Here is a 72,089-nt window from a genome sequence, read left to right on the forward strand (position 1 = left end):
ATTCCAAGTGCTTGATTGAAGGATTGGAAACCAAGGATGACAATACTTGAAATCTATGTGTTATGCCTAGCTAGGGGCGTAAAACGATAGCGCTTGTTGGGAGGCAGCCCAACGAATAAATTTATTTTGGTTTTTGTTTTCTGTTTGCACAATTATGTTGTTCTTATGATTGTGTTTTTATGTTCTGTTTAGTGTTTGTGCCAAGTAAGACCTTTAGGATGATTCATAAGATGAGTAGAAACAATGTTGAATCTGAAACATAAACTTTGTCTCCAGTGCATGAATTTTCATTTTTTACCGATGAGTAGAAACAATGCTGAATCTGATTCATGAGACCTTTAGGATGTTTCTATTGGACTGTCCCATGGCGTGCAACACTTGGGTCGTGTCCTCCGATGTGATCCTTGATTAACTAAGCTCTCACTAACAAGATTGCCCTAAGATATGGATTTTTGCTATGCTTGCAGCATTGCCTACTGATGAGTTTGTGAAATTTTCAGTATTTCTTTGGGCCATATGGGGTGCTCGCGGTAAAGCAATTTATGAGGGCATCCATAAGACCCCATATGTTGTTCATAGCTTCATCAATAGCTACTTACTGGAGTTAGAAGCAATCAACCACTTTACACCGGTTTGGAGCCACGCTGTGGTTCGGCCCTCTGGCTTGTTAGCGCCAATTGAGAATCATTCAAAACTCAATGGGGACACTGCAGTCCGACCTGGGAGGCATTTGGGTGCAATTGGAATAGTATGCAAGAGCTATTTTGGCATTTTTCTTGATGCGTGTGCTATGGTGTTCAACATTGATGATCCTTCGAGTTTGGAGGCCCTAGCTATTCGCGAGGGTTTAGCGTTGTATATCTGACAGATATACACCTCGCTTCTGATTGCAGAGGAGTTGTGGAGGAAATTAAGAAGGGGAGTGGATCCAGCTATGGAGCTATCATCCGAGAGATCAAGGAACAACTATCTACTTTTACTTCTTGTAATTTAGTTCACAAATTTAGGAGCTCAAATTTGGGGCTCACAACTTAGCGAAACATGCTCTAAATTTGGGTTTTGGCCGTCATGTTTGGTTAGGTCAGCCCAATGGTATTCTATTCGTACCTGTAAACATTGTAACGGTGGAATAAGGTTTTGCAAGGTTGTCTAAAAAAAGGGTAAGAGTGAGTTTATTTGGGGGAAGTACACTTTGGTTCCTGGTTGTATATGCACCTCATATGGGATTTTTTTTAATAATTAAATAAAAAAGTCAAAAAAGTTCAAAAGTTCTTTTGGATTAAAGTTGACTTTGTTTTGCACTAGTATAAAAAATTTCACCAAAAAAACCAACATTGACTCCTGGGCAAAAAAGACAAAATTATTTGTATCATATGTCATTAATCACACTATTTTGACCGAAAATTTGTCTTTTTTGAAAAGACGTCAACGTGAAATTTTCTTTTTGTGGAATTTTTCTTACAAGTACAATGAAAGGTCAAATTTATTTTGAAATTGCTATTTTTTGTGACTTTTTGACTTTTTGTTGAATTGCTATTTTTTTTTTTGCATATAGAGTGTATATACACCAGGAACCACACGTTCCCCTCTGCTTTTGGGGGGACTTTTTGGTCAGTTGTACTTCTCTTTCTCTCTTTCTTAAGTATATTATACATGCAGTCCTCCTCCATGGTTCAAAAAAAAAAAGGAGAGCGCAAGAAAAATAGTTTGTGGAAGTCCTTTTCCTCTGAGGTGGCAGACTTGTGAGGTGAGGCTGCATGTTAAGAAAATTAGAGCTAGAGGGGATCCACTATTTGGTATCTATGGATTGCGGTCACTCCTACACGTTGACCGATCACTTAAACTCAAACACTGTGACCCATACACGTGGTTGGTCTAGACCCTTCTGTTCCCTATTTGTCCGTCGCCATTGTGTTCAGAGAGAGAGAGAGAGAGAGAGGATGAGGAGGACCATCCAAGGAGAAGAAACAGGAGGACATTGCAACCTCTGAACTCTCCATTCAGGTAACCGGTTAATCTTCTCTCTACAAATTTCTCATTTTTATCTGGCAACGAGGGTTGATCAACTCCTGGGGAGAGAGAAATGAACGCAAATGATGCAACATTACGGTGCAGTCATCAACAATCACAACTTGCTTTCATCTCATGGCCTTTCTATGTCACATATTATATCATTCTCTTTTCTATATCGAATTGGAGTTCATGGCTAAATATGAGAGATGACCTAAATCACCCTCCCCCTCAAATGACCTAAATCATATCCACGGGAATTTAATTTGAAAAGGTACATTATTTTTTCCAGGGTATTATATCTTGGAAATATCATTATTTATCAATAGTGTAAACGGTTTCAGACTAAAATTAGGAAATTATCCACTGGAATGTAAAGCCTACTGAAAATCAGAAGGTTGGAGTAAAATTTTGATGGTAGTAATAATATAACTCGTTTCTGTAGAAATAAATGATGCTTTTTTTTTTCAAAAATGTTGTCATTTGATATGTTTCTTAATCTTACCAGACTCATATGCGAGAGCTTGGGAGATCTTACAATGAAATGGAAAAACCTCTGTAAAGAGGCCTACACCTTGGAGACCTTGCAAACTGTTTCCCGATTCTTTCAGCGCCATCCTTCATTTTTCTGTTTATTGCTTTGCCTAGTAATATTGTACAAGTACTACTTCAGCTGGTTCTCACTGCTTGTGGCCGCATCACCAATCTTACTATTCACTGGTTTATTCCTTGGGGTCATCCTAACTTATGGTGAACCGAACAATCCGGAAAATGATTATATCTACAAAAAGATTGAGAAGGCTCCTCAAAATCAGAATATCCACAACACTGCTAAACTAGTCGGGGATGTATGTATTCCAAGAATTACATCTAGTGAAAATAGAATAGCTAACCACCACAACAATGAAAATAAATATCAGAAGGGATCTCATGGCCGATGCTCTTCTTCCAAATCAGCATCAAGTGCATCAGATGGCTCAGAAACTGATACACATCCAATGCTTCATGCATTTCATCAGCTTAGGTCGGCCGCCAGTTCATCAGTGTCTTCTCAAGATGGGGATTCCATTGACAGCAGCACCGAGGATGAATCCGAGAATCAAGAGGGCAAGCATGTAAATGAATTTGAGGAGAAAGAAGGTGTTAAAGTTGTTGCATGGACTGCTGACGATCAGAAGAGCATCTTGAAAATTGGATGTTTGGAGATTGAGAGAAACCAAAGGTTGGAGACCTTGATTGGACGCAGGGCTAGAAAATACACAGATAGGAACTTGAGAGAATTTGGCAACAGTGAGCCTCTGCCAACAAAGGAGGAGCTCTCAAAATTTAATGTTCAAATCCCAACTATTTTTGCCCCGAGGAGAAATCCTTTCGATCTTCCCTACAACGAAGATAACTTCCCAGAGTCTGCTCCATCTGCACCAATTAAAATGAGAAATGCATTTGACATTACATGCGAGCAAGAGGATGAAAGTAGCTCCACTGGAGGAGCTAACTCAAGTAATGTGGAGCCTACTCTTGTCGCGTCTCAAATAAAAAAGATTACAATGCTTAGGAGGCATGAGAGCTTCACAGAAGGAGCACCATTCCTCGCTGATTTCCGGCAAGATTTACAACCTTCTCGGTTCAAACCATACTTTGTTACAGAAAACATGTCCGATGAGGGAACTACGGTTCCAAGTCTTGAAGGAGAAGCTAGTGAAAAGAGCTCGGTTCAAGAGTTAGACAATTTTTCAGTTAACGATCAAGAAATCCAAAATGTTCTATTGGCTCTTGATACCGAGACACCCGTACTAATTAGTGATTCATCGGATGATGACATGTCTATACCATGTCGACATATAAATGATTGGGTGGACGCTCAAGACAATGAATATTTAAATTTATCTGACACTACTCCATTGGAAGGTCTTAGTGTAATGCAATACCCACAAGAAATGGAGATGACAAGCAATGATTTACATCACATGTCTCCGCATTCAGATGATCTTGACTTGATGTCATCATCAACTGAAGCTACAGATCCTTTTGAACGTAATAACAATGAACTAGCAGGTGATGTCTACAATATCACTTAGCTGTGTCAGCATTTATGTTACAAACCCTTGATTTTGTACCTAATGCTTTCCTTATTTCTAGGCAAGGAAGTTGAGACCCTTGATGACACCCAGATGGGTGATCCAGTTTACGATTCAAGTCCATCTGGAAGCGACAAGCCTACATCTATGAGTTCTCCAATTGACGCAGTTTTGCTGCATGGAGGTAATCAAGGATTTGAAGGACTTCATTTAACTGTAAATGTACCATTTTGTTATTATTATTTACTAAGATCATATTTTGATACAGGCTATCCTCATACTTCTGCTACGAGCAAGGAAGAAAAGAGTTCACCATCAATGATTGAGGTTCCTTCTAGTGAAATAGCTTCGCCTAGTTTGGCTTCAATGGAGGAAATCAGACAAAACGAAACTTCAGAGATAAGGGACTCATGATATTGTTTACCATGATGGAGCATGTGCACATTCTTTCAGCCATACCAACTAGGCAACATCAGATATTAGTTTTTGTCGAATTATTAGCTCCTAACCTAGTGGTAAATCTTATGACTATAGCTTATATTTCTATCACTTAAGTTATAAGTTATGAATCTATCCTTTTTTTTTGCTTAGTAGTAATGTTAACCCTTGGGATCTTTGAATGCTGCAAATATCTGAGACACATAATGGCATAGATAAATTTTGAATCGAGCAATACTCCACGAGCTATGTCGCTAATTTTCCAGTTCTGGTTAGTTTCACTTTTATAAGATCCAGCTTGGTTTGGTTAACACGGGACGCATCATCATTTGCCGGTTGGGATCCGAGGAGGAGGCGTCCGTGCTAGCAATGTGACAATGTCCAACCGAGAAGAAACATCAGCTTAGGATGAGGGGCTTAACACCAACACCACCAATGGGTTCAACGCGCCTATTAGAGAAGGTTCACCAAAGCCATCACCTGGAAACAAATGATCATGCGACCATTGTATTTTCGTGAAAGGCTTGGCATGCTGATGTAATTTGTCCAACCACCGTGTTTGAGTTTTATTATTGTCTCGCTGTGCTAGGATCGCAATTATGATTTTATCAATATAGCAATGGTGAATTTTGTGTTCCATGGGAATGCAGGAGCATCCAATTAGTGAAAAATAAAAAGCTGCGGAAATTCTCATGCATATAGAAGTTAAGTTGGCTTGCTTTCAAAACTGAAAAGTAAAAACGGTTGGTGCAGCTCCCTAACACAAATTAATATAGCGATCACAAAAAGGTCATTAGTCTAAAAGTTGCCATGCCTATACATGTTCTATACGTACGGATCCAGGACGGATTACAAATGAGCCAGATGACAGGTCATACGTGATAGATCCCGTGGATCGACAAGGCTAGATGTGTTCGGTGTGATGTGGAGATGTTACCTTGTGATGAACTCGATGAGCTCCCTCCGGTCGTCCATCGTGAGGTGGTGACGACGGTGGGGAAGGAGAGACATCCGGTGGCGGCGGTGATGGACTTCCCATCGCTTCAGTGCTACCCTCTGGATCGGATTAGGGTTGAGAGTGGAGAACCAGTGGCGGTGGCGAATCTCGTAACCCGTGCCATGGTCCCCACCTCCTCTATATATAGCACTGCGCGACAGGGGCCCACCAGCCTTACATGGGCTGGACGCCCCCGATCAGGGCGTAAGTCAAGGTCCAATGGGCCGTTGGGCCCATTGGGTAAAGAGATCAACCTAACATTCTCCCCCTTGATCTCATCATATACTTTTAACTTTACCCATTTCGTAACAGATCAATACATAGGGCATGTTTCATCGCCACGGCTCAATTGCCGATGGAATCAGACAGCCACAATGTACCTCTCTATTTTGAGACAGATTCTTTAACCTTGGGCCCTTTATTGTCCGAAAATATTAGACTATACCATAAAACCCATGTCGACTATGTGTTCTCCGAACACACTGGGCGGTAAGCCTTTGATAAGCAGATCTGCAAACACTTGTTTGTTGCTTTTATGCTTCAAGCATTTTTCCATAATTCCGGACTTTCTCCTTCACAACACGTAACTCTTTGTCAGTGTGTTTGGCATCAACACTTGACTCATTGTGACAGGAGCGAAAGAACTTAAAATGGTAATCGTCGTTGTCAACCATTATCCACTCCGGGTACAGGTAGCCTTAACCATGTTGCCCGTTCCTCAGCCTCATATCAAGCTATAACATATCATTGCATCACATTGATGACAATCGTTTTACTCATTTGGAGATTTTCCACACAAAACTCCGAGTATGAAAGTTAGCGACAATTGTGGATTTCGCTATACATTTCACAAGTCCTGCCTTTGTACTCACAATCTTTTGAGAGCACTTATTTCTTTTAGCATGAGGCCGATATCTTTGACTCAATTCCATTGATTTATCTATGGACTGGAAATTGCCAAAACAACCCGGATATATACGTGAACTGTGTCAGGGTAATTTCTTGAGCTTCCAACAACTGAAGCATATGGTACCATATCCGTTTACAATCTTTTCTTATTAACTTTTGGAACACCATAGTTTCCACTTCCATTACCCTTGACTATAAGAACAGGCGTAGGTTTTCTCGTATGCATGCTTTAGAGATCTTTCTTAGCATGTCCATGCGACATTCCTAATACCCCCTTTTATTCTTTTGAACTTTGAGGACAAGAACTTCTTTTCTCCTCCTGCAGTAGATTGACATCACCACTAGCAAGTAGGACATCATCCACATGCATAGGAATTGGGAAACGAATTTCCCATTCTATAACTTTGCAAGAATGCAATTGTCCTCTCATTTTCTTTGCACAAAATCTTTCGATTTAAGTCATGTTTCATACATTTACATATTTCCTTTGGAGTCATATTTGCCTTGAAAACCCTTCATAAAGTCTATGTTAGTGAAATTCAAATGATGGAATTTCACTAACATAGACTTTATAGCAGTCACAAGTATCTGATTTTCACATTCCTAGAGACCATCAAAATCTCAGGTACTGGTACTTATTTCATATGGGGTTGTCGTTGCTCTGTCATTGCCAAGAGGCAAATTCGTTCTATAGTCACCCATTTCCAAAAGGCAATAGGTTTTACAGGAACCTGTATCACAAGATCCCTTGTAGAGCTAACAACAGGTGTTGTATAGGTCATACAACATGCTCCTCCAGATTACTCCATCTTCACTAAAGAAATGGCGTATCTTTAAACTTTCTTCTTTATGGTACTTTAAGCACCATTGTTGCATTCCTTAGTCTGCTTTCGGAACTATAAAAGATCCAGAAATACAACTGTTTCTTTACTTTAGGGGTATCATAATGACGATATTCAGATGACTGCCGTACTCCCCTTGACAATCATATTCTTCATTAATGGATCACTTTAGATGCATAATGTGCATCACATCATCTAAAGTACAGAGGAGTCATGAAATACATTACAATGTATTTCATGTCTCTTTCTCCCCCTCGAAATGTGGCAAGAACTTTTCTGCCATAATTTCGAAACCCATTCATAGCTCTTGTGAAATGAGGAAACTTCGATTATCTAGCTCATTCATCTTATCACTTCATGTAAAATGAAGTTATAAGTTAACTAGTATGGGAGTACTTTTTCCTCATTTCATTTCAGAAACTCAACAGAGTTCTTTATCATTGTCTCTTTTGCAAGTCACACTTGCATATCATTCTTGTCTTTAGGTTCGTCTGTTACTTTTATCCTTTTTGGATTTAGTGATTACATAATGACCGTTACACATAAAGTGTACGGTCGATAATAGGAAAGCTTAATAGCTACTCCATACTTTTCTCCCATAGTGGGACACATTAACCGCACATGAGTCATCATAACTTTCTCCTGTCATACAGGATAAGACCTTTGCCAAAATTTCTCCCGCCATACACGGATTGTTGACATAATACAATGTCAACTTTACCCGGTTACGCAGGCATTCTTCTCAGACTTTTCCCGCGATGCGGGTAATTCCCTTTAAGGGACATCATAAATGCCATAATTGGCTCTTTTGACTGCATCAAATTCATAAATAAATCTGAATTATCTTTGACACACATGTTTGATCCGACGTTGGTCAAATTAAACATGCATGTTGCTTGTTTCATTTCAATCATGTTAACCAAAAAAAGGAGACTCCATCATAGAGAGTACATGAAAGACATTCGTCAACCAAGACTCTCGATGATCTATCTCTTTTCTTTTCTTGAATTAATATCCAATAATTCTTTTCTTTTGAAGCCATTCTTTAGAGAGAATTTATTCCCTCAAGTTATGTCCTTTCTTTTTCATCTTTCGGGTCACTAATACCCAAACATTCGCTTTCATGAGTGAAAGCTTGAATAAATTTTAGTCTGAGAAAACTTAGCCAATAAACAACAGTAATGAGCATAAAAATAACCCTACGTTGGTCTGATTAAAATCATGCACATTAAACCTTTCTGGAATATTCTAAATCACCGTTGTGGCAGAATTAGAATAAAACATTATTCTTCTGCAATAGTTCCATATCACCGTTGGGCAGAAATGGAAATAATGCATATAACTCATAAACAATGTGATGATAGTATTTGTATTGAACAACATTGCTAAGAAATAATCATCATCATCGCTAACCATATGCATTTCTTTATGTGTGCTCTGAAAATTGATCACTTTGATACAAAACTTATCAGTGATTTAAGCTTTGAACATAAGATGACTCATACAATTATAGTATTGTTATCATCAACGTTGGTCAGAAAACAACAATACCATATTTTAACTTTAAAACAAACTTCATTCTATTGTCATAGCGGAAACTGTTTGAATCTCATTTCACCCACAAGGGAAAAACTTTGCTAATAACAGTTCTTCCAACTAAATTTTCCCGTTGGTTCCAATTTAATTGGAGGATAAAATCTTTTTACTTTGCAGCGAAAAAACGTGAATATGAAAATTCATACTCCTTTACAGAAAATTATTCTGTTAAAAATAAAAATTCATGAACTTTATTAATGCTTTTATAAAGATCATGAACTTTTCCTTTTCTGAGAAAACTATTTTGTTCTAAAAAATCTTTCTATTTTTCTTTGCACAGACAAACTGTCAATACTCTTTGGGCCACCGAGCCTGCTCCCGCGCAGCTCCTAATCTGCTGGGCGAAACGTGCGAGGCCAGCCTAGCCTTGGCCTGTTGGGCCGCCGGCCTCAGCCGCCTGCCTTTTGGCCCTTTGGCCCGCTAGGGGTTAGGGTTTGCCTCCTGGCCGTCCATCGGGATCGAACGGCCGCCCGACTCTCTCGCTGGGTCAAAACCAGCAGGAGACGAGGCCGGGACTCAGTCTCCCCCCCCCCCGGCGCGCCGCTAGTCTTCCTTTCTCGCTCGAGGGCTGGAGCTCTCTCGCACGGCGGCTCTCTTGCCCCGCCGAGGAGTCCATGGCTGCCCGCCAGCGCCACTCACCACTCCTCCGTGGTGGCGCGCCTCCGTTTCTCCTCTCCCTTGAGCAACTCGACTCGTTCTGCTCTCCCGTAGAGAGCCCTCTCGCGCGAGCTCCATGCTCTGCGCTGTTTTGGCCGCCGGCGAAGGGGCTCCTTTCTTCGTGCGGTGGCTGCGGCGCCCCGTCGAGAGAGGCCCTGGGGTGGCCGCCGGCCGTGGCGGCCGAAAGCCCCATGCCGCGCGCCGCCGATCTCTTTTTCCTCTGGCGCCGGCCCCTTGGTTCCGGAGCGTCCCGTGGCAGGTGAGGTACCGGCCGCCGGTGGCAAGATCTGTCGATCTGCCGCCGTGTGTGCCTGCGGTCCTTCCTCCCGCGAAATGCTTTGGAGGTGAGGAGCCGGCCTCAGTCCCATCGGGCCTTCGGCCCCCTTTTCCACGTGCTCTCTCTCTAACCGTAGCGGCGGCGAGGTGGAGGTAAGCGCCGGCCGCAGCGACCATGGGTTTCGTGTCGTGCGTGCCTTGCACTTAACCTTCTTCCGTCGCGATTCCTTGCCGGGGTCGTGGCCTTCCTCTCGCCGGCTGCGCACACACCTTGCGGTCGGTGCGCCGCCGTCGAGCGGTCGGCTGCGGCCCCTTCCTTTTCTTTTCTTGTCTCAAGAGAGAGCTAGCATAACCCGGGCGAAAATCATCTTTGTTGCCACCCCCCTCGCCGGTGGCGCGTCCGCCTTGCGGTCGGCGCGCCGCCGTCGAGGGATTTGGTGATGAAGTCCTATGCCTTGTGGGAATCTTTGTTATTCTTGGTTTGCATGTTCCCTTCCTCCCTTTTTATTTGTTTTCTTTTTCAGATTCAATCCGACCTTTTCTTTGCCTCCGAAGAGGTGGTACCTTCGTCCGACGCCTCGGCTTGCCGATGCGCGTCGAGATCGAGAGGGTTGGCGCGGCCTTGCGGCGGCGCTTCTTTGCCGGATGGAAATCCGGTGACTTTCTTTTTCTTTTTCTTTTTAGCTCGATTTTTGCCCTCTTCTAGGGTTCATATCGGGGAGGGGAAACTTTTCTTGTACATGTTCCAACCGAAACTCATCTAAAGCCTCCTAGCTCTGATACCATTGATAGATTCCGTGGATCGACAAGGCTAGATGTGTACGGTGTGATGTGGAGATGTTACCTTGTGATGAACTCGATGAGCTCCCTCCGGTCGTCCATCGTGAGGTGGTGACGACGGTGGGGAAGGAGAGAGATCCGGTGGCGGCGGTGATAGACTTCCCATCGCTTCAATGCTACCCTCTGGATCGGATTAGGGTTGAGAGTGGGGAACCAGTGGCGGTGGCGAACCTCGTAACCCGTGCCATGGTCCCCACCTCCTCTATATATAGCACTGCGCGACAGGGGCCCACCAGCCTTACATGGGCTGGACGCCCCCGATCAGGGCATGAGTCAAGGTCCGGCCCATTGGGTAAAGAGATCAACCTAACAATACGTCCTTGTAACCCAATCATGGAGTGAGTTCTGTAGATTGGAGCAGCTGCTCCACAACATCAAATGCATCCTCATATCGCTTTTGTGGTATTCTTCCACTTTTGCTAAAATTCATGTATAGTTGGATCAACGGGTAGGCCATGTCACATTTTATGAATGGCTTGTAGACGCGTAGGAAAAATTGACGCATGTTTCTTAACACAGAGTTAGAATGGATGGTAAAAAATGAGTGCATAAAAGAAGAAAGAGAGTGGAATTTTTCCATAAGCAATATGTGCACATGGTAACCACGTATTGTTAGACGCTAGAAGCTAGTATAACTAATAAGAAAAATTCCGGTGAAACATTTACTAGATGAAGTTGCCAGCCACACAAACAATTGTGAAGAATTAAAGTCATGGGCACATGCCACATACCGGCCCGGCCCACATATTATGGTTGACTAGAGGCTGGGGCGCCACCTGGTGGCGCCTCCTATGGCAGGCTTGTGCGCACTTATCCTGTTTCTGCACATCTTGATCCGCGTGAGTGAAAGTTGGGTGGTGCCCTTTTCTTTTTGTTGTTTGTGATTCATGCCCAGTTACATAAAAACAATGCTAGCCTGCTCCCAACATATTATTATAACAAAGTTTAATCGCATCAGAGTCAAAGGAGCTAATTTGGTGCAAGAAAAAAAGCGAGCAGAAAAATCCTTGCCAAGGCCAATTAAATACAATGCTAGCTACTCGCAAAAAATAGAGGTAAACTGTATAGCTACAACAAGCAAAGATCTTCTGAAATGGCCTTTTGTAAGACTACCTGACTACTTGCATACTTTCAATCAAGAATATTTGACTACTTGTAGACTGTTTTTTATTTACTGTCAAATATAGCAGCAGACAGTAACACTTGCACCCTCTCGTAAAGGGTTACCTCCTCGAGGAGTTCTACAATAGTTCCGCCAACTGGATCACTTTTGCGTTTTTGTCAATCCCAGCAATCTTCATAGCTAGTCAATTGATTACTTCCATGTGACCATCCATCCATGAGAGAGAGACCTGCAATTGAAAAGCTTTCTGAAAGAGGTCAAACTCACAAAAATGAAAGCACACTGCATTATCAAGAGATATATCATCTAACCAACCAGCATTGGGGAAATCAGCACCCAAAAAATCATATTTCCAACGTCCTCCTCATACCCACTGCCCATGATGCTTACCTGTTTAGAGAAGAAGTGTCAAGAGATGGTTATCTCTTGTGGTACTAAACAAGAAGATGATAAAAAATAGGAAGAGATCGTAGGTTGTTACCTGCTTCCCATTAACCTCCTCCTCTCCTGGTCAGGCACCATCCATGCTTCCTCGTGCTGCCAATACTGCACACTCTGTGGTTGGTTCCTTCAATGTGTGGCCACAAGAGATGGTTATGTTATTATTATTCCTATAAACTAAAATATCTGTTAAACCGCCCGCATGATTAATAACATATCACAATTAAAATTTTAACTTCTAGCTTGCACACATCCACCCTGCACACAACTGGTACCTCCACAAAGGCTTAATCCATCTTAGTAAAACAAATTAAGTATGGTTAAGCAAGCATCACTCAGGCATACAATCTTCTGCTCCTTCTGTACCTGCACCATCTGGGGAACAAAATTACAGTTTGGTTAAGCAACCATCATTAAAAAAACAAGTAGCATGGGTCTGCAACTCTGCATTAATAATCATATAATTTGTACCAAATAATAAAAGATGGCTAAGAGGGCTCCCTCGTACTCATATCTAATACGATTACAATATGTGCAATAAATTAACATGTCATTGTCAATCTCGAGCTATTAATTATTCTACTAACCAACTAAAATGGCAAAGCAGACATCATTATCCCCGAGCCATAAATTCTAAAATGTCTAGAGCGAAGAATAAACATACGTTTTTCTCGACCTTGATGGGAATCGAACCATAGGCACTAGCAAAAATATTAAGGTTTAGCGGAAATGTTTAAATATTGTACCTTTCAACAAATGCTAATACTTGGCGCCCCATGTCTTCAGTTGTTGATGCCTGTGAGTTTAATTATTAGTAGACCGTCAGACACAATTACAGATATATCACATGAGTGTGCATACCTTTGATTCTAGGTTCGCCGAGATAGCTGATTTCACTGATGATTTAGCACAGTCTAGTTGGGTTTGGTCAACTGCAATAAAAAATGATGTTTCAGCCAATAAATGAACCATAAAAAACCCAATGACTGATGAACAAACATAGGAGAGTTAAAGTCATCTGTCAAAAGATAACACCAGGAGAGTTTGGGTTTAGGAACAAATGTTGCATCCTGATAATGAAATGATATCTTTGTCAGTCGCCCGTCACCAGAGTACAATAGCTAAATATGAAATATTTTGTTTTTCGTGTATAATACCACCAACTCACCGAATCTAGCAATAACTGATAAGTGAACTGCACGGTTTATGTTCTTACCCGGAAAAAGAAAAGCTACCAACTTCAATATTTGCAAGTATTCTTATCCAAACGATAACAACAAAATAAAGTTCCCACATAACATGAATCATGCATAACAGGGCTTGCTTATCAAAAGATAAATGATACATCAACCAACAAAAGGCATAAATGATACCTACAGTTGATGTATGAATTCCAAAAATGACAGTGTTACTGTGAACATCCTTGAAAGCAGAGTTCGATATGATTTGGTCAAATTCATTTACAAGGGGATCTGCACAAAGCAACCACAATTCAGGCATTAATATGGTTACTAATGCAGATACAAAATATTTCTAGTGCTATCAGAGTCTGAATAATCGAAACTTTGAAGCACATGCTCATGTCAGTGCATTATTACTATCCACAAGCATCATATAATGGTTGCCATAAAATGGGATTCTCTAAAAGTTGAACCACATATATGAAAATTTTCATCATTGTATGCTTACTTTGGCCTGAATGCAAGCCTTTCCGTGGAAAACATGCCGCCACCACCACCACCCAGAAGGGCCTGTAAAAGGTAAAATAGCTCCTGTTGAATTAAACCAGCATGTTGTAGCGACATCAGTAGAAGTATTTTATTTATTATGAATCTGAAGAACAAATGCAGTAGCAAAATCGTTTTGTTTCAGCCATCCACGAGGGAGGTCGAATGCTAGAGCAACATGTGTGTTATATTTTTCAAAAAGACACCAAAGTAAGAACAAACGTACGTGTTGAATGATATCAAATAATGACAATGATGAGTGACTCAAAGTCATAAAGCATTCCAGTGAACCTGCTGCCCGTCTGCATTCTCTACCAAGATAGGCAGATTTTGGCTTTATTAATGTTTCAGTCTGCTATTAGCACTATTACTAATCAAACTTGTCGAACATCCGGTTATCTCGTTGAAGCGCATAAGAAAATGAGAAGCAAGATGGCAAACTAAAAAGGTATCTCGTTGAAGCGGATAAGAAAACGAGAAGCAAGATGGCAAACTAAAAAGGTGCGGCCGAATCCATGAATTGACAATGCAGTTAACACCTCGTCCAACCACCCAACATCATTTCACCCGACGACACATAAGCTAGAAACGTAATTGGGTGAATTGAAGAGAGAAAAAACAGCAGCTACATCGCAAGCTAGAAACTTAAGTAGGTGAATGAACCCATCAGTAAAAAGAATCCCGCATCTTCCAAGCATAATCTTCCCCAATCTTCTCAGATCCACTTCTCTTGCCTTCCCCACGAAGTTCCTCTCATCAACGACCACGGGTAGGCGAAGGAGATGAAGCAACAAGCTCGGTCTGCTCGTGCACCCGCCTCCCACCGCTCATGACCGACAGATCCTTGCCTCCCGACCGATGAACTTGGAGGAGGGCGGGGATGAGAACAAGTCTGGGCAGGAGGAAACGCATAGGGGACGGGTTGACAACGACAATTTTTCCAACGCACCTGGCGACGGAGGAAGGCGAGTTCCGGGACGCTGCGCTAGCACCAGCATCGCCGGCTCTGAACTCGCAGCCATGAAAAGGATGAGGCGGGTCAAGCGGAAGAGGCAGCGGCTGGTGGGAGGAGGCCACAAGAGAGAGAAGGGAATGGGAGAAGGAGGCGGAACCCTTGCAGGTCACTCGAGGAGAAGACGAGAGAGAGATATTTTTTAGAAGATGAGAGAGACGTGGGACGTATTTACCTTGGGGAGGTGTTATCCTGAGATAGATCCTGCCATAGTAAAATCGTGGACGTGGCATACGCGAGAGGATGCCCTTCCTGCGTAGCTTCTTGTTGTTGATAGTTGTCATCTATGATATAGAGAAATTGCTCACGAGAACTATGGACTCTGATGAACATAAATTGCTTGCAACATTAATGAAAAAGGGACATTGTGTGAACCCATCCATGACTCGTGCATATAAATGTGGGTATCCATCTTGGATTTAAATTGTCAGGACATAAAACTACATATAATGAGGACGCCTCAAAAATGCCGTCCTCACTGGCTTCCCCGGAGCATTTTGAAATCGCCCACGCGCCCAGACCATTCTGAGCTCGCCCGCGCAGGGGAGGCAGGGGAATAGCAGACCATCTTCAACTGAACAATTGTGTTTGCTGATTTTTTTTCTTTAACTAAACACTTCCTGGAAATTTTGATTTAACCGAACATTTGTGCTTGCATTTGTTGTATTACTCGAGTTAAATGAAATTAGTGTCATCTGTACTGCTCAATTTTGCTAAAATAATGAATCACTTTTCAAATATTTTGGAGAGGCTACTTAAATGGTGCAAGATGGATACATTAAGAATTCATGCAACACAAGATTAGGTATCTACTGTACTTTTGTTTTTCTATGACTGTATATGTTCAGCACTTGTCAGTTGACATCAAGAAAGGCCTTGATAGAACAATTTTTGATAAATTTAGCAAAGGCCTTGATAGAACAAATTTTGATAAATTTAGCAAAGGCCTTGATAGACCAAATTTTGTACTCCTCGGAGTATAGATGGAAATTAATTGAACAGTATAGTGACATGAAGTAGTGTAGTGGCCATGTAGTGACCAAAATTTTCAACCTATTCATGGAAATATTCAGACTTGCCCCTCACAAGCTATTCACGTGCTCATTTCCTGTTATTTAGTTCATTACTTGATTCTGTCTCTGTAGTTTATCTCGAGTGGTATGGTTGAGCATTCTTGCGTGGTTTGCAATTTCCATGACTTAATTTTGCTACTAGTACAGCTACAAGTTGACATGTCTTCAACATATCTATAGTTTTTTATTGTTCTATGCTGATATATTGTCATCCTATAATACTTGAGGTATTTATTTAACAATTTATATTATTTTTGAGCACTGATCTATTGACCCAGTACCCTGTGTGAGTTGCAGTTTTCTGCGTGTTTTCCACTTTTCAGGTTTTTCATACCAAACAAATTCCAATTGCCCTGAAACTTTTTGGTGATTTTTTCTGAATCAAAAGAAGATCAACAAGCATCGGAAGAAGGTTGGAGGCCTTATGAGGGACCCACAAGCCAACAGGGGACAACCTGGGGGGGGGGGGGGATCTTATGGCTTATGCCTCCCTCGTGGCCCTCCCGTCTCGTTCTCTAGCTTATAAATTTCCATCTATCCTAAAACACCGAAAGAACTCCCGGAACACTTTTTACGCCGTCGCAAGTCTCTGTTCCGACGGGAGGCCATATGGAGCTCCGTTTTGGCACCCCGCTGAAGGGGGATCGATCACGGAGGGCCTCTACATCAACCTTGCTGCCCTCATGATGACGTGTGAGTAGTTCACCACAGACCTACGGGTCCATGGAAGTACCTAGATTGCAATCTCTCTCTTTTGATCTTCAATACAATGGTCATCACATCTTCACTTTGGTCTACATGATGTAATTCACTTTTGTGTGGTGCGTTTGTTGGGATCCAATGAATTGCGGGTTTATGTTCAGATTATTCGTGATAAATATTTAAGTCTTCTCTTAAATCTTATATGATTCTTGTGTGCATGACTATGATAGCTTCGTAATTGTCTCCGATCTATTAAAATAGTTTGGCCAACTAGATTGTTATTTCTTCGGTAAGAGAGGTGCGTTGTGGTAGGTTCAGCCTGACGAATTTCTATATCTCAGTGATAGAAGGGGACAAGATGTGTCTTTGTGTTGCTGCTACTAGGGATAAAACTATAGGGTTTATTCATATTGCTTGAATTTACTTTGTTTACATCATGTCATCTTTCTCCAAACATTACTTTGTTTTATTTAATACTCTAGATGCATGCTGGATAGCGGTCGATGAATGGAGTAATAGTAATAGGTGCAGGCAGGAGTCGGCCAATTTGTTTATGGACATGATGCCTATATACACATGATCATTGTCGTGAATATCACATAACTATCCGCTTTTCTATCAATTGTCCAACAGTAATTTGTTTACCCACTGTATGCTATTTTTCATGAGAGATGTCATTAGGGAAAGCTATGACCCCCGAGTCTATTCACAACATATTGATAAAACCTTCAATACCTTGTTGTCATTTATTTGTTTTCTTTTTATTTTGCAATTTACAATTATCTACACACCTCACTTGCATGCAAATAACAAACAAAAGGATTAACAACCCTCTTGCCCGCGTTGGGTGCAAGTTGTTAGTTCTTTTGTGCGCAACCGCTGAAGACGGGTATGGTTCATATTCCTATTGGTTCGATAAACCTTGGTTTCATAACCGAGGGAAATACTTACCAACATTATGCTGCGATAACCCGTTCCTCTTTACGGAAAACCCAACGAAGATCAAAAGTATTTGTAAGGATTTATGACGCCGTTGCCGGGGAATATCATCGCCAACTACTAAGTAATTCCACACAAAATTTCATTTAACTTAGTCCTCTTTTTATTTGATGGTATATTTAGTTTGTCTTTAAAAAACAAAAAAACAAAAATATCTACCTTTGCTTGTCACTAGTTTGCATCTTTGCTCTCTAGTTTACTTGCCTAGCTATGCTATCTTTATCTTTGTCACAGCAAAACAGAAAGTAAAATGCAAATATTAAGATAAATGGATCCTCATCCTGTAGCTAATATCCTCAAAAGACTCGTTTATGTTGAAACAATTGCTAGTGAGAATGCACTAGATTATCTTAATGAGGTCTTGCTTGAAAATCATTAATCTAAAAATTGTGAAATTTCTAAAGTGATTCATGGTAGTTCCTTGAATGAAAATCATGATTGATATATTGTTGAATTTGAATATGATCCTACATGCAATCATTATGAGAGAGGCAAATATGGTTATAGAATTTTTTATGTTACTCACTTACCTTTCTTGATATTCAAATTGTTAGCGCTTTATTCTTCCTACTTGCTTATACTAGGAGCTTTTTGTCTTGATAGATTGTTTGCTTATAAAATGCCTATCCATAGAAAGTATATTAGACTTAAATGTTCTTATCACCAGCTCGCCTCCACCAGTGGGCGACAACAGAGCACCACCTGGGCACACGCGGGCCAGGAAGAGCGCCTAGGCGGGGGCAGAGGTGGAGTTGGAGGGCGGTGGCGGAGGCGAAGGTAGAGGGCAGGCGTGGATGCGGAGGTGGAGGGCGGGGGTGGTGGCGGAGGTGGAGATGGAGGGTGGGCGCAAAGGTGGAGATGGAGATGAAGGGCGGGCTTAGAGTCGAAGGGCGGGCGCAAAGGCAGAGGTGGAGATGGAGGGCGGGCGCAAAGGTGGAGATGGAGATGAAGGGCGGGCGCAGAGGCATAGGTGGAGATGGAGGGCGGTCCCGAAGGTGAAGGTGGAGAGCGGGGGCGGAGGGAGAGGTGGAAGACGTTGAAGAAGAAGACGGGCTGATTCAGAATTTGAACCGGGGGCATAAAAGTCTATTTGTTCATTTTCACCTGGTCGGAACATATTTTCAGCGACCTACATTTTGAAACGAAGGGGTAGTTTGTAGTTTGTTCTATTTTATATGTACGTAGATCGAAATGAATGTTAGATGAACTTTCATTTTTTACTTGAATAAAAGAAGCTTCCCCCCCTCCCCCCAGGATTTCTATTAAAAAAAGTGTCTTGTTCAAAGCCTAATACAAACTACTACCGAAACTAAACAAGGAGAAAATAAAGTAGCGAAGTCAGAAGACTCTAGCTACCTCCTCGAAAGAAAAAAGAGGACTCCGGCTACCTCCCCGCAAAAAAGAGGACTCCAGCTACCAGAATGCAATACATAGAAAGTCTAAATAGAATGAGCAACACAACCCACAATTACCAGCATCTACCAAATACTTCCTCGTTCCTAAATATAAGACCTTTTAAAAATTGCATTATAAACTACATACGGATATATATAGACATATTTTAGAGTGTACATTCACTCATTTTGTTCCGTATGTAGTCTCCTAGTGAAATCTTTAAAATGTCTTATATTTTAAAACGGATGGAGTATCATACATGGACGCAATGGAGCACGGACAAATCTGGAAGCAACATTACAGTCTTAAAACTATCCCAATGAGAGGTAAAAAAAGCCTAGAACCAAAGCCATGAAAGAAACAACAACAGGTCGAAGTAGACAGGAAACTTTCTTGCCTGCCGAAAGATTTCTTTATCCTTATACATGTCTCCTGTTTTTAGACGATCTGCATACCTCATTCGCTACTCGTACTGTATAGTACAATATACCGGAGTCCTCATGCGCTGAAGAAACAAATGATTTTTTTTGCACGGATCTTAATGTAGCGTCGACTGAGATTAAGACTGTTACTGTATACTGCACTACCTGGCAGGTCAGTCCGAGGTCATCACGCGTGCGTGCACGCAATGCAAGTATTTTCGTACGTGTGCGTTCCACCGGCGCGGCGCCATGGCGTTCGTCCTCAACATCCATCACCACCCTGCTCTGGTCAAACCGCACGCGCTCTACTTATATTCTCCCAACGACGCCACCACCAGCTCCATCTCCATCACCTGCCTCCACCAACTATGACCGCGTACCGCTCTCTGCTGCTTGCCCTGTTCCTCGCGCTCGCCTCCTCGCGCGCCGGCAGCTCGTCGGCGTCGGCGGCAGCCCCGTATGGCATCGAGTTCCCGCAGTTCAACGCCGCCGTCGCCGACGCCGGCTGCGACGGCAAGCTGGTCGCCGAGGAGGAGGAGCTCGCGCGCCGGGTCCCGTCGCTCAAGCTCCACATGACCCACCGGTCCGCCGCCGCGGGCGAGACCGGGAAGGGCTCCTTCTTCCTCGACTCGGCCGAGAAAGACGCCGTCCGCATCGATACGATGCACAGGAGGGCTGCCCTGTCCGGCTCTGCCGCGGCCCGGCGGGATTCGGCGCCAAGAAGGGCGCTTTCGGAGCGGGTGGTGGCCACGGTGGAGTCCGGCGTGCCGGTCGGCTCGGGGGAGTACCTGGTGGACGTGTACCTGGGCACGCCGCCACGACGGTTCCGGATGATCATGGACACCGGCAGCGACCTCAACTGGCTGCAGTGCGCGCCCTGCCTCGACTGCTTCGAGCAGAGCGGGCCAATCTTCGACCCGGCGGCATCCATCTCCTACCGCAACGTCACCTGCGGCGACGAGCGCTGCCGCCTCGTCTCCCCGCCGGCCGAGTCGGCACCCAGGGAGTGCCGCAGGCCGCGGAGCGACCCCTGCCCCTACTACTACTGGTACGGCGACCAGTCCAACACCACCGGCGACCTCGCCCTCGAGGCCTTCACCGTCAACCTCACGAGCGCCGCCGGGACCCGGCGCGTGGACGGCGTGGCGTTCGGGTGCGGCCACCGGAACCGCGGCCTGTTCCACGGCGCCGCGGGGCTGCTCGGACTCGGCCGCGGCCCGCTCTCGTTCGCGTCCCAGCTGCGCGGTGTCTACGGGGGGCACGCCTTCTCCTACTGCCTCGTGGAGCACGGCAGCGCGGCCGGGAGCAAGATCATCTTCGGCCACGACGACGCGCTGCTCGCGCACCCGCAGCTAAACTACACGGCCTTCGCGCCCGCCACGGACGCGGACACCTTCTACTACCTCCAGCTCAAGTCCGTCCTCGTCGGCGGGGAGGCGGTGAACATCCCGTCCGACACGCTGTCCGCCGGCGGCACCATCATCGACTCCGGCACGACGCTGAGCTACTTCCCGGAGCCGGCGTACCAGGCGATCCGGCAGGCCTTCATCGACCGCATGAGCCCATCCTACCCGCTCATCCCCGGCTTCCCGGTGCTGAGCCCGTGCTACAACGTGTCCGGGGCCGAGAAGGTGGAGGTGCCGGAGCTGTCGCTGGTGTTCGCGGACGGCGCGGCGTGGGACTTCCCGGCGGAGAACTACTTCATCCGGCTGGAGCCGGAAGGCATCATGTGCCTGGCCGTCCTGGGCACGCCGCGGTCCGGCATGTCCATCATCGGCAACTACCAGCAGCAGAACTTCCACGTCCTCTACGACCTGGAGCACAACCGGCTCGGCTTCGCGCCGCGCCGCTGCGCCGACGTCTAGGCCCAACCCAACTCCGTCCATCCATTATTCCATTTTGACTGGTTGATTGATTCGATTGATTGGTCGGTCCATTGTGCGCCACGTAGTAAACGTAGGTAGGTAGGTGGATGTGCTAACTGCATTGGAAGAACAGACAAAGTGGCCAACATACGTAGAAATTTGGGTGTAGAAATTTTGGCACCAGGTTTTCGTATCCTACGAAACAACATACGTACTACAGATGGCTGCTAACACTTTTTTTTTTTTGCAAGAACTTTTGGGTTTTGTGTTCATATGTACAACAGATGGGATTACTAGCTAGCTAGGACTGTTCAGAGTAGATTACTGATGTGGTGTGTGGAATTAGTTTGATCTCATTTTTGTCATAGTTCTCATTGCCTTAGAAATGGACAGAGATGTAAATAATGGTATTGAAATTATACATCATGTGTTGCAAAAGTATCTTTTGGGTGGTCCTCATCATGAGGATGAGCAGCAGACAGAGACAGGTCCATTTTGTTATTTCTAGGGTCGGCATTCCACGTTCAAAGCAAAGGAACGCGTTGCGTGGTCCGGAAAGGGGCAAGAAAACAGCAACAATCCGGAGCTGGAACCACGCGGTCCACATACGAACTCGAACCAGTTTTCAGGAGTCAAACGAGCGCATTAGATGATACTCCAAATTTTATTTTTAGGATCATTATATGCTACATTTATCAAACCTGTTATTAAGCTATGATTTTTTTTGTTAACCTTTTTTTATTTTCTCACTGCCTACTGGAGGGAATTACGTGGAATGTCTTACAGCTAAACGCGGGCCTGGGCAGGCGCGCCTATGTCTCGTGACGTCGTCTGTTAAGGATTAATTATAATCTTAATAATCCATGCTTAACAATCGCCTTTGTGGCGTCCTTTTAAAGGTCGCGTCTCTTCAACGCGTCCCCTCACTTTGTATATATAGCCTTGTGTGTTATCAATAAAGAGATTCAGTTCATTTCAATCGCTTCTCTCTCTCGTTTACTCTAAAACGTTATCAGTGCGTGGCTCTCCGCTGAGAGAGAAAGGCCGGAGGGACCGACGAGGAGGCCTCTCAAGGACGCCTTCGGCACACCGCGCGCCCGATCCGTGCACAGCGATGGAGTCTCCCGGCGTTCTCGCATGGACGAGTTGCGCCAGAAACCATGGCCTTCGGCCTGGTAGTTTTGCGACCGTCGGCGTCGTACCGGCGTACGGAGCGACGGACATCCTTCATGTGACGCACGTGCTCTCCTGGCTTGCATCGCCATCGACGTCTGCGGGCAGCAGTGGCAAGCCCACCATTCCAACAGCCGATTCCTCCCGTCGGCCGCCCTCGACAAGGCTTTCGCACGGCCACCGCGCCGGCTCCGAGTAACCCCTCGCCGCGCGCACGTCCACCCGGCCTCTGCGCCGCGCCGGCTCCGAGCAGCCCATGGCCGCGCGCACGTCCCCCCGGCCTCTGCGCCGCGTCGCGATGCGCCTTGCGGCCGTCCGCCCTGCCGCCTCCTTGTGCCGCGCCGCACCGTGGCCGCCTGCGCCAGGTCGTGGCCTCACTCGCCCGCGCCCGGTCGTGGCCGCGCTCGGCTGTGCCGTGGCCGTGTGCGCCTGCCCGCGCCACGCCGTGGTCGGCCCCGTGTGCGCCTGCCCGCGCCAAGCCATGGCCCCGACGAGGAGCTTGGTTTCGAGATGGCTCCCAGGGCGCACGTCCGCCTTTGCACCTGACATCGCCTATCAACGCGTCCTTCTGCGGCAAAGCATGCGGCCGCTGGCCGGCGAGCCAGTGTTCCGGCGGCGTGAGCCCAAATGAATCATTCGATTCATAACCGCACATGGAAAGGAGAGAGCCTTATCTCTTCGTGATTATACACTTTAGCCCATGTGGCTTTACCTATTTTCATAATAGGTTTGTGTGTATATCTCTTCGAAGTAATTTCTGTACGTCTCAGGATAAGTTACACATAGTCCGATTATTTGTGCTATTCATTGGCACTTGTCATCTTTAGACCATGTATGTATAGATATTCATTCAACTCATTTTCTATTGAGTTTTAAATTTCAGAAATGTGTATATGTTGAAATGTGTTTGCTATTGCAATTCTCTATACAACAACATTGTTTCGCGATTGAGATTAAGTTCTCTCATACAACAACATTGATTTGCGATTGAGAAATATATATTTTCTCGCAAACAATCTCATTGCGATTGAGATCAATTTTCTCTCGCAAAATATTAATTCACCATGGTGAATTATCTTGCAACTTGATATAAGATCATCTCATTTAATTTGAGATCTATACAATTCAAGTTTCTCACTTGAACATCAAGTTTGCAACATCATTACTATTCGTTACAATAGTAATGTATTTCTATTGAGTACGATGTATTCCGGAATGTATGTATCCCCATGTTCATTACATGTTGAGATTAATACATTTATTTACAAATAAAAAGCAATTCATCTTAATCGAGCCTTTGGCTTGATACAAGCAAGAATTGATATGCAAAATTCTAAGTGTTGTTTTTCAAATTGATGTTTTGGGATCACAAGGTAGTGTGTAGATCTACTGCTTTGCAGATTATGACCACTATTGATAAAGCCTACATTTTGTCGTTTCGACATTATGATTGTTTTACAAAGTGCTCTCCCACACATTTTACTAAGTCATGACATAAGGCATTACGAGTGAGTCTACTGACTTCATCAGATTGTACTCCCTAGTGTTGCGAGATCTACTCCATTTTGGAGATTATCTTCAAGATGTCATATTTAGCAATTTGAGATTCACATTAATGGTTTCAAGACAACTCCTTGAAATACCCATTAATTTTGCTAAATTCATTACAACATCAACCATGATGGTCTTTAATTTACTGTAGGTAAATTAATTATCTATAGTTTACCCATAGAGGTAACATATGGCTATAAGGCATCAGACGTACTAGTATTTGCTCCTCCGAAGCATTTATTGTTGTTGTTCACTAAAATATTTTACTCTCATAGTAAATATTGTTCTTGCACATTTTGCTTGAACATGTCATAGAAAACTATGAAAATATTTGCATATACCTGTGATTACCTTCTACTACATTCGTAAAATGCATGGCAATAGAGCCTACGTCACTATTTCTAATTATATTGTCATCCATCCATCAAGATGGATGCAATAATTTATAGCAAGTGTCTCAAACACTATTGCAAGACCCACATCACATTGTGGTTGTTATTTTCATAGCGACAAAGCAATGTTAAAATTGCAAAGTCTATGCTTTTGGTCATGACTCTAAAGTCACACTTTTTATGACGAATGAAGCCCAAAACATTAGCAATGATTTCATCGCATGCACTATATTGGAGGTTTACACCCCATGTTCACCAAGCATCACCTTGACAGATTGTGCTCAACAAGATCATTTCATCCATATATTTTTATTTTACTCTAAGAAGTAAATTAAACAATGCATGATCATTTCATGTAACACATGGCTATTCTATTGATGGACATATGCATTTTATATGTCACCAACTTCACTTGGTTATCAAACTAAGTACACAATGGATGAATATTTATTAACCTTGAATATTTCTCTTAAGAGAAACATGCTGCCATGAGCACATTTGGAATGATCACCCAATAATTTTTCAAGGCCTCAAGTCTATCGCAACTTACAATTTCGGTAATTATAAAATTAACTTGAAGTTGAGATCTCATGATCTAACATTTTCATATGCAGATCGGGTTGAAAAGCCCTTGATGCACTTTACATCTTCTTATGATGGCATTACCATTTTCATGGTAAAGAAACATATTATTTCTCAAAATCATCATATTCACCCAACGGGTGCTATACCATTATTTCAAATATTTGCTAGTATTGAGTAGCAAGTCACTCTTCACAAAATAGAACCATGAGGAATTCAAAGTAAAGTGGAGGCTAAAGACAATCGATGACAGAGTTATCTTTTAGTTGGGAATTGATCATTTCCAAATGATCACAAAGACAACTCTTAAGGTTGTCAAATGTGTGGTTACATAAATATCGTACATATGATTACCAAACCCTCAAACATATGGTCAAACCACACCATGAGTTTATTAAAAGGAAAATAAGTTCATTGGGGTATTTGAAAATTTGCAAACATACGACCAGAAACTATTCTGGTAAATGATGTTCTCAAATCTTCATCAGAAGGAGAACCAAAAATATAGTGCAATAAAAGAATGATCAATTCTTTTGCGCCTATGATATGTTTGCATAATTCATTTTTCAGTAATATGGGAGACCTCATGTAATATCCCGATTATTCCCAAAATATTGTTTGCCTATAGTTGTACTACTACATGTACTATAATGTCCAATATCCTATTTCTTGGACATCATGTTTGATAAATTTTGAATGTATGAATCAATTCATACTTAGTTTTGTTGCGTACAAAATAATTTTCTAGATCTTACAAAATATTTGGTTATAAGCTTTACAATCCTGGTTTGGGGTTGATTAGAAAATTATGGACAACTCTATTGGTCACAACTTAACAAGTTGCAAAATTTCCCAAATCATCAGATTTTATGTGCACCACATGTGTGATAGGGGAAATTAATTTAAGGCACTCTCACCTTACAATTCTAAATGAGCAACTCATTCTACCTTGAACACATTCAGAAGATATGTGGATTACTCAACCATTATATGGAATTATATAGATACTTCATGGTACTCATGGAAACATTTATAAAATGATTTCCAGTGTGTCTCTTGTCACACAAACCATGAATGATATAATTGAATTAATTTCTCAAATTCTCAAAGTAAGAGCAAGTTATCCTAAACAAGGAATAAATCCATTCGAATGGACAACTTCGTTGAACTCATTTCACAAGCAATTTTTGGTTATACATAATATATTATGTAATACACATAATGGTTTAGTTCAATATCTTATCAAAGATAATGAAATTAATAATATGACCAAACTTATAGAATCGTAATTTACTAGCCTCATGCTAGACAAATACGACATTACACACCGTAAGTATGATATAAATCATACCAACTACATATCATACTACTTTCCCCTTATAGTAATTACGTGGAAATCAACAAAGTATTTCCAATCTGCGATAATTCGGTTACATACCAATATCACCACTCTAGCATACATCAATGGGCTCTCACAGAAAATTAGGGATCTATGTCAGGAATAACAATTTATTCGTCAATCAAAATTATTCATAGCCCGTATGCTGATTGCATCAGCAATAAGGACATTTCTGGCATTAGGGGGAGATAAGTACTACAAAGAATGCCAAGAAATAAATTAGAAATGTTATTCACATTCAGTCCTTATATCCACGTACTCAAAGAATCTAAACTAGAAGTTTAGAATCACATATTTGCAACTCGTTGCAAATCTGCCACATACATTTACTGATAACAAAGGTGTCACCCAATTTTATATTCCTACAGTAAAGTGTCAGAAAAAGTGAAGGTACCTAATAAACCACTCTTCTTCCGAAATGAGAGCAAGAAGGGGAGAAATCTGACCACACGAGATCTAATCTTGCATATGCTTCCGCGGAAATAGAGGAAATCAAATCCTTAACCAGTAAATGTAATTCAACATCAAGTTGAAAGACACCTCACTGGATGCTCATTATCCAAATCCCGACATAAATGTGCACAAATGTTTTGGTGTCGGGATATAGAAACACCTTGACTCCATTGTTGTAGGAAATCATAAGGAGTTAAAAGGAATAAATACATTTTCACAAATTTCATTGATTCCTCCAGAATCATATAACATAAGTCTACATTTGTCGACATTTCTTCTCCAAATTGCTAAAACCTTTTGGGCCCTGAACCAAAATCCATAGTAGAGTGCCTCTTGTACTCATATTGGTTCACATAAAAGAAAGCAAGTAATGAAGAATAGCACTCGCTCATCAAAGAGTGGTATTTACCACAGTAATACCTAATCCTCATAAGTATCTTCCGTATGGAATACTAAAAACTTCTCGTTCATAGACAAAGTCAATGAGGTGGTGAGAAAGCGAGGCTTGTAGCAAAAGGGTTCACGCAGAGACCCGACATCGATTACGATGTAACATACCTTCTTGGTATGAGTGGAATTATGTTTCGATAATAAATACCATTGGCAATACAAATAATATTATCCATGCAGTTAATGGATGCAATGACTACATACTCATATGAGTCACTCATTTCAAAAATCTATATTAAAGTCCCTGAAGAGCTTCATTTCCGAATCCAAAAACAAATCGCAACATGTATTGTGTAAAACTTCATAAGTCACTCTATGACTAGAAATAGTCGTGAATCATATGGTACTACCAACTAGACGAGTTCCTTCTTTAGAGGATTACTCAAAGGATGATGATTTTTTATGTGTTAATAAAGGAATACCAAAATTTTATTTCCTTACATCACCTGAGTGTATATGATGATTTCATCATCAATGTCTCTACAAGACCTAAACATACACAAAATCATCTCAAGACGGAAAATTTGGTTTCAACCAAAATTAGCTCAAGTTTACAACTTGAGCATTCTCTCAAGAATACATATCATTCTACATATATCCAAAACATATACGAGAAGTTCTGTTTGGATATATCATATCAACAAATGATATGTATGGTCATACAACCCCAATAGGATACAAATCCATCCATACCTAGGGGTGATAATGAAATGATATCAGGACCTAAAGTTCTATATCTCACTAATGTCAAAGCACTCATATACTTGCAAACTGCGTCAGGCCTGACACTATATTTGCTATCTTATTCGGAGTGCAACCCCAAACAAAAGGTATATGGTTGATATAAGTACTATCATCTCATATATGAAGATTACAGTGAATCTTGAATATTTCCATGAGGAAATAGAAAATATGACCATGATATGATGTAATGATATTGGCTCTTTATTTGATCCCAACGACGCCATATAAATGACTGAATTTGTTGGAATAGCCTTCACATGGAAGTCATATAAAAGGATTTTAATGGTTATTTCCAGTTATCATTCTGACATAATTGCTTTAAAAAATATGTATGGCTTGGCAGAATGATTAACCACACTCAAAATCGTGTGGTTGAGATTCATCAGAATCACATTACTTGATTTATCAAGATACTTCCACTTGTGTTACTCAATACCTACAGGTTATATGAAGAGCAATATCATAAATCACATTGCTAAGAAATTACTTATCCTCTGGATTATAGAAAGTTGAGGAAATAATTTGCAAACAAAATATTGTGATAAGCCAACAGATTATACACAATCTCATGTTCATGTCAATGACATTGGTATGAGACATACTCCATATTTGCAAAGTTCAGGGGGCATAATCTCCCAGACTATAACCTATTAACAATCATCAGATTGCATATATTGTACTCTTTTTCCCTTGATGAGTTTTTTTCATAATGGTTTCTCATAAAAGGTTTTTAATGAGATAATATAAACACAAGTATCTATATATGCCATATCATTTTCTCCTTATATTTTTCCCACTGGGTTTTAAAGGAGTTTTCAATGGCATGTACGATTGCACTCTTTTCCCTTATGAGTTTTCTCTCAGGTTTCTCATAGTGGTTTTTAGTGAGGCAATATCTTCTCAAAGATCATATGTCATACTTTCTATTTTCTCTATTTGGGTTTTTAAAGGAAGTACTCAAGACATATTAATTGTTCTCTAAACTTATCAATGAGTTTTCTCCTTCTTCAAAGGTTTTTCTCATATTAGTTATCAAGGGACAATAATCATTATATGTTGCATCATTTTCTCCTTATTTTTCTCATTGGGTTTAAAGGAGTTTCAACAACGTATCTACATTATTTTCCTCATATTTTTCCCACAGGTTTTTGGAGGAGTATTTCTCAATATAAAGATGATGAACAATCTCAAGGCAAACATACTAAAGGAGTCTTTATCAAGATGGTGCATATAACCGAAGATAAGCATAGATTAGGGGGAGTGTTAAGGATTAATTATAATCCTAATAATCCATGCTTAACAACCGCCTTTGTGGCGTCCTTTGTAAGGGTCGTGTCTCTTCAACGCGTCCCCTCACTTTGTATATATAGCCTTGTGTGTCATCAATAAAGAGATTCAGTTCATTCCAATCGCTTCTCTCTCTCGCCTACTCTAACACCATCATCACAGTTCCCGATAGTACACTGCCTTGTTTTTTATGTTTTTTTTCAGTTTTTTCTTTCTTTTTTGATTCAGTTTATTACTTTTGTTTACACTTCCAAACATTCTAAGCATATGTATTACACAAATATACCTATTATTAATTATTAACCATGCGTTTGAAAATATTGAATGTGTATACAAAAATGTTGAATCATGTATTTAAAAACCAAATGATAAGTGTCACATGTATGATACGGAGCACAACAACCCTAGCGTTTCTTACAACTAAAATTGTCATCCGAAAAGAAAAAACAAACCCAACAAAAGCTGAAACTTGTCATCCGAAAAAAAAGTTGTCATACTTGACAACTACAGTTACCATACTCATGTCACTAAGCTTGTCATAAAAAACATTCGGAGTTGCGATTTGTTTGTGCCACATATGCGGCACTTATCAGGGTCCTAAAAACTTATGTTGACCAGGTATTAAAAATAATGCATTTTTCATCATTGTTTGTAAAAAGATTAATCAAGCATTTGAAAAAAATATTGAACAAGATTTCAAAAATGTTAATTAAGCATTTGGAAAAATGTTAAATGATGAGTAGGAAAAATGTTAACCATCCATCCAAAAAATGTTACACTTGCACTAGAAAAAAATTGATAAATCATTTATTTATTTTTAAATGTACACAAAAAAATGACAATGTACTAGATTTCTTTAATCTTACGTTTGACAATCTTAGTCATGCATCCAAAAAAGTTTAAAGTTTTATAAGAAGAATGTTGACTATGCATTCAAAATATGTTCATCAAGCATTGGAAAATGTTAAAAAATGCATATAGAATAAATATTGAATATGTTATAAAACATGTTAAATTTGTATAGGGAAAGTGTTAAATGTGTATTAGGAAAATATTGTTGACGTAGACAAGAAATGAAGAATGAAAAACCAAAAGAACGAAATAAACCAAAAAAATGAGAAAGAAAACTGAAGAAACATATGATAAAACAAAAAAGGAGAGAAAAAAAAAAGAAAAAAAGGAAAAGAAAAAAACCCCGAATGAAACAGAAGAAAATAAATAAAAGCAGAAAACCAGTGTAAAAGCAGCTCTTTTAGTTCTAGCAGGTTGTGCGCAAGTTATCTGACTCGAATTCGATGGTGGCTCAGTGGCTATTAGCGTGACAAAGCAACCAGAATTCGATGGTCCTAGATTCAATCCCACATGAGCTCCCTGCTGGTTCAGTGAGAAACCCATACGTCTCGCTAAGTGCAAGACATAGCTCTTGCGACCTGACTTGGCCAACCAACCCTAAAAACATGTCCGGGCTCGGGCTTCAAAAACATTTTGGCCAGGTTTGGGTTTCTTCTTACAACCTGATTTAAGCCCGGCCCGGCCCGGCCTGGCGTATCAGGAGCAAAATGTACGTCCGAACCCCAACAACCGATCTCTTGTGCGGCTCCAATCCCTACTATTCGTAATGCACAGCCATCTCCTTCACCCCATCCCTACAAAACGATGGTTGCGCTCTCCCCATCCTCAAGCTGTCACAAGAATGACCACTGAGAAAGATCAAGACCTGTTAGGAGGAGGCGAACACGTGAGGTGAAGCCTAACGAGTGCTACCACGGCCTTGACTGGGCCCAGTGAAGGGAGATGCTGGCATGTTTAGGCTGGATGTTGAAGGAGTTGGTGGGCATCGAGGAACCGAGACTTAGGGGGTGTTTGGTTGAACTTATTAGGGACTTAAAACTTATAAGTCCCTTTAAGTCTCGTCTAAACCAAATATGAGGGATTTATAGGAACTTAAAGTGGGCATTTGAGACTTATGAAATAAGACTCTTCTTGAGAGTCTTATAGGGACTTATAGTTGTAATATGGTCTTTTAGTCCATGTTAAGTCCTAGAAACCAAACAGGTATGAACTTTTTAGGGACTTAGGACTTATAAGTTGGGACTAAAAAAAGTCCTAGGACTTATGAACCAAACAGGACCTTAACTCGACCGCCGGCTGGAGTGTATCTCTCCTCCCTCCCACCAGCTCTCATGCCCGAATCCTCGAATTTCTTCCTCCTACCTTGTGTTATTAAGTTTGTGAACCTAAATCATGAGATGTATCCACTATAATAACAAGGACCATATCATTCGATGTCAACAACCACCTTTTTCCCAAGGCCCCCTCTCGTGAGGACTCGAGGGTGCGCGTACTCATAGCCTCAAGAAATCACCAAGGGACTCGATCTACAAAAGTAGATGACGGAGGCGGCTCAAGTGGAGAGCGGCATCGCCGCAAACGCTTATCGCCATCCAAAAGTCATTGGATCAGATGGAGCCAACTGTCACGAGGAATGAGTTGTTGTTGTGTGCCCTTGAGCCGGCGATCCACAAGCTCTTCGCCTAGCGATCAGGGTGACGTGGTGGTCGGTAAACCACAGACATACATTTGTGAGATTTGGGAGCAGCTCGCTAGGATTGCCAATTACCTGTTCCTCACCGGTAAGACCAACAAGACTCCCACTTCACCGGCATCGATATCACGGGATCCGTTGTAATCTCTCGACCTTGACGTTTTATATGTTCAATAAAATATCCATGTGAGTTGCGCACCCCATTAATATGGTTTACCTAATATATAGATCACGCTGATGTTAATCGTGTGATAATTTATCTCTTTAGGTTTTGAGTTATGCATGCTAATTTCTTTGATCTATAGGTGTAGATTTATGCATGCTAATAGTGGAAGAGGTGGGCATTAGTCGGGTCTAATCTTGCAAGTACTTACAAAAGTGACAAAATGGCTTGTATTGAATTGTTTTCACTAAGGGTTATGGTATAGTAAAGCATTCATAGTCCCCCAAACATAACAATATGTCATCACGCTATAAGCAGTTCCCTGTGTTTAAACTTAATGTTTAGAGGATGCGCAAACGGTTCGTGGCCTATGAACGTGATATTTAGTTATAGATGCATTTTTGTACGTATTGCCTATGTAGCACTTACACCTTTCATTGATTTAGCATTAGCATGAGATATTTCATTGCTTTTGCGCATCGTGGACGCAGTGAAGGCACACGATGACTACTTTAACCTCACAAGGAATTGATGGAGTCAACTCTCTTTCTCTGCAATAAAGTGGGAAACAAAAACTTTGTGGTCGCTCATGACATGTTGTGTTATTTTGCACAATATTATCGTCGAGGATGAAGGTGATGGTGTAGCTGAAATCAATGATTTTAAAGCACCTGAAGAGCAAATAGAAATCCCGAAAGATTAAGATGGAGTTCTCCTTATGAACTTTCTACAGATGCATCAAAATCTCCGAGATCATCAGGTGCACGCACAACTACTCAATGATCTAGTGGAGCATATGTGGATCCACAATGGAAATTAAAAATCAGATGATTGATTGTGCACTTTAAATAAATTTGATGTAAACACTACATATGTTTGGTACCAACATTTGTTATTTATTTACGTATGACACTGGTTTGCGTGATCAATGACATGATTTTGCATGGATTTAAGAGTTCGAATATGAGATATGTGAATGCAGAAAGTGAAATATAAGGAGCCATCCGGATGTGTCCGCGGGCGTGCCCAGGCGCGTCCGCGGACGTATAGGAGGGCAGATTCGCCTAGTACGATTGTGGATGCTCTAAGAGTAGTACCTTCTTTTCATCTTCTCTTTATCTTTTATTTATTTGTTAAATTTGCCTAGAAATATGTATATAGCTAAGCTCTTGCACGAAAGCCTTCCTTTTTTACGTAGACAAAATTGACATGTAGATGGGTTACAAGCCTACTATTGTATTTGCTCTTAATGCGTCGCGGCCTTATGTCGGTGAGACGGCGTGTGTAGCTGCCGCTGGTGCGAGTCTTCTCTTCTTGGTTCCTGGCCTTCTTGCTCTCACTATAGGCGCATGGGTGATAACCCGCTTAGGGTAGAATGAACATGAAGAATCAGGGTCACGCTATTAGCTACCCAGGATAAAGAAAGATTATTCTTCATGGCCCTTATATTTTAACATTGTTGCACCGTATTTTTACATCCAATAAGTTTTGTGCTACGACATAAGTAATAGGAAATGAAAGAAAATATATACCAGACGTAAAAATATTTTGTGTTACATAATATTATGAATGTAAAAATATAGTACACATCATACACAAAAATGTAATTTTTTTTCTTATGACCTGTAATTTTTTTTCTTATGAATGGTGCCGGCAGGGAGATCGCGTGCGGCGGCCATGGCGGTGTCCCCTGGTTGTGCGTTGGTGGCCATTGCCTTCATGGCCTGTCAGGAGCTCATGTGTGCGTCTCCGGTGAAGGTTGGTGGCGGTGTTCTCTGGATGTGTTTCCCTCCCGTGGCTTGTCGACAACCTGTAGAGGGGCAAGAAAGGGATGTTGGAGGCAGTGGCGTAGCGGTCCAATACTAAAAATTTCTTGTAATTTTATGCATTATAAAAAAATATATATATATCTTTTTTCTATTCCATATATTGGCTATGGTGGAATTTCAGGGTGGTCCATGGACCACCCTGTCCATCCCTGGCTACGCCACTGGTTGGAGGTCGCACCGACATTCTCGTGGTTGCGTGCGCCTCCAAGGTGTGGCTCCGCAGGGATCCAGCCAACTGCTGCTTAAGAGTGACACGACTAGGGGTGAAAACGGCGTCGATTTCGGTCATGGTGACGGTAGTGGCGTCTTTGGCGTTGTTTGCTTGTCGAAGGCATCGTCCTTCGAATCGTCGTTACCTCGTTCCGGCTGCTCTGGGTGAAACCCTATATCTGGGTCTTCCGACACGGATGATGACGACAACTTCAGTGTCGATTTCCCTCCCGAGAGCATCCTTTTGGATCAGGTGGTGACTAGAAAGGCCAACATGTGGAGAGGTATTGCATCTACCATATCGACGATGGTGGGTATCAACGGCATTTCGCAGTGAAGTCTCGGCGATGGACGCGCGATGATGAGTGCGTGCAGGATGGTGGCGCTCTCTAGCGTAGATGGCAGTTGGGCCTGATAAGATCAATACGTTGATCTCATGTTGGGACGACAGAAGATGGAGAAGGCGAATTTTAGAGCATGCGCACCCGGTGCACGTTGAAGGTTTGTTAAACTTGTTGATGGTCTCGGCACACCGTAGAGCGGGTTGATGAGGCCACCAGTTTAGATGGTGTGTGTTGGTGCGAGTTCAGGACACATCATGAAACTTGTAGCTGCAGCCACAAACATTGTCATAAAGACGACTTTGAATTAATCCATAAACATATTTTTTTCAGACTCTATTGAATGGGGACTGCTAGACATCCATCGGTGAATTTGTAGTAACAATCCACCGTCCTTTTAGCTGTCCGATGCATACGCGTGTACCGTCCGATCACCAGCTCGGTCGCCTCCGTCCACCACACAAAATCTTGAAACAACGCTCCAGTTGCGGAAACAAGCACGCTGCTACGTAGTCCGACTGACAGGTTAAAAAATGACTGACGAGTCTTTTGCAACATAGATTACGTTCAATTTTTTTGCAACAAAAGAGCATGTTACGAAAACGTCCGTATATTTTTTGTAATAGAATTTGTTATAGAATATTTTTTGCAACAAGTATCGTGTTGCAGAAATTTTCAACAAGCGCTAAGTTGTACAAGTACAAGCTAGGTGAGCGTACATAAGACAAGCGTTGCACGAACGAAAGGCGCCTGCCTTCAAGGAATTTAGATTTCAGATCCTGCAACATAAGACGTGTTGCAGTACGCAATCTGCAACAAACGTTAAGTTACAGAATGAAAAACTACATAAATTCAAATAAAACACGCCTCGCACGGACGAGACGGCGGACGCCCGCGTGCGATCCGCCGGCTGAAGCACTACTTTTCCCCTATTGAATTTACGAATTGGTTGCGTGAATCCTTGGATGAAGAGGCGAGGGTTTGAACCTTCTTTTCAAAGGAAAAAAAAACCGCTATTTGGAGTGGTTGGCCCTCGCCTTTTGACCGCACTACATACTGTACTAGATTTGGAGTGGAAGAAAATTGGATTCTCCACAGTTGAAGCATGCGGAAACCACATGTCCACATCCCAAACCAAGCAACTAAAACCGCGGGCAGCAGCAGGCAACATCTTCCAACTAGTGGTGCCGGCAGAGCAACTTGGCGCCGTCCACTTGTGCGTACCTTTTACTCTGCAGGGATCACACTGGAAGCAACCCTCCGGCGGGGTGGATTCAGATGTACCTTGTCCGGTATAAATAGAAGCTTCCATTGCAATGCTTCTCCACATGCACCACCTTAATTAGCGCTTCCATCTAGCAGCACAGAGCAAGCGATCGGTACCAGGAGATGGACATGGAGATCCCGGTCATCGACCTCCAGGGGCTCGACGGCGACGCCTCCCAGCGGTCGCAAACCATGGCGCGGCTCCACGAAGCCTGCAAGGACTGGGGCTTCTTCTGGGTACGTGAGCGGCCACACGTACGTGTGTTCGTTGCGGCTACAAGGTAATGAATTAACAGCCGCGTACTACGGCGCATGCAGGTGGACAGCCATGGCGTCGACGCCGCGCTGATGGAGGAGGTGAAGCGCTTCGTGTATGCCCACTACGACGAGCATCTCAAGGATAGGTTCTACGCCTCGGACCTCGCCAAAGACCTGCTGCTGCCGGCGGAGGAATCCAAAGCCGTCTCCGGTGAGGTAGACTGGGAGACCGCCTACTTCATCCGGCACCGTCCCGCCAACAACGTCGCCGACTTCCCGGAGATCCCGCCGGCCACACGGTCAGTCTTCTTCTTCTTCCACCCCATGCTCATCACTCACACTTTCTATCTTGCTCACGTTCGTGTCATGGTGCTCAGAGAGATGCTCGACGTGTACATCGGACAGATGGTGTCGCTCGCAGAGCGGCTGGCCGAGTGCATGAGCCTGAACCTGGGCCTGGACGGCGGCCGCGTCAAAGACACCTTCGCGCCGCCGTTCGTCGGGACCAAGTTCGCCATGTACCCGGCCTGCCCGCGGCCGGACCTCCTGTGGGGCCTCCGCGCCCACACCGACGCCGGCGGCATCATCCTGCTCCTGCAGGACGACGTGGTCGGCGGGCTGGAGTTCTTCAGGGGCGACCGGGAGTGGGTCCCCGTGGGCCCCACCAAGGGCAGCAGAATCTTCGTCAACCTCGGGGACCAGCTGGAGGTGATGAGCGGCGGCGCCTACAGGAGCGTGCTGCACCGCGTCGCCGCCGTCGCGGAGGGGCGGCGGCTGTCGGTGGCGACGTTCTACAACCCCGGGGCGGAAGCCGTCGTGGCGCCGGCGCCCACGGCGAGGCAGCCGGCGGCGCAGGTGTACCCCGGGCCGTACAGGTTCGGCGACTACCTGGACTACTACCAGGGCACCAAGTTTGCCGACAAGGCGGCGAGGTTGCAGGCCGTCAAGGAGCTGTTCGGCTCACGGATTCTGCCCGATTGACTGGGTGTGCAGTGTGCGCGTTGTGTGCGGAGTTGGGTCGATTGTAGTTGTGAGATTTGTTTCTTTTTTCGGAAAATCTAATGGGCAGCGTACACACGCAACAAACCAACCTGTCTAATCTAAGCATTTCACGTATGACCGTTAGATTAAGGAGGAAAAGAGTTTTGCATGCTACAGACAACGTACGATTTCTTTTGATGTTTGAAATTTAAAAAGTTTTTTCTATAAAACCGTTAATTCAATCGATGGTCCGTTTTTATCATTGGCTTTCTCACGACGAGTTCTTCGAAACTAGATCCCATATCGATATGTTTCGTCAACTATTTTTTTCCGTTTATACTTGTCATATTTTTTGACCCACTTGCCGTATTAGAGCATCTCCAACAGCCGCGCTTCGCGCCGCGCCCAAAAAATTTATTTGCCGCGCGCGCTTCGGCTGGTTTGGCGCGTCGCGCAGCGCTGGCTCCAGCAGCAGCGTTAAAATGCAGCGCGCGCGCCGCACCAGCAACGCGCAAAAGTGCAATGAACATGTGAATTTGACACAAACAAGTTGATGCATATAAGTTCATGCCCACAAGTTCATCCAACCAAGTTCGAAATGCAAACTAAAGTTCAAGACATATAAATGAAAGACACATCAATCATCATCTTCCTCGTCTTCGTCCTCATCTTCCGAAGACGATTCTTCCGCCTCCGTAGATGAATCTTCCTCCCTAACCTCATCACGCACCGCATCACGTGAAGCTCCGACGGTGTTGGCAAGATCTTCAACGGCATCTTCATGGGAATGTGTGTGAGGAGACACATCCAAAGACCTTCCATCCATGGCCGGAGGTGCACCCATGCCTCCCATGGCGGCCGGAGGTGCACCCATGCCTCCCATGAGAGAAGCAAAACTCATGCCTCCCATGGCGACCATAGCGTCGGAGGGTGCTCCAAAGCCACCCATGCCTCCCATGGCGGCCGAAGGTGCATCCATGCATCCCATGGCTCCAAAGCCACCCATGCCTCCCATGGCGCCGAGACCACCGCCACCCATGCCGCCAAGGCCACCGCCACCCATGCCTCCCATGGCATCGAGGCCACCGCCACCCATGGCGCCAAGGCCACCGCCACCCATGCCGCCGAGACCACCGCCACCCATGCCGCGGATCATGGCTCTTTTTTGGATCAAGACTTCTTCACGGGCAAGGTTGACATATTCCTTTTGCGCATCATTGAACAAAGATGTGTCCAAGAAGAACAAGTGCTTCTCCCATTCCAACAACTTAGCTCGCTCCTCCATGCCCACCTGCCTCTCCTCCAATGCCACTTTCCTCTCCTCGGCGGCCACCCTCCTCTCCTCGGCCGCGGCATCTTGGTTCCTTGCCATTTTCCTCACCTCGTTGGCTTCTTTTCTTGCCTTCACAATAGCTTCCATAGCATTTGTGAGCTCATCATCTCCTTTCCTCTTCTTCTTTTCGGTTTTGTCCTTCTTGCACCCATCCGGTCGTTTTGGTTTCGAGTATGAAACCGAGTTGGGTGTGGGGCTTCTCTTGCCGTCATCACTTGATGCATCATCCTCCTCATCATCATTCAACTCAGTTGTTCGCTTGCGTTTGTTGCTCAAATGCAAATCATCCAAATCTTCACGCTTCTTCCATTTCTCATCATCCTTCAACACTTCATAGCAATGAGGCAAGGTAAATATCTTTCCTTTCTTGATCTCTCCCTTCTTGGTTGTCCTCGTCTCTTCTTTGAACAAGTTTTCTGCAATGTTGTACTACAAGAAAAACAAAACAAGTTAGCACTTCGGACACCAAAAACAAGTATGATGAACATGTATGAGATGCCACTTACTCTATCATCCTCATTTGTGCCACTTGGGTTAAGCTTGTCAACTGCCTTTTGTGCGGCCGCCCACTTTTGACAATCCGAGTTGATTGTCGACCATCAGGACCGAAGTGATCTCTCGGAGCGGTCAATTCCACTCACGTTCTGAGCATCAAAGGATTCTTTCATTCGCCCCCAGTAAGCATCTCTACTTCGATCACCTCCAATGGATGGATCCCTCGACACTTGCAACCAAGTATTGCATAGTAATTTGTCATCATTGGTGGTGTAATTGCCCGCTCTTACTTTCGGCGCCTCGACAATGCCCTCACCCTCCTCGTCCACCTCAAACTCATGGTCGTCCAAATGGATGTCATTGGTTTGAGACCAATGCGAATTGTTGGACCCAACACCCATAGTTGACATGTATGCATCATCGTTGAGACTACAAAGCTTTTCGAAGAATGCAAATATAAGCTAATTATATGATGATGCATTGAAAAAATAACAAGAAAATAAAAGTTGGAATTTTTTTCACCTTGGGGGCATTTCGTCGAACACGTAGTGCGCGTCGGCCGCCGGCTCAAGAGTGAGCTCGCCGGCGCTTCGGTAGACGTCGCGCCGGTCCGCCGCCCTGCAAGCTTCTTCTTCGCCTTCGAGCTCCCGGAACCGTCCGCCGCCTTCTTCTTCGCGGATGTTTTTCCTTTCTTCGACCCCGCCGCATTGGGGAGCTTCGACGGTGCGGCGGCGGCACGGGACGGCGTCGGCGCGATGCCAGCCGTCGGCGTGGTCATCCGCGGCGGCAAGAAGAGGCTGCGCGCGAGGCTGACGGTCGGCGGAGCTCCGGCGGTGGCTGCGCCAACGCTCACCGCGTTAGGGTTTTCGGCGACGACGGCGGCGGCGGGGGGCTCGCGGCTGTACAGCGGGGTGAGCGGGGTGCCGGTCTACGCGTCCATGGTGGCAGGGGCGCTGGCGCCGGCGTGCGTGGTGCGAAGGAGGAAGAAAGAGAGAGAGTTCGCGCGCGCGCTCGAGTCTGCCGCGCGCGGAAGTGAGCGCTCCAAATTACCAGCGCGGGATAAGGCGATGGACAGCGCGCCCAACTTGTTTTAGCGCGCGCGCGGTTTTTGCGCACCCACTGGAGCATCCCGCCGCGTCGCACGCGCGCTAAAAAGGCATATTTTTGGGCGCGGCGCTTGTTTTGCGCTGTTGTTGGAGATGCTCTTATTAACCACTTACTTGCCTCAAAAAAATAACTTGATTGTCACTTTTTAATGTTGTTTCGTACAAAAGCCTTGTAATAGATTTCATTATACATGATATAAAACCATGTCATTGGTTGTGTTTGCCAATTTAAAATATACCAACTTGTCATATTTACAATGACTGACAAGTTGTATGAGACAATATGATAACGAGGTAGGATTAAAATGACAAACATAAAAAATACATGTGGCAACTGTGTTTTTATAAACACGTACAAGCTTTATGAGACCACACGACAACTTAATAGAATAAAAATGACAAGCACATCAAAACATTTTGGGAGACTCCAGTTATAAGCATCGACAATCTTTACACGAAACGACATCAAAAAATATGGCAATTAAGTTATTTTTATTAGGCAAGTAAGTGGTTAATAATATAACTAGTGAATGGAACAATGTGGCAATTACGGAAGAAAAAAAGTTTTTTGAAACATGTCGACATGGGATATACTTTCAAAGATCTTGTCGCCACAAAGCCAATGACGAAAACAGATCATCGATTGAATTAACGGTTTTAAAGATAAATTTTTTTGAATTTTAAGCATTGAAGAGAATCTTTACTTCTATTTTTAGGTGCATGTGCATGTGAGGCGCTGCATCTGGTGAGTTGAATCTGCCTTTTTAACAGCGCGCGATAGCGACATGCATGCATATTAGTATAAGAGCCGCAGCACGGCAACGACCGGGTGCGACGCCGCTCTATAGTCAGGTCCTTCTTTTTTATACGCTTTGTATCAAGAAAAAGGAGAGGCTATAGATGTTTGTGCTGCAATTTGTTTGCTGGGCAGATCTATGTATTATAGTATGTCCGAGGCTGCAATGGTGTTTGTGCTGCAATTTGTTTGCTGGGCAGATCTATGTATTATAGTATGTCCGAGGCTGCAATGGTTACCCATTTTGATCTGGATTTCTTAGCCTATGGAAATGGACCTCGGGAGTGTTTGGGAGTAGCTTTTTCAGTGCAATCTGGCAAGAAGAACGTCTGCATTTTGTTTAGTCGTCTGACCTCTTCCATTGGAGCAACTCCAACATGATGGTTCATTTCGTCCGTCCATATCCTTTCCAACGAAAGGAAACGCGATCCGACACCGTCTACAGCCACACCAGCGGCTGCTCCCGCGACACGGTCTAAGGCCACGCCAATGGCTGCTGTCGCGGTCCCGCCGTCGACTCATCAGCGGAACCCGCCACCGCCACCATCTCACACCATGACCACTCGTGCTAAACGGGGAATTGTGAAGCCCAAGGCAATTTTTGATCTTCATGTTGAAGGTTTATCTCCAATACCGAAGACCTATCGTGGTGCTCTCAAGGATTCAAACTGGCATTCCGCCATGGTTGAGGAGTATGTTGCTCTTTTCTCCAACAACACTTGTGACCTCGTTGATCCGCCTCGCAATGCTAACATTGTTATTGGCAGGTGGATCTTCCGTCACAACATGATGTCTGATGGTTCTTTGGAACGATACAAAGCTCGTGGGTACTCTGTGGATTTACACATCGTGAAGGTATTGATTTTGATGAAACCTTCAGCCATGTCATCAAGCCAGCCACTATTCACACAGTGCTCTCTCTTGCGCTCTCTAGTCACTGGCCGATTCATCAGCTTGACGTCAAGAATGCATTCCTCAATGGCACTCTCATCGACATTGTTTATGCTCGCCAGGCTTCTTGGTTTACCGATCCTAACTTCCCTGATAAGGTCTGTCATCTCAACAAATCACTCTATGGTTTGAAGCAGGCGCCTCGAGCATGGTTTCAACGGTTTGCCTCGTTCATTGCATCAGTTGGTTTTATTGGAGCCAAGTTCGACAACTCGTTATTCGTCTATCAGTGTGGCGCTAACATGGCCTATCTCCTGCTCTATGTGGATGACATTATCCTGATCGCGTCTTCCTCGACATTGTTGCATAGTTTGATTGCCTCTCTTCGTACCGAGTTTAGTATGGAAGATATGGGTGATCTTCATTACTTTCTGGGCATCTCTGTCACACGCAGCAAGGACAGCCTGTTCCTCTCACAGGAGAAGTATGCATTGGATCTTCTTGACAGAGTTGGTATGTTACAGCGTGAATTCATCTCTACTCTAGTTGATACTGCCTCCAAACTTTCAGCCATGTCTAGTGATCCTGTTAAAGATCCCACCGAGTATCGTAGTATTGCAGGAGGTCTTCAGTACCTTATGTTCACTCGGCCAGACATCTCTTATGTTGTGCAACAGATTTGTCTTTATGTGTATGATCCTCGGGCTAATCATCTGCTCCTTGTGAAGCTGTTCTTCGCTATATCCGCGGCACCACCAGTTATGGCCTCATCTTGTTCCGATGCAGCTCTAAAAAGTTGACGGCCTATTCTCACGCTGATTGGGCAGGTTGGCCAGACACTCGCCGGTCTACCTCTGGCCATTGTGTCTTCCTCGGCGCTAACATGGTGTCATGGTCTGCTAAGTGGCAACACACGGTCTCTCGCTCCAACGCTGAGGCCGAATATAGGGCGGGTGCGAATGTGGTGGCTGAAACATGTTGGTTACAACAGCTTCCTCAGGAACTTCATCGACCGATGACTGGTGCCACTGTGGTTTTCTGTGACAATGTGAGCTCCGTTTACATGAACAGAATCATGTTCATCATCAGCGCACCAAGCATGTGGAGATCGATCTACACTTCGTACGAGACCGTGTCACCACAGGCAAGGTCCGGGTTCTCCACGTTTTGAGTTCTTGCTAGTTTGAGGACATTTTCACCAAAGAATTGCCATCCCCTCTCTTCTTGGATTTTCGGGACAGTCTTAACATTCGACGACTTCCGTTTATGACTGAGGGAGGGTGTTAGAATATAAAACCGTATAGTATTTGTATAGATATACGGTTGTATATGTGTAGTCCTTGTATATGTATCCGTATATTCTACGTGACGAACTCTGTCTTGTAACCTCTATATAATGATCAACACGAGACACCACAATGTGTGGTTTCCCCAATTTTACACTTCCATCTATACACCGTCGACTAAAATGCCGTCATACAATACCAAAGCACATTTACGCAATAGAGGAGCCAAAGGCTGGTTCATAGCGAGGACTTGACGCATGCTCTTGTTCATTGCTCTCATGCAAGGTGCTTTTGGGAGGAGGCGAGAATGCTCTTCGAGATCAATTTGCCACGGCTCCACCCCAGCTCTTGGGCACGTGATATCCTTTGTGACATGCAATTCACAGACAAGGATCGCCCCACAATCATCACGGTCGCGTGGGTCGTCTGGATGTCTCACAACAGAAGGACACACGATCAGGAGATCATTGATCCAGCTACCTCGGTTCGACACATCCATGAAGACCTGGCGTTGCTGGACATTCCACGACATAGCTTCATACCTGTGCCGGGTCATGGTTGGCGGGCCCCTAAAGGTAATCTTGTAAAGATCAATACTAATGCTGCAATCCATCTCGATGTCGATGTCGTTGGCGTGGGGAGGAGTAGCCGCTCTTCCTCGGCTTTCCTCGGCGCATGGTGCAAACCCCATCTGGGGGTCACGGATCCTTTCATTGTTGAAGTGCTCTCCTTGCATGAGGGTGTCATCTTCACCAAGCTTCGAGGCTACACGCATGTGCGACTGGAATATGACTGTCTTGAGGCAGTTAACCTCTGGAACTCTAGCTACACCGATCGTACGGTAGTAGCACCAATCATCAAATTAGAGAGCTCTCTGTCAGCTTTTTGTACTTTCACATTTCTCATGTAATAAGAGCCTCTAACAGTCCTGCACACGTGTGTACTAAGCATGCTTGTACGCTTAATGTGATCGAAAGCTGGCTGGACTCAACCCCTAGCTTCCTGGTAAGCAGTCTCCTGACTGACTGTCCAGCGAATGCTTTTACTTAATAAAGCTCTCTGAAGAAAAAAAAAAAGGCTGGTTCATAGCACTCAAGAATGTGCTAGGAGCCACTCTCAGTGACGGAGCTGAGTTATAGCAAAAGGGGACATGGCCCGCCCAGTTTTGCTGCTAAAGGCTGGGCCTAATGGTAAATCTGGGTCATAATTATAAGAAAGTTGGGCCTCTCTCGTCCATACTTTTGTTAACCCAAAAGTATGCACTTGTCCCTTACCAAACATCGTTGTGTAGATTAAAAAAAAGATTATATGAATGAAAGTAAAAGAAGTGAGTTAAACAGAATACATGCAAACTTAAACTACCCACAACAGAAAATAACATAAAGTAGTAACATGTATATGTTACTAGTTCAAATTACTATCTCCACAATGGGTAATAAGATAGAGATGGTAACATAGATTTTTTTTTCATTTATTAGGTTATAAACTCATCTTCTTTTGATATATATTATGTTACTCATAGTATGAGTAAGTAGCTATGTTATTCAATTTGTCTCTCTCTCTTTATTAACTATCTGTCATATTATTATTTTTACTTAAATAAGATCTATGTTACTATCTATATTACTTTTACTATAGATAGTCTTATACCAAGGCTGCACCAGCACGCAACGTCAAAGGCACAATGTGAGCTGACATGCGCCGGATTTGGTCTCACTAAATGGAAATGTATGTTTCAAGCGTCCATCGCTAGCTAGACCTAATATTACTCGTTTTGAGCAATTTTAACATGGTCCCTCTCACTTTTTTTATACGAGAGACAAAAGAAGATAAGACCTAATCAGACCTATTGACCCTTGCACCCAGGCTAGATGGCCGTTGTATCCATTCGTCACCCTTCACCATTGAGTTGGGCATTATATTGCACTTGTCCCTTACCAAAGCATCGTTGTGTAGATTGAAAAGGAGGATTATGTGAATGGAAGTACAAGAAGTGAGTTAAACAGAACACATGCAAACTTAGACTACTCACAATAGAAAATAACATAGAATCCCCCTCCCTCCTCCTCCCACGTCGCCCCCGCGAGACGACCAGGGGGCAACCCTAAATCCCGCCGGTCTCTCCCGCCCCCTCCTTCCTCGCCGCCCCCCCCCCCCCCCGATGGCGCGGCTCGACGAAGCACGACCGTCGTCGTCGGCGGCGGGGCCTCGTGGTTCTCCTAGTCGGGCGTGTTGGCGCGGACCGACAGCTCGGGTCCGAGCATGGAGCTATCTCGGGCGACACGGTGGTGTGGCGGGCAGAGGCGGAGCTCCGGTGCCTCTGCTCCCCCGCAATGGGCGACAAGGTGTTGGGGCATGCCTGCTCTCCAAGGTCAATGGCGGTCGGGACAGATCTGTGTTCTAACGGTGCGGCCGGGTCTGGGGCTAGGCGACGCGGGCCGAGGGCAACACGGGTTGCAGCACCGTAGCAGTGGCAGGTTGATGGGCGGGCAAGCCGGTCTCCAGGTACTCCGACGGCTGGGCGGCGGCGGGCAGGGCGGACGAGCTCCCCGGTGAGCTTTCTTGGTGGTTGGTGTTGGAAATATGCCCTAGAGGCAATAATAAAATGGTTATTATCATATTTCCTTGTTCATGATAATCGTCTATTGTTCATGCTATAATTGTATTAACAGGAAACAGTAATACATGTGTAAATAAATAGATCACAATGTGTCCCTAGCAAGCCTCTAGTTGGCTAGCTCGTTAGTCAATAGATGATCATGATTTCCTGATCATGGGCATTAGATGTCATTGATAACGGGATCACATCATTGGAAGAATGATGTGATGGACAAGACCCAATCCTAAGCCTAGCACTAGGTCGTATTGTTCGTATGCTAATGCTTTTCTAATGTCAAGTATCTTTTCCTTCGACCGTGAGATTGTGCAACTCCCGGATACCGTAGGAGTGCTTTGGGTGTATCAAACATCACAACGTAACTGGGTGACTATAAAGGTGCACTACGGGTACCTCCGAAAGTGTCTGTTGGGTTGGTACGAATCGAGATCGGAATTTGTCACTCCGTGTGACGGAGAGGTATCTCTGGGCCCACTCGGTAGAACATCATCATGAGCTCAATGTGACTAAGGAGTTAGTCACACGATGACGTGCTACTTAACGAGTAAAGAGACTTACCGGTAACGAGATTGAACAAGGTATAGGTATACCGACGATCGAATCTCGGGCAAGTTCTATACCGACAGACAAAGGGAATCGTATACGGGATTGATTGAATCCTTGACATCGTGGTTCATCCGATGAGATCATCGTGGAGCAAGTGGGAGCCACCATGGGTATCCAGACCCCGCTGATGGTTATTGGCCAGAGAGGTGTCTCGGTCATGTCTGCCTGTCTCCCGAACCCGTAGGTTCTACACACTTAAGGTTCGATGACGCTAGGGTTATAGGGAATTGTTGTACGAGGTTACCGAAAGTTGTTCGGAGTCCCGGATGAGATCCCGGACGTCACGAGGAGCTCCAGAATGGTCCGGAGGTAAAGATTGATATATAGGACGGATGGTTTCGGATACCGGAAGTGTTTCGGGCATCACCGGTAACGTACCGGGACCACCGGGACCACCAGAGGTGGCCCCGGGGGACCACCGAAGGGGGGCAACGACCCCGGGAGATAAGGTGGGCCAAATGGGGGTGGGAACCAGCCCCTAGGTGGGCTGGTGCGCCTCCCCACTCAGCCTATAGCCAAGGGAGAGAAAAGCGGTGGCAAACCCTAGGCCAGGTGGGCCTAAGGCCCACCAGATGGTGCGCCACCCGCTCCTCCCCCTTCTGGCCGCCGCACCTCCCATCTGGGGGTCTGCCGCACCCCCTAGGGTGGGAACCCTAGGGGTGGCACCCCCTCTCCCCTCCCCCTATATATATCGGGCACTTTTGGTCATTGAGACACACGGTTTTTCCTCTCTCTCGGCGCAACCCCGCTCCTCTCCCTCCGCCTCTCTGTCGGTGCTTGGCGAAGCCCTGCCGGGAGACCTCGTCTCTGTTGGAATTATGCCCTAGAGGCAATAATAAATATAGTTATTATTATAATTCCTGTATCAAGATAATCGTTTATTATCCATGCTATAATTGTATTGAATGAAGACTCATTTACATGTGTGGATACATAGACAAAACACTGTCCCTAGCAAGCCTCTAGTTGGCTAGCCAGTTGATCAAAGATAGTCAGTGTCTTCTGATTATGAACAAGGTATTGTTGCTTGATAACTGGATCACGTCATTAGGAGAATCACGTGATGGACTAGACCCAAACTAATAGACGTAGCATGTTGATCGTGTCATTTTGTTGCTACTGTTTTCTGCGTGTCAAGTATTTGTTCCTATGACCATGAGATCATATAACTCACTAACACCGGAGGAATACTTTGTGTGTATCAAACGTCGCAACGTAACTGGGTGACTATAAAGATGCTCTACAGGTATCTCCGAAGGTGTTCGTTGAGTTAGTATGGATCAAGACTAGGATTTGTCACTCCGTGTGACGGAGAGGTATCTCAGGGCCCACTCGGTAATACAACATCACACACAAGCCTTGCAAGCAATGTGACTTACTGTAAGTTGCGGGATCTTGTATTACGGAACGAGTAAAGAGACTTGCCGGTAAACGAGATTGAAATAGGTATGCGGATACTAACGATCGAATCTCGGGCAAGTAACATACCGAAGGACAAAGGGAATGACATACGGGATTATATGAATCCTTGGCACTGAGGTTCAAACGATAAGATCTTCGTAGAATATGTAGGATCCAATATGGGCATCCAGGTCCCGCTATTGGATATTGACCGAGGAGTCTCTCGGGTCATGTCTACATAGTTCTCGAACCCGCAGGGTCTGCACACTTAAGGTTCGACGATGTTTTATGCGTATTTGAGTTATATGGTTGGTTACCGAATGTTGTTCGGATTCCCGGATGAGATCACGGACGTCATGAGGGTTTCCGGAATGGTCTGGAAACGAAGATTGATATATAGGATGACCTCATTTGATTACCGGAAGGATTTCGGAGTTACCGGGAATGTACCGGGAATGACGAATGGGTACCGGGAGTTCACCGGGGGGGGGGGGGGCAACCCACCCCGGGGAAGCCCATAGGCCATAAGGGTGGCGCACCAGCCCTTAGTGGGCTGGTGGGACAGCCCAAAAGGGCCCTATGCGCCATACAAAGGAAAATCAAAGAGAAATAAAAAAAAGGGAGGTGGGAAGGAAGGGAAGGACTCCCACCCACCAAACCAACTCCAACTCGGTTTGGGGGGGGAGCCTTCCCCCCTTGGACTCGGCCGACCCCCTTGGGGCTCCTTGAGCCCCAAGGCAAGGTCCCTTCCCTCCCACCTATATATACGGAGGTATTGGGGCTGATTAGAGACGACTTTTCCACGGCAGCCCGACCACGTACCTCCACGATTTTTCCTCTAGATCGCGTTTCTGCGGATCTCGGGCGGAGCCCTGCTGAGACAAGGTCATCACCAACCTCCGGAGCGCCGTCACGCTGCCGGAGAACTCTTCTACCTCTCCGTCTCTCTTGCTGGATCAAGAAGGCCGAGATCATCGTCGAGCTGTACGTATGCTGAACGCGGAGGTGTCGTCCGTTCGGTACTAGATCGTGGGACTGATCGCGGGATTGTTCGCGGGGCGGATCGAGGGACGTGAGGACGTTCCACTACATCAACCGCGTTCACTAACGCTTCTGCTGTACGATCTACAAGGGTACGTAGATCACTCATCCCCTCTCGTAGATGGACATCAGCATGATAGGTCTTCGTGCGCGTAGGAAAATTTTTGTTTCCCATGCGACGTTCCCCAACAGTCTCTCCATCGACACCACGCCGTCGTGTTGCTGGAGTTCTTCCCCAACCTCTCCCTCCTCCTTGCTGGATCAAGGTGCGGGAGACGTCACCGGGCTGCACGTGTGTTGAACGCGGAGGTGCCGTGGTTCGGCACTAGATCGGAATCGCTGCGAGTACGACTCCATCAACCGCGTTATAGCAACGCTTCCGCTTAGCGATCTTCAAAGGTATGAAGATGCTCTTACCCCTCTCTCGTTGCTGGTCTCTCCATAGGAAGATCTGAATATGCGTAGGAAATTTTTTGAATTTATGCTACGTTACCCAACAGTTGGCGGCGGTCCTTGGGGTTCTCCTTGCTGACGGATGGGTGTGTGTTGGTGGCCTCGCGTGCAGTTTTGCCGGCTGCCGAAGTGGGGCGACACAGGGGGTGTCCGATGGGGAGGTAAGCTGGAGGGATGGTAGATGCCGACGAAGTGGGACCACCCGTCACCGACATGAGGGTGTGCCGGTCGTGGATGCGTCCGCTCCCCCTCCTCCCACTTTCCCCGACCATGTGCGGGTTGATGCATCTCCATTGTTGATGTTGGCAGGATGTATGCGGCGGTTTTGGCGGTCGGGTGCGTCCATTCGTATAAAGCCGATCACTTTGGCTGATCTAGGGGGTGGCTGGATGCAGGACGGCGACCCTGGTGGTGGGAGACGCGACGTTCGTCGGCGGAGCTTGCACCTCGGGTGCGGTTGCGCAGTCATGGACATGCGAGTGGTTTAGCTACGGGTGGCTGATGGAGCTAGGGTGCGTCGGAGGGGGTGTGAACACCGAGGTACACCACTTGCTCATGAACTGACGATGGCGACGTCCGTGGACGCCGTATCCTTCATGAAGGCTCTGTCGTGGTGTTCCCACTCCTTCATGATACTCTGATGAAAATTTGATCTTCGGGATTGGAAGGTGGCGGCCACACATGGTCATGCCTTTCTGGAGGCACCGTCTTAGAGTCCTTGCTCCGTCGATATCCGCCTCGCCACTCCTCTAGGGATTGCTCGTGACGGAGGTCCCCGTTGTCTCCAAGCGATTCATGTTGTTTGGTAGTCGTTGGGGTGGTGTGGCGTTGCTCGGCACTTTTGTATCTTGCCTTGGGTATGTTGTGTGCCGTGTTGGCGTGTGTTTGTATCACTATGCTTGTATGGTCAGTGTTTTATATTTAAAGCGGGGCGAAAGTCTTTTTCGATAACATAGAATAATGACATGTATATATATGTTACTAGCCTAAATTATTATCTCCATAATGGGTAATACCATACAGGTGGTAACATAGATGTTTTCATTTATTACGTTATAGATTCATCTTGTCTTGGTATATATTATGTTACTCATAATATGAGTAACTATCTATGTTACTTAATTTATCTCTCTCCTTATTAATTAGCTGTCACATTATTATTTTTGCTTTGTTAACATCTACTCCCTCCGTCCCAAAATTCTTGTCTTAGCTTTGTCTTGAAATGGATGTATCTAAATACTAAAACTTGGGTAGATGCATTCATATTTAAACAAATACTATAAGACAAGAATTTTGAGACGGAGGGAATATATTACTATTTATATTACTACTCTTATACCAACACTGCGCCAGCACGCAACGCCAAAGCCACGATGTGAGCTGACATGTGCCGAGTTTGGTTTCACTAAATGGAAATGTATGTTTCAAGCGTTCATCGCTAGCTAGACCTAATACTACTCGCTTTGAGCCATTTTAACATGGTTCCTCTCACTTTTCTTTATACAAGAGACAAGAATATAAGAGCTAATCAGACCCATTGACAATTGGTCATCCTTGGTAAAAAATAGTTATTCTTTATCCCAGTATTTTAACATTAATCGATCATAAATTTATGTTTCATAAATTTTGTCTTATTTACTACATAAAAATATACGGTAAGAAAGTATATGGTCGCCGTAAAAAATATTTTGCGTTATATAATATTACAAATGTAATAACACAGAGTAAAATACACATAAAATATATTTTTTCTTGTTTCATTACCTACATTTTTTTTATATCAAATTTTACGTAGTGAATAGGTATGGATGTAACTAAGTGTATTCCAAATGTAATTTATTTGTAAAATGATCATAATATTACCTGCACGCGAAAAATAACTTTTCAAATGTCAAAAAAATCCCAACAAAATGTTCATGTATTTCTAGTCACATCTAAATGTCAGCTGCAAAGATTTAGGCAAAAAGGTTAAACATTTCATCCCATGCAAAAAAAAACACAAAATATTACCTTAAAGTGTCACCTAAATTTGTTTTTTTTCCACCGACGAGACACTACTGCTCGTTTCGCATGATAATTGTCAAGCAAGTTTGCGACACTAACATGAACATCCACAAAAAATCAGAATTTAAAAAAAAAAATTGACATCATTTTTTACGATACTGTTCATCTGGAAGCAATGCTTTCGTGAGCCAAAACGCTCTTACGCACGTGTTTACAAAATGTAATTGCAAGAATGTCAAAATGATGGAACCGGATCCTCTAACAAAAAAAAAAGAAAAATCATGTTATTATAGTAATAGTCTAGTGTTAAATGAAGAATGAATGTTAGGATTGTTAACGGGGTGTTTACTGTTGATAATACTCACATCGTTTCAAAATAAGTGACTCAAAAATGTCTCAATTTTGTACTAACTTTATTACAAAGTAGAGTCACTTTTGAATCACTTATTTTAGAACAGAGGGAGTAGATATAAAAAATCTAAAATTAGTTTTATTTTAGCATCAACTTGTTTGTATGTACCACCGCTACCGCTGGTGCTTCCCTGGTTGACGCACGCATGTTGGGCAGACATGCTACGTGCTCCGGTGCAGTACGCTGCATACTCCAAAAGAGCCACACGATGGTCGGTCTTAAAACGCGTGCATCCTTCTGATCGAGGCGTCGGTAACCGTGGGGCAACGCAACGCGACGGACCGTTCCGTCCGCCGATGAAGCAGCACGTACTCCGCTCGGGCCGGTGCGTATGCGTGGGGGCTCGGGTCGCGTCTGAAAACCAAGATGGGCCACCTGACCTCAGAATAGCACTGAAATCAATTGATTTTTCCTGCCGTACGGACCACTGACAACCCTTCTCCTACCAAGACAAGACTGACTGACTGACCTAGTAGTGAACACCGGAGCAGGCAAAGTGCTCCACCCAGTCCATTCATCAGGCCGGCCGCCGGCCGCCGGCGACCGCGGTTGTTGGTTCGTTCCAGTTCCAGTTCCAGTTCCACACCGGCGGGCCACCGACCCACCGTCGAGCCCAACGGAGAGCGTGACCACCGCACCGCCCGTTCCTGCACACGCACGCGCGGGCCGCCGCTCACGAGGGCGTGGGGAAGGTGCTTGATGATGGTAAAATGATTGTGCGGCCATGGGGCCCATGGCGACGAGTAACAATGACCTCACTTGTCCGCACCACCGACTATCCATTGCACACCCACCCTAAGATAGATAATGGCATATACTTGAATATATTAGCTAGGGGGGCTTAAGAGCAACTTCAGCAGCGACGGGTCGCGTGGTTTGTTCGTTATTTATTCGTTCGGGTTGGTCGAGCGGACGTTGGTGTCCGTCAGTTTGTTCAACGCAGGCTCAGACACAAACAACGATAAACATAATTAAATATTAAAAGCCGGTCAAAGCCGGCCAAGTCCACGTAAAACATAATTAAGCATAAAAAAACGCGAACGCCCTCGGCCGCCCTACGCATCGTCTTCGTTGTCGTCGTTGGAGAAGATGAGGTCGATGAGCTCCGGGGCCGGCCTAGCCCAAGGGAACGCTGCCTCCCACGGCTAGGCATCGTCCTTGCCCGGCAGCCTCGGCGACGCAGGCTGATGGGATCGCTCCTCCTCCTCCCGCTCCCGACGCTCCGCCTCCTCCTATTCCGTCCACCTGTGCTCGAGCTTCATTTGCTCCGCCGCCTCAGCCTCCTCCCTTGCCGGTGCCAGCGACTTATGGTGCAGGAGGTACTCTTGCTCCTCCTCCTCCCTGCACCCATACCAGACGGGAGCCGCGGACACCCACTCGAGGAGCTAGCCGGTCCACTGGTAGGTGTGTGGCTGGCGCGCCTCGGCCTCAGCGGCCGGCGGAGACGGAGGAGGGGGCACGACGCAGTCGCCCGCCGCGGATAGCGCGAGGGCCTTTTAGAGACCTACCCAGCGCGTATCCTCCTCGTGCCTGCTCTCCTCGATGGCGTAGGCCGTTGCCTCCTCGAGGGCCGCCTGGTAGGCGGCCTCCTCCTCCTGCTCCTCTGGCTTCACTTGAGGGGGCGGCGGAGGGATGGCCGTATCGAACTTGGCGCCGTGGATGCGCTCCCGCTTGTGCTCGACGGCGAACCAAACCTCCCATTCAGGGGATTCAGCCGCGCACGTCGGAACGCGCCGCTGCTCTGGAGTGAGGAGCTCGTGCCGTCGACGGACCTCCTCCGCGTGCGCGCGCAGACCGCGGCACTGGTGGGATAGAGATGCGATCGGGGTCCAGATGCCAACCATGGGGGAGGTTGACATCTGGGTAGGGCAGAGCTTGCCTGTACTGCGAGTGCCACCGAGCTTGGTGGACTGGGATGTACAGGCGCTCCCGCGATGGCGCGCAGCAGCGAGGTGGCACCGACACCTTGGACGAGCTCGCGCCGGGGGAGAGCTTGCCCTTGCCCTTGCCGAAGAAGCCCATGGCTAGGGTTTCGTGGTCGCCGAGGGGAAGCAAGCGTCGCCAAATGTGGACGGGAGGGGGAAGTGGATGAGGCCGGCCCCGACGCACGCTTTGGAATAAAAAGGACGACCCACGGCCACCTTCCACCCACTGCCAGGCGGGCCCCGTAGGTAGGTGGTCGCGTTTAATACGGCCGAGGGGGCGTTGGCCGACCGACGAGTGGGGCCGAGGCGGACACAAGGGGACGCGCGGCGCGTCCGCGGCGACGTAAATCCGGCCCAAATTTGAGCCTCAAATGGGTCGATGCGGACGCGAAACGGGCGCGATTTGGGACTGGATCGACGCGTTGGGCGCCTGCTTTCGTCCGCGACGACCAAACAAACGCGGACGGACAAAATGAATCGCCATGTTGGAGTTGCTCTAACAGGCTCAAGCCCCCTTCCACTCTACCTCTATAACATTAGTTGTTATCACTAGTCTTATGGCCTAGCTTAGTCACTTACGAGTTCAGCCACGTTCGCACGACACAGTCAATCGAGCCTTTCATCATATTTTTCTTAGATTCGCCCACTAGATAATGTGTTGTGACTTAGAAAATTTCTTTTGGCTTCCGAGCTCCATGAAGGTCTTTAAATTCAAACTTCAAAATTTGTGCAAATTTTGTATTTTGATATTTAAAAAAAAATAAAAAATACATAGATAAATGAAGATATAATACACAAGTGTGTAAATTTTTAGAAAAAAATATGTTGAAATGACGGCTGTGCAAAAAAGACAAATTTAAAAACTTTTTGACACATGTTACTATTCATCATTTCTGACTATGAATTTGTCCTTTTTATATAGGTCGTGTTTCAAAGTATTTTGATCTGAAATTTTGCATGCACACGGATCACATCCTTATTCAGTGTTATATTTATTTTCAAAAAAAATTGGAACTAGTTTTTTCGAATTTTAAATTTTTAAAAAATTTCAGCCTCCATGGCTCCCGGAAGCCAAACGTGTGCTCTCGTTGTGACTCCCCTTTAAAGAGGCCATAATCCCCCTAAGATAGATGTGGTGAGGCTATGACTTTTTTCGTTAAGCTTGGGATGAACAAGAAAAAATGACTAATGGGATGAACAAGAAAAAATGACTAACGAGAATAAATTTTCAGATATAGCAAAACCGGTCTTGAAATGGGCTAAGGCGTAATGCCCCTGAAATTATATATCGGTCACGTGGTACATAATTTTGTGGTGTGTGCTAGAAATATATCATTTTCGGGTCGCCCTGGTGTCTGTCAACGCAAATGGCTGGTTGGTCAAAATCATGACATGAGGGATGAAGTAGGTGGGAAAAGAGAGCACACAGGTAGGTCTATTTCGCCAGTTTTAAGCGCGGTTTTCCTTATTCAAAGCACAGGTATTGTACTCAAGTCACTTGCTTCTTATCCAAAAGGGGCAAGGACAATCCTGAGCTAATACGGGGAACCAGTCTGGATGGTCAAACGCCAACCAGCGTATAGAACGAAGTATCCTTGTCTTACCGAGTAAACACGTTTCTGAAGTTTTAAGCAAGCGTACAATCATGTTGACAAATTGACAATGACGACAGAAACTAAGCGCATCTCTAGTCGGGCCCTTAGAAATAGAAAAATGAACGACCGAATAAAATTAGGAGAGCAATTTTATTACACAAACTTTTGATCAGTGTTAATAGTATCTACAACCGTAACTTACAAATTCGACCTTTCAAATATCCGCGGACAAGTTCGGACCCGTTCGCAGACACTGACCAATTACATCTTAAATAATGGATTTTATGACCGGATATCTTAAATTTATATTATTACATGCAACGTAAATCTAATACAAGTGGAGCCCGTCCGGCTACGTCGTGCCCATGTCCGATGGCTCGCTGATCTGGCCGCCGGTAAGGTAGAGTAACACATTGGACACTAGTCGGCTCATGGGAGTCGAGTTCCCGCGGTCTCCCATGCCCTAGTCTTTTTCTTGTCGAAGCCCGTCCGGACGATGCCAGTGGACGTTAGTCAATCAGGGATCCTTTCTAGGAGGAGCCGATGTCAACCATGACGCGGTTGCGGCGGCCGCACCCATGCATTTGACGGGGTGCCAAAGAGTGTGACTCCGTCTCTCGAACATCCATCGCCACGGAGTAATACAAGTATTATTCCCGTAAAAAAAACCATCACCGCGAAGGCGTCCGCCGCCTCTCACGCCCGTCGGCTCGCACGACAGGCACGCCGCGCCATGATATCGTCCTCGCACTGGCCCGCGCGCCAATGATGTGGCCCTTCCGCCACATCGTTCAGACGTCAGATGGACCGCACCGCCTCCGATGAGGAAGTGACTCTGAATCCAAGCACTGATTGTGCCAACGCAATGGATTTCTGGCATTACAAGTCCATGCGCTGCCGTCAGGCGGCCGCCTCCTGGGATCGGTGGAGCGCAACCCGGACGGACATCTCCTTCCCGGGCCGCGTGAGATTAGCTCGTGGTCGATGAATTTGGAGGAGAAAGACTCGAATCCATTGCCCGCCATGTCGGAGAAGGCCGGAGATCACCGAAGATGAGCTTGGTGGTGGATGAGAATGGAGGGGGGTGAAGTGAAGTGGCCAGTGTTTGGTCCGACGAGCGGATGGGAACAAATATATGTGGGGTCGATGCGGGTCAGACGGGCATGCGTGAACGCACTCGAGCTCTTTATATCCGCCCCATATTTAAGTTGAATATGAGGGATGCCGATCAGTCCGGATGTTCGAGGCCCGTTTGAGGGGTCGACTCGATCGATTTTTGTAACTGGTCAGTTTCTCCGGACGTTTGATGGTCGTTTTTCCGATAAATGGCATATATTAATATCGTGAAGATACCAATTACACCCAACCTCTGCAACAACGCAATGCCCTAATGACATGGCAGATGCACACAGCCAAAGAAACGAAGAAGAAGCTAAAAAAAAGTCCCACCACAGAGTTTCAGTACTTGCAACAGGAGCACAACCACCACCAAGACAACACTTGATGTCCAAGTACTCCAAAAACGACGCTTCCAAAAAGGAAACAATGCACAAGCACCGTCGTCGTCCAATCGTAAATCTTTTGTTTTCACCCTGGAGATAATCCCCGCTCTCAAAACAATATCTTCAACAAGGCCATTGCGAGGCACAACCAATTAAGGCCAAACCTTGGATTTTCATCATGAAAAGTAGGACCTTGAACTTCACCTGTGATGTCGCCCTCACTTACATACCACTGCTACGAATCCCGAAACTCCAAGCAAATTCCTCAATGCCGTAGGCTACAATCACCATTACAAGTCCTCCAATCTCGGCTTTCATGACATTCTCCGCCTCTGACTTTACCATAGAGTAAAATATCTCCTGAAGGAAACAGATAGCAGAGCTTCGCGTCACTCCCTCCTTGACGGAGAACCAACGGGAACGACCGAATTCCACCTGATCCAGCAATCACCATGCATAACACGCCCATGGGAGTTCGCCGGCGGAGCCTTTCGGAACCCGCCACTACGGCCAGATTAGAAAGTTCGGGCAGCCACATCGTCACCTCCACCACCATTTCCATGAAGCATCCGACGTCACGGTAGGAGCAACGCTTGATGGGCAGCCACATCGTCATGAAGGACGTGAGCACCGAGGCGGCGACAATGGCGAGCGACGTGGCGCCTGGCACCGGAGCTAGAAGCGTGGCACCGGGCGCAATGAAGGTGGTTGTGGCGGCCGTAGACGTGACGCGTCCATCATCGTCCTCCACTGCCAGCCGCGCACCGATGACTTCGCCTACTCCGTCACCAACCACGACATCGCCTCTGCCTGTACAACAAGCTAGCTCACACACACGTATGTATGTGTACCCACATGGAACGCGGACACGACTGGCTGACCTCGTTTGCGCGTGCAGAAACGGGTCTAGATACCTTCAAGAGGGGCTATATTTGGCGTGTGGGATCGGGCTCGAAAATTGATAATGGTGTGAACCTTGGATTCCGAGTAGCCCCTCCAGGAGAGTCATAACTCCTAGGGGGACCTGTGAAGTTAATACCGTGGATGAGCTGATCATTGCTGAGTCCCACGCATGGAATGTTCAACGCATCACTGAATTTTTCAGTCCAATAGATGCTGCAAGAATCCCGAGGGTCCCTTTAAACGCACACATGACCGAGGACTTTGTGGCATGGCATCTAACAAAATCGTATGCTTTCTCGGTGCGCTCTGCTTATTATGCACAATGAGATTATAAGTTTGGACCGAAACTGGTAGCCTATAGTGGACATGGTACAGCGGAGTGTAACCCGGGTTCGGAAATCTTAGGGCGGCTAAGAGTACCATCGAAGATGAAGATCTTCCTATGAAAAGCTCTATACGATACTATCCCTGGGTTAGGATTTTGGCAAACAGAAACATCAAAACTTCTGCGCAATGCCCTGTATGTCAAAGTGGTCATCACAACCCGGATATTCCCGTCATGGGAAATCTAGGTTTCAAAGAGGCAATCACCGTTGGCTCTTGGTACATATGGTGGCAGAGACGAGAGGCAGTCAAGGGCGCCTGTGTTGACAGCCCGGAGCGCTTTGCGTTTGCAATTTTGGGGCTGGCGACAAACTTCCAAGGAGCTGCGGGGCGGCCTAACCCACATGTAATCTCGTGGAAAAAACCGTCCTTCAATACCTACAGACTCAAATTGATGCCTCTTTCTTTCCAAATGGAACGGGGGCGACGGCTGCTGTTCTCCGCGACCATCGAGGTGCTGCGGTGGCAAGAGGGGATGGCCTTTAACTTATATTCTCGATGCAGCTACAGCAGAGGCAATTGCTCTACAAAAAGGGTTGGCTCTGATTGAGCAACTTATGTGTTCTCCGGTGATCACTGAAACAGATCCACTAGAGCTTATCTAAGCGTACAATGGGGTGGTCGAAGTTTGGAGTCCCTTCACAACGATTCTTGTGTACTGCTTTGTGAAGGCGCATAGCAGTAGTTCAGTTTCTGTTCAACACTACGAGCGAGAAGCAAATTCTATGGCATACAATTTAGCTAGGCATGCTTTCATATCTCATCGGAGATCTTGTGGGATTCAAATCCATCTAGTTTTATTAGACAAGATGTAATATACGATGTATCCTTGTTTGTCTAAAGCAACGGATTTCTTACGCACTCTTTTTCTTTCAGTGTAGCTAAAGGGAGTGGAAAGATTTTTAATGACGCGGCCTACTTGCTTAATAAATTGGATTTGAATATGTGTTAAAAAAAAACTTACCCGTCGTCCTCCGCCCACAAGGAGAAAGGAAGTACAAACACACACCCTCCGAGAACCGTCTAGTTGATCATGTCATGTTTGCTCACGCCTCTGCTGCTCTCCGTTCGTACGCCGGCGCTACGGCTACTCGTGCTCTGCTTGGCGCACGCTCGGTAATACGGAGTAAGTACGTACACATGACATGCGCCGGTGCACGTAGGAATCAGCCAGGAAATGCTCGACGGTGAAGTACCACTAGCCGTATATACTATCTGCCCTCTCTTGATCGTGCATCTGATCGAGGCATAGTATATACTCCCTACGTTCTTAAATATAAGTCTTTTAAACGATTTCACTAAGGGTCTACGTATGAAACAAAATGACTGAATCTATCTTCTAAAATATGTTTATATACATCCGTATGTAGTTCATTAGTGAAATCTTTATAAAGATTTATATTTAGGAACGGAGGGAGTATATCTGATCGGCGCCAAGCACGACGAGCGTTTCATCGATGAAGCAGCAGCAGCAGCAGCGCTCTGCTCGGGTCGGGTCGGTGCGTGCCCATGCATGTGCACGCGTGGGGGCTCGACCGGGTCGTCGAGCGAGCGGGACGCCGCCGCTTCCACTTGAGAATACGTTGAAATCCGTGGCGTTGGTTCCTTCCTACTCAAAGCGCTGCCAACAGGTTTCGAAAAAAAAAAGTGCTGCCAACCAAAGTTCACGTACGGATCGCTGGCGACGGTGCTCCTACCAAGGCTGGCCCGTGAAGCCGTAAGCTCAACAGCTAGCAGGGCACCGGCGTGCGTCGTTCCCCTTCCCCGGCGTGGCCCGCGCTCCACTCGTAACGCCGGCGACCGGCCGGCCGCCATGCCGAGCAGGGCAGATTCCAGAGCGCAAGATAGTACTGTACTAAGGAGGAAGCAAAAGAAAAGTCGTGTGACGCCAACACATCACAGAGTGCAGCGACGAGATCCATTTACGATGTCATCATCACGGTCCACATAAGCCATCTGTCTATACACACAAGCAAACAAAAAACGATGAGCAAAAAGTCCCAAAAAAAATTCGACCAAACAAGCGGCCGAATTGGTCAAAATTCCACCAAAGCCTCTCGCTTTTTTGTAGAGAGACCTTGCTTGTCAACCCAAACCCAGTTTACTTCTACACACAACCCAGTTTCTTTCTTCACTGTCTGTTCTTCCCATCCAGTCAGCAGGGCCACCTACATACTCCTATTACCATTCAATCAGTCAATCCGTCAAAATGTACGGCGGCCGATGAGCCTGGCCTAGACGTCGGCGCAGCGGCGCGGCGCGAAGCCGAGCCGGTTGCGCTCCAGGTCGTAGAGGACGTGGAAGTTCTGCTGCTGGTAGTTGCCGATGATGGACATGCCGGACCGCGGCGTGCCCAGGACGGCCAGGCACATCACCCCCTCCGGCTCCAGCCGGATGAAGTAGTTCTCCGCCGGGAACTCCCACGCCGCGCCGTCCGCGAACACCAGCGACAGCTCCGGCACCTCCACCTTCTCGGCTCCGGACACGTTGTAGCACGGGCTCAGCACCGGGAAGCCGGGGATGAGCGGGTAGGATGGGCTCATGCGGTCCATGAACGCCTGCCGGATCGCCTGGTACGCCGGCTCCGGGAAGTAGCTCAGCGTCGTGCCGGAGTCGATGATGGTGCCGCCGGCGGACAGCGTGTCGGACGGGATGTTCAGCGCCTCCCCGCCGACGAGGACGGACTTGAGCTGGAGGTAGTAGAAGGTGTCCGCCGCGTCGGCCGTGGCCGGCGCGAAGGCCGTGTAGTTTAGCTGCGGGTGCGCGAGCAGCGCGTCGTCGTGGCCGAAGATGATCTTGCTCCCGGCCGCGCTGCCGTGCTCCACGAGGCAGTAGGAGAAGGCGTGCCCCCCGTAGACGCCGCGCAGCTGGGACGCGAACGAGAGCGGGCCGCGGCCGAGCCCCAGCAGCCCCGCGGCGCCGTGGAAGAGGCCGCGGTTCTGGTGGCCGCACCCGAATGCCACGCCGTCGACGCGCCGGGTTCCTGATTGGGTGAGGTTGACGGTGAAGGCCTCGAGGGCGAGGTCGCCGGTGGTGTTGGACTGGTCGCCGTACCAGTAGTAGTAGGGGCAGGGGTCGCTCCGCGGCCTGCGGCACGACCTGGGGCCGGTCAGCGGCGGCGGCGGGGAGACGAGGCCGCAGCGGCTGTCCCCGCAGGTGACGTTGCGGTAGGAGGCGGAGGCGGCCGGGTCGAAGACGGGGCCGGTCTGGTGGAAGCAGTCGAGGCAGGGCGCGCACTGCAGCCAGTTGAGGTCGCTGCCGGTGTCCATGATCATGCGGAACCGGCGCGGCGGCGTGCCCACGTACACGTCCACCAGGTACTCCCCCGAGCCCACCGCCACGCCTGACTCCACCGTGGCCACCACCCGCTCCGACAGCGCCCGCCGCGGCCGCGAACCCTTCCGTTGCGCCGCGCCGGGCAGCGCGGCCCTCCTGCCGTGCATCGTGTCGATGCGGGCCGCGTCCTTCTTGGCCGAGTCGAGGACGAACAAGCCCGACCCCGTCGCGCCCGCTGAAGCGGAGCGGTGGGTCATGTGGAGCTTGAGAGACGGTGTCCGGCGCGCGAGCTCCTCCTCCTCGGCGACCAGCCTGCCGTCGCAGCCGGCGTCGGCGACGGCGGTGTTGTAGGGCGGGAACTCGATGCCGTACAGCGGTCCGGTTCCGGCCGACGCCGACGAGTTGCTGCCGGCGCGAACGGACGAGAGCGCGAGCAAGAGCAGCAAGAGCGCCAGCAGAGAATAGCACACGGGCAGGTGGTTGAGGTTCGCCATGGCTGAGGCCTGAGAGAGGGATGGGGGCGTCGGCGATTTGTGGGGAGGTGAGCTACGGAAGCCGAGGCGGAGGGGAGAGGTAAGGTGGTGGGGGTTGGAATGGTTGTCGGGGCCGTGGAGAAACAACGCGGAGAGTTTGTATTGTTTTGACCAGGAAGATCGATGACCTTTTCGCGGTTCGTTAGAGCAACAAAGTGAGGAAAATAACTACTAAAAAAATAGACTTATTACAGTAGACTACAACAGTACTCCTTACGGAAATTATACTACAAGAGAATTAAACTAACTACTGCAGTAGGCTACAGTGTATTCCTCAAGAAAAAAATACTAGAGTGGACTACAACAGTATTCCTCGAAGAAAAAAAAAACAGTACTACTTCCTACCTTTACTTTTTACTCAACAAAGAGAATACAGTAATGCAGTAGTAGTGCCAGTATATTTTGAAAGCATTTGACTTGCTGGATGTTGACTACCCATTTGCGTCACCAGGACGTGGTGTAATGCAATGACGTGTGGCTCAATTAGCCGGCCAGCACCAACCCCACGTCGACGTGTGTCCTTCACGGTAGGAAAGACTTGCACGCATGACTTCTGACCTGGCCCCGCGGAGAAAAGTCTGAAAAAGAGACCGCTGACCTGGCAAACAGGCGATGGATCGAGTCAAAGTGCATTTTTTTTAAGGAAAAGACAGCTCGAGACGAAGCTAGGAGTAGCAGCGATCGCACGTCCCTATCAATCAACGTAGACTGGGTGGAGGAATATATTCCTGTTGAGACCGACACGGCATGCGGTCTACGCACGTAATTTCCCGGAAAATTTCAGATCCAGCGGCGCGCGCGCCGTTTTACACGGAATTTGCTGCGTCCGGTTCAAGAATTTCGGTGGCCGGGGACGGGAGACCGGGAGCACGGAGCAGGGCACGTCACGTCCCTCTCGGCCGCGCGGCTCACACGCCAGATCGGAGGGCCAGACCGACCGACGAAGCAGTCGCCGGAATTTCGGTTTTTCTCATGGAGAGAGTTCCTCTGCTGCATCGTCCGATTTGTATCTGACGGACCGCCCGCGGCTCTTCGTTTTACTAGTTACTAGCAAAAGGGCCCATGCGTTGTAACGGAAGAAAAAAAAAATCATACGGCACACGCTCTTAATTTATAAAAAATGTCTATAATTTGAAAATTTATAGTTATGATATAAGTAAAGATGATCTTATCCTAAAAAATGCAGTTCAAAATTTTACAGGTCTTCTATTTTAATACGGCTTGCATGTAGATTTAATACGTGCAAAGAATCAGTCCAGTGACCTTCAGTTTCATCTCTAATCCTGATTTTGTTGACGTGTTCATTCCCAATCCGGATGAGTACCAGTATGAAAGAAAGACGAATAATGACTTATTTATTAAGATTGCACCCTAGATAGTATTTTTATTAAACGTTTAACAGATAAAATAATATCATATTTAAATTCTACATATTTTTCTAATCAAATTCCATGTATAATATGTTAAATTTGAAGTTACGGTTTAAAAGATATGAGTATTTAAAAAAATATTTAATATATATACTACGAGTTTAATATCATAAACAGTAAGGGCTTTTTTGTTACATGTGAAAACTATTGGATGTGAAAACTATGTTGTTATTACAATGTTCCCCGTTTTTTTCCGACGGAAGCGATAGCCTCTTTATTATTAGGTAAAGATTTTATTACATGTGAAAACTATGTTGTTATTACAATGTTCCTCGTTTTTTTTTTCTTATCAAAGAGCTTACTTCGTGGTTAGTGTAAGTGTGTGACTTGCTGGCTAAGAAAGCTTACCGCGTGCAAGCAGCATGCAAGCAAGCGGTGACGAGGATGCAACCACGCTACTGTACTGGAGTATTTCGTAGACTGACATTTGAAAAGTCGGTATAAGTATGTCTGGCCACAAGTCAAGTACCATAAGTACGTCAATTAGCATGTGTGACTAGAACTCAGGCACATCTTGTGGAACAAGATTGGTCGCGACGTAACAGCATCTTGAGCCACGACTAGAAAATCCGGATCCTCAAACGTTCGTAAACGCGTCCGGTCAGTGTCCCTTATTTGTTCATCTACGCAATCATATTTTTCATTTTTTTTCTTATATTTTCAATCAGTTGCACGTGGTTGGTGGAGAGAAAGAAAGAGAAAGAAAAAAAAATAAGAAGAAAATTGTGGTCTGGAATGGGGTTACGTCCTATGTGGCGAACTGACCGGGCACGCCGAGGCTCGGTCGGGGGCCCTCATATCCTTCTCATATTTAAGATAAATATGAGGGTTCGTGGGCAGCCCGAGCATATATAGACAATATGAGGGGTCCTGTTGAGTTACATTTTTTCTTCTCTCTCCTGTCCAGTCACTGACCGGACGCGTCCGCGAGTGAATAAGGGGTCATTTGAGAGGCCCGGATGTACATGCTCTTACTTTTTTCCTTCTCTCTCATGTTCGGTGCCTAATTGGGTGCGTCCGCGGGCCTTATATCCTCTCCATATTTGAGATGGATATGAGGGTTTGCGGACAACCTGGACATATAGGGACGATATGAGGGGTTCGATTGAGTTACTTTTTCCTTCTCTCTCTTGTCCGGTCAGTGACCGGGCACGTCTGCGGGACCTCATATCCTCCCCATATTTGAAATGGATATGAGGGTTCGCGGACAGACTAGGCATATAGGGACAATATGAGGGGTCCGGTTGAGTTACTTTTTTCCTTCTCTCTCCTGTCCGGTCACTGATCGGGCGCATCCTCGGCCGTATGAGGTGTCATTTGAGGGGTCCGACTGTAGATGCTCTTACTTTTTTCCTTCTCTCTCATGTTCGGTCACTAACCAGGAGCATCCGCGGGCCTCATATCCTCCTCATATTTGATATGGATATGAGGGTTCACGAACAAACTCGGATATAGGGACGCTATGAGGGGTCTGGTTGAGTTACTTTTTCCTTCTCTCTCCTGTCCGGTCACTAACCGGGCGCGTCCGCGGGCCCTCATACCCTCTCCATATTTGAGATGGATATGAGGGTTCGCGGACAGCCTAGGCATATACGGACGATATGAGGGGTCCGGTTGAGTTACTTTTTCTTTCTCTCTCCTGTCTGGTCACTGACCGGGCGCATCCGCGGGCGTATGAGGGGTCATTTGAGGGGTCCGGCTGTAGATGCTCTTACTTTTTTCCTTCTCTCTCCTATCCAGTCACTGATCGGACGCATCCACGGGCGTATGAGGGCCATTTGAGGGGAGCATCTACAACCGGGCATCCCAAACCAACCTCAAATGTTCGGCCAGCCCGTCGGGTCACTGTCCGGTCACGAACATCTGGCCTAGACGGGCACCTCAAATATGCATCAAATGTTCGGGCTCACTCGCACCGTTCATATCCAGCCAAAATATGGGGCGGATATGAGGGCGGCCCGGGAGCATCCACCAAGTTTTCGTGGCGCAGCATGGCCTTCTTGGACACCATAAATATGCCAATCCGGCAAATCCTAGGCATCGGTCAATCCGGACTCCACCACACTCCCGTCTCTGTCCACTCCTCTTTCGATCCCTTCCCCTCCGATCCGATGGCAGGCGAAGGAGTCAACAGTGGCTCCAACGAGAATCCGATGCCTCGGCCATCGATGTGGAGGAGCTCGCTCTCTCCATCGCCATTAGGAGGTCACTACTCGAGCAAGGTGGCCCCTGCAGATTTTCCTCAACGTGTGTCGCCCGTCGGCACAGCGCCAACGATGTCATCGACCCTTCCGTCTTGGCGCGCAGCTCCAACAGCTCAGCTCTGACACGTACGCTCTGCTTCTTTAACGTACGTCACCCACCTCCACCATCCTCTGGTCCGGAAGAGGTGCCCGGTCAACGTCGGGTCATCGTGCCCACGTCGGGACCGGGATGCATGACAAAGCTCAAGTCTAAGGCACGTGCAGCCCGACACGAGCATAGCAGGCGAGGGATTGGGGGGAGGCGATGTTCTTGCGCCGATATATCCCCAGGACGCGCTCCTCACGTCGCTATTCCATCGCTCTCTCACGATGGCGGAGACAGATGCACAACGCCTCCGTCGCAAGAATGCCAAGGCGCCCAGACTCGGCATTGAGTTGTGGGACCGCGAGGAAATAAATGAGGCGACAGTGAAGGCAAAGGCGTCCCTTCATGCGAAGGAGTAGGATTGCTTGCTCCGTAGGCTATCGGACATGAGTTGCAACTCCAACTACGACCTGATGGACAACTCCACCTTCAGCTCCGACGCCGACGCACCTCCGCATGCAGACGCCTACATAGAGGGGAGGCGTGGGCACAGTCGCGCCGACGACCGGAAGGGGAAGGGGCCGGCGAGGAAATGGTGATTTCTTCCGCCCTTCCCCGTTTTGTTTATATTTTATCTATGTTTGAAGTACTTTGTAGTACGGATTTGCCGTTGAACTCCGATGAAGTATGCTCCTTTTGTCCGGTGATGCAATATGATCCGATGAAATGCGTGTATGAGGGGAGGCATGGGCGTTGTGTTGGAAATATGCCCTACAGGTAATGATAAATAGTTATTATTATATTTCCTGTTTAAAGATAATCGTTTATTATCCATGCTATAATTGTATTGAATGAAAACATAGATACATGCGCGGATACATAGACAAAACAAAGTCCCTAGCAAGCCTCTAGTTGGCTAGCCAGTTGATCAATGATAGTCAAGGTTTTCTGACTATATGCAAGTGTTGTCACTTGATAACTGGATCACAACATTAGGAGAATCGTGTGATGGACTAGACCCAAACTATGAACGTAGCATATTGATTGCGTCGTTTTATTGCTATTGTTTTCTGCGTGTCAAGTATTTGTTCCTATGACCATGAGATCATATAATTCACTGGCACCGGAGGAATACCTTGTGTGCATCAGACGTCGCAACGTAACTGGGTGACTATAAAGGTGCTCTACAGGTATCTCTGAAGGCGTCCGTTGAGTTAGTATGGATCAAGACTAGGATTTGTCACTCGAGTGACGTATCTAGGGGCCCACTCGATAATACAACAGCACACACAAGCCTTCCAAGCAATGTGACTAAGTGTAAGTCACGGGATCTTGTATTACGGAACGAGTAAAGAGACTTGCCGGTAACGAGATTGAAATAGGTATGCGGATACTCACGATCATATCTCGAGCAAGTAACATACCGAAGGACAAAGGGAATGACATACGGGATTATATGAATCCTTGACACTGAGGTTCAACCGATAAGTTCTTCGGAGAATATGTAGGATCCAATATGGGCATCCAGGTCCCGCTATTGGATATTGACCGAGGAGTGCCTCGGGTCATGTCTACATAGTTCTCGAACCCGCAGGGTGTGCACACTTAAGGTTCGATGATGTTTTAGTATAGTTGAGTTATATGTGTGGTTACCGAATGTTGTTCGGAGTCCCGGATAAGATCACGGACGTCACGAGGGTTTCCGGAATGGTCCGAAAACGAAGATTGATATATAGGATGGTTTCATTTGTTCACCGGAAAGTTTCGGGTAATTCCGACAGTGTACCGGGAGTGACGAATGGGTTCCGGGTGTTTACCGAGAGGGGCCCACCCACCAGGGAGTGAGCCCAAGGCCCTAGGGTGACGCACCAAGTCCCTAGTGGGCTGGTGGAGTCAGCCCAAGAGGGCTATGGCGCCACATAAGAAAATACCAAAGGAAAAAAGAAAAAGAAAGAAAAGAGGGAGGTGGGAAGGAAGAGGATGACTCCTCCTTCCCGAACCAAACTGGAGGAGGAGTCCTCCTCCTCCTGGCGGCCGGCGCACCTTGAGGCCTTGTGGGTCAAGGCTAGCCCCTCCCCCTTCCTCCTATATATAGTGGTGGTTTAGGGCTTTTTGAGACACAACATTGCCACGTGCAACTCTAGCCTATTCCACATAGTTTTACCTCTAGATCGGATTTCTGCGTAGCTCGGGCGGAGCCCTGCAGAAGTAGATCATCACCACCACCGGAGCGCCGTCACTCTTTCGGAGAACCCATCTACTTCTCCATCTTGCTTGCTGGATCAAGAAGGCCGAGATCATCGTCGAGTTGTACGTGTGCTGAATGCGGAGGTGCCGTCCGTTCGGCGTTAGATCGGAATGGATCGTGGGACGGATCGCGAGACAGTTCGTGGGACGGTTCGAGGGACGTGAAGACGTTGCACTACATCAACCGCGTTTCTTAACGCTTCCCGCTGTGCGATCTACAAGGGTACGTAGATCTAATCTCCACTCGTAGATGGACATCACCATGATAGATCTTCGTGTGCGTAGGAAATTTTTTATTTCCCATGCAACGTTCCCCAACACGTTGCATGGGTTGTATGGTTTTGACGGTTCGAATATGAGGGGCGTGGGTGTGGAAAACACCAAATGAGGCGTGCCCGGTCAATGTCAGCAGAAACGTTTGGGTCCATCTGCGGGCGTTTGAGAGCTTGGATTTGCTATGGTCGGCTCTAGATGCTCTTACAAAAGTTCATTCAAATTATAAAGCATGTCAAACAAAATAGAAACTACATCAAAACTTGGAGACCACCAAGCAAACACTACGCCGCCAGAACGCACCGTTGTCGTGGCTCCCCTATCGGAATCGACTTGACCTTGTTGATGACAGCTAGAAGGACATCGTACATGTTTCCCTAAGGACCAGTGTCCTACAGCCACAATCGTTCATGTTCAATCCTTGCATAGATTTGAAGCGACTTCGAATCTCGTCACATGTCGAGAATCCCTAACCACGTCGCTCCAAGAAGACAATACAAATCTATGCCGAATCTCCATCGACTACGTTTAGACGAACAAACTCGATGAGGAATGAAAAAAAATAAGTGTAACCATCCACCCGACCGCTGCACCTGAAAGGACTGAAAAGTCTAACCTAAATTACTAACCGGGACAGAGGCACCTCATTCCTATATATCCCCCTCCCTCCCACACCCCGACGGTCGTCGTGTGGCAGACAGAGAGGAGGTGAAACCACAGGATCGCCGGTGCAGTCTAGAGGAAAAAAATTACCCTTGCCACCTAGGGTTTGATTGGAGAGGAAAGTAAGAGAAGAAAGATATATATTAGGTTCGTCCATCACTTAGTTAGTTGCGACCCCCGAAGCGAACCGTGTATAGTGCATGACAGAAGTAAGTGTCTGTTTGGTTTATGACTAACTTTGTCATAACCAATCTTAGACTAAATATGGCCACCACAAAAAATGTAGCTAACAATAATGGCCACCACAAGTGTGGCAAAATTTAACAAAAAATTAAACCTATAACAAATGAACCATGTAGCTAAAAAGGTGTGGCAATGAATCAAACATGTGTCTTAGGCTTCAAACCAAACAAACCCTAAAACTCTCAGTCAGTCCTCCTGGGCAGCAAATGGTTTCAGTGCCTGATGGACCAGTGGAGTTTCTACCCTTACCTCCTGCAATAATTAGAGTGCACGGTCTATGACAGCTATTTGGTTAATATGTTTCTGAGCAGAAGCACGTCCTCTATCTATCTGACGTTTTCTCTATCCCTTCTTATCTCTTAATGGCATTTCTATCTCTCGATTCAATCAATTAAGTAAGTCTAGATGACATTTGTCTTCATTTCATGTTTTCCCTGGCTATTCAGCCATTACTTGCATCTCAGGTTCTTTGTACCTTTTTTTAGTGCCATGCACACTGAGGTTTCTGGCATGACCAAATCTTTGAGAATATTATTACATTAATTTCTTCATCTTGATGTACTTAACCCATTCAAATTCCATAATTTCAATGCTATATTGTCGTTCTTGAGTTCCTGTTTAACGACGATGCAAATGTATTTCAGTAATGGATGTTCCCTTGAAAGTATTTACTAGGTTTGCTACTTACGCTTGACATATCAGTAATAGATCGGATGAACTTTGTTGGGTTTCGTATCAGACTATCAGTTGAACCTGATGGAAAGTTTACACGTGAATAAGTCTCATATATTACGTGAACTGGACAATTACTGTTTTGAAAAAGTTTCATGCATTTTTTGTTTTTTTAATAGAAAAATTTGTCTAATCGGACACATCTAGACCCAAGTTCCAAATATCGGCACCGAGTGGATAACCTTGTAATTTTCCCACAGGGCATAGGCTATACAAGGGAGTTGGGCGCGAGGCTGCGTCTTTAGTATTATTGAGTTTCATAATTTGTTTCATAATTTCTTTACAATTTCAAAATATCATATGTATTGGTTTTTTTAAAAGTTAAACCTTTTAAAATATAACTAAATTTGAAGATAAATTTATCAATATCGATAATAGCAAATCGGTGTCATTCGATTCATCATGAAATGATTTTTCTTATTTTATTTATTTAGTATTGTGAATGTCGATATTTTTGGCTATGAACTTGGTCAATACTAAAGAAAATTCTTTCTTAATTAACTAATACACCTTATATTTTTGAACCGACAGAGTATTTCGTTTAGCGAGCTGGAAAATGATGGAGTGTGTTTTATTTTTATTTGTACTGCGGTGTTTTTGATGGACCTTTTGCGATGTGATTCTCGGATTCTAGGTTACCTGTTAACCAATCCTTACTTATGTGAGAAATTTTCTACATTGATGATTGCATGTACTATATTTGTTTTATAACATCACATGTGTGTGCTTATTTTTTTAGAAGATAAGAGGGTGCGTGGGGTTTATATGTTTTTATATGCCGGTTGTTGACCTGGTAAAAAATGTAAACTAAATCCAAAATTTAATACATGCATCAAATGAGAGAGATTCAGAATTAGAGTGTAACGGCTTGAAAAAATAAAATGAGAGACCTCATTAAAAAATTGTTGCCTCCTCAAAATCGAGTGTCACAATTTTAAATTGAAAACTCCAATTGATTAAAAGGCTTTAAACATAAGGAACATAGTGTATTAGATAGATGTAGTGTAGGAAAACATCATTTGTACAAACAAATAAATTTATATCAATGTTTTCGTTGTTGGACCTCCTGACCCATTAGTATGGGCACGCCGCCAGTGACTAGTCAACCCATGTTTAAAATGATGCACATTATGAAAAACCGTTACATACTGTCTTCGGTGGTTGCATGAAACCCTAGAGATCTTTTTGTATTTCTTAATCTCTTAAGATGTTTTCTGCAAAGTTTTTAGGACAATCATTTTATCCGAGCCTGTTTTTAGTGTCCACATGTCTTGCTTCATGTAACTTGATTTCAATTAATGGATGTGGTTGCTCTAAAATAAAGTGATGCAAGTTTCAAGTTTTGAACGCCCTAAATATGTTTCAAATGTGACAAAATGTACATGTAAAATTCTTTTCATCCTTACAATAATTCAATTATATGGGTTTAGTAAAGGGATATACCCCCTTCGTTTTAATTACTCCACATATTAGCTTGACTGAAATCAAAAATTATAAATATATGTAATGATCAATCCAATGATATTGATTTGATGGTGTACACTTAATATTTTTTTACAAATTTGCTGAAAGTATATAAAGTTTGACTTCAAACAAACCTAATATATAAAGTAAATAAAAACGGAGAGAGTACAACAAATGTTTGATTTGTCAAATTGTTGGCATAGAATCATGCACACCTCATATTCACCCATCCGGATGCATTAACCAAACAAAAAATATAGCCATTTATTACCAAATAAAAGTCCCAAGATAATCCTAACTCTTCGGCTTACATCCACGCTCAGCCATCAAATTGAGAACTTAAGAAACTGAAAACATATTGGGTGTCACAATGCATCGTATGGATTGTCGCCGTCCTCTTTTCTGAGGCATATATAGGGAAAATTCTGTTTGACACTCTTTGCGTCAAACTGTCGGGCAAGTACACACCCAAAACGATCGAGCCTAAGCAATTTGCCGACCCACTATACAACATAGAACAACCGATTTTGGACACCATTTTCTAGTCGTTGTTCAGTTTCTTTTGGGTTTTTTTGTTCTCCTTTTTCTTGTGTTATCTTTGCGTTTTTATCTCATTTACTTTTTCCCTATTTTTCATGTGTTTATGGAAAATGTTCAGAAATAAAAAAAAAATCTACGACCAGCTTTGGACTAGAATCTAGAAAGATACCAAGGTCAGGAGCACTGGCCGCCATGGCCCAAACGAAACTCAAAAGACCTCTACCTCATAGTTTGTTTTTGAAAATTATTCAAAACCACAGAAAAATGTTGGTGTTTTAAATTATTGTTCAATAATTCGAAACACGTTCACATTTTCATCAATTATTTGGGTTTATTCAAAAAATGTACCTAATTTTTAAAATTGTTTATTTTTTCATAGATTAGAAAACTGTTTGCATTTCCAAAATTGCTTGGGTATTTAAAAAGTTCGTGGTTTTCAAGAATTGTTCAGGTTTGTCATTTATTTATCACAAATATAAATGTTTTTATTTTCAAAAGTTGATTGTAATTTTTGAAAAAAATAGAATTTTCTATAATTATTCAGTTTTTTTCAAAATGTTTGAATTTTTTATCATAATTTCAACTTGTATTCCTATTTTAATCTTTTTTACAACCTCAAAACC

General features: G+C 45.4%; 4 protein-coding genes and 1 pseudogene across 4 annotated transcripts; 4 read left to right on the forward strand and 1 right to left on the reverse strand.

Annotated features, from left to right (window-relative positions):
* The first annotated feature begins 1,975 nt into the window (after window positions 1–1,975).
* On the forward strand, window positions 1,976–4,737 carry LOC123413659. Its single transcript, XM_045106599.1, has 4 exons — window positions 1,976–2,004; window positions 2,519–4,065; window positions 4,159–4,272; window positions 4,357–4,737. The coding sequence occupies exons 2-4, from the start codon at window positions 2,550–2,552 to the stop codon at window positions 4,500–4,502; spliced, it is 1,776 nt and encodes a 591-aa protein (XP_044962534.1). The 5' UTR covers window positions 1,976–2,004; window positions 2,519–2,549; the 3' UTR covers window positions 4,503–4,737.
* A 14,991-nt stretch (window positions 4,738–19,728) lies between these two features.
* On the forward strand, window positions 19,729–21,840 carry LOC123412908 (aspartic proteinase nepenthesin-2-like). Its single transcript, XM_045105870.1, has one exon. It carries the CDS (start codon window positions 19,744–19,746, stop codon window positions 21,400–21,402), a length of 1,659 nt encoding a protein of 552 aa, XP_044961805.1. The 5' UTR covers window positions 19,729–19,743; the 3' UTR covers window positions 21,403–21,840.
* A 797-nt stretch (window positions 21,841–22,637) lies between these two features.
* On the forward strand, window positions 22,638–23,513 carry LOC123409553 (annotated as a pseudogene).
* Window positions 23,514–35,823: 12,310 nt separating this feature from the next.
* On the forward strand, window positions 35,824–37,200 carry LOC123410170 (1-aminocyclopropane-1-carboxylate oxidase 1-like). Its single transcript, XM_045103067.1, has 3 exons — window positions 35,824–36,024; window positions 36,106–36,344; window positions 36,423–37,200. Exons 1-3 carry the CDS (start codon window positions 35,911–35,913, stop codon window positions 37,024–37,026), a joined length of 957 nt encoding a protein of 318 aa, XP_044959002.1. The 5' UTR covers window positions 35,824–35,910; the 3' UTR covers window positions 37,027–37,200.
* A 22,497-nt stretch (window positions 37,201–59,697) lies between these two features.
* On the reverse strand, window positions 59,698–61,751 carry LOC123408868 (aspartic proteinase nepenthesin-2-like). Its single transcript, XM_045101904.1, has one exon. The coding sequence runs from the start codon at window positions 61,544–61,546 to the stop codon at window positions 60,011–60,013; it is 1,536 nt and encodes a 511-aa protein (XP_044957839.1). The 5' UTR covers window positions 61,547–61,751; the 3' UTR covers window positions 59,698–60,010.
* Between the last annotated feature and the right edge of the window lie 10,338 nt (window positions 61,752–72,089).

The sequence above is a fragment of the Hordeum vulgare genome, chromosome 7H, assembly GCF_904849725.1.
Source record: "Hordeum vulgare subsp. vulgare chromosome 7H, MorexV3_pseudomolecules_assembly, whole genome shotgun sequence".
Classification (NCBI taxonomy): domain Eukaryota; kingdom Viridiplantae; phylum Streptophyta; class Magnoliopsida; order Poales; family Poaceae; genus Hordeum; species Hordeum vulgare.

Coding starts and splice junctions, on each gene's coding strand:
- LOC123413659 (XM_045106599.1), top strand. CDS start 2,550: ATGAAATGGAAAAACCTCTGTAAAGAGGCCTACACCTTGGAGACCTTG. Junction 4,066..4,158: donor TAATAACAATGAACTAGCAG/GTGATGTCTACA, acceptor TAGGCAAGGAAG/TTGAGACCCTTGATGACACC. Junction 4,273..4,356: donor CGCAGTTTTGCTGCATGGAG/GTAATCAAGGAT, acceptor ATTTTGATACAG/GCTATCCTCATACTTCTGCT.
- LOC123412908 (XM_045105870.1), top strand. CDS start 19,744: ATGCAAGTATTTTCGTACGTGTGCGTTCCACCGGCGCGGCGCCATGGC.
- LOC123410170 (XM_045103067.1), top strand. CDS start 35,911: ATGGACATGGAGATCCCGGTCATCGACCTCCAGGGGCTCGACGGCGAC. Junction 36,025..36,105: donor AGGACTGGGGCTTCTTCTGG/GTACGTGAGCGG, acceptor CGGCGCATGCAG/GTGGACAGCCATGGCGTCGA. Junction 36,345..36,422: donor GAGATCCCGCCGGCCACACG/GTCAGTCTTCTT, acceptor CATGGTGCTCAG/AGAGATGCTCGACGTGTACA.
- LOC123408868 (XM_045101904.1), bottom strand. CDS start 61,546: ATGGCGAACCTCAACCACCTGCCCGTGTGCTATTCTCTGCTGGCGCTC.